We start from the raw sequence: 64,905 nt of genomic DNA on the forward strand, positions 1-64,905 counted from the left end.
CTCATTCTAGGCGGGATGGGTGTGCCTATGCAAATGAGATTGGCCCCTGAAGTTCTTTTCCACAACTTGCCACACCTCACCACCAGACGTCAGGGTGGAGCTCATCCTGACACTGCTTACATATATAAAACCAAAATCAGTATAACTTTCGGCAAACTTTCTGTTCTTCATTGTTTCTTACTACTTGACTCTGCATTGGCCATGGCTTCAACACAACTACCACACAACAGTAATGGTAAAAGGACATTTTAAAAACGTATCCATTTTCAATGTAATTTGCTCACACACCGTCAAAAGATATTCCACTTCCACCTGCCAAAGACATCTCAGTCATCAAAAAAAACTTATGTCACTTCTGATTTGCTGTAGCAAAGCTGGGAGATTTTTTACATTGATGCTTATGCAATGTGAATATTACGGTGTTGTTCATGCACCATGGAATATGTGCTGTAAACAGAAATATTGGCTTTGTTGGTTTTAATTGTTATGCAATGCTAACGTGCCGTGAAATTTTTTTAAAAATTTTCATAATATTTTGTGGCCACCCTTGTGCAGCCTCTAAGGACCCCCAAGGTCCACAGACCCCAGTTTGAGAACCGCTGCCGTAGACAAGCCCTGTCCTGCCCAGTGAGGGCTAGCTGTCCAGAGGCAACCAGGGCATCCTAATCACCAGGTTCCACAGGGAGATGGGAAGCCCCCAGAACTGCCAGGCAGTCCATATCCCAGGGGGACATTGGAGCAGCATCACGGAGATCAGCACACAGGACACGTACTCTGCCCAAGGCTTCCACCCTCGCTGGGGGCCAGGCACTCTTTCCCCCACCCTGGGGCACTCTCACCTTCCCCATTCCCTGCCTCATCTGATTCACCCCAAACTTCTTCCAGCAGGCAGCTGCTCCTGAGCAATTTCCAGCCGACAGGGTTTGTGCTGAGGAAGTTTGGGGAGGCCAGCAAAGTGCATTAGAACACTGGTTGTGGCTTTGCTACCTAGGTGCGTGTGTGATTGCTACCACAATCACACACGCAAACAAAGTTCTTCGCTGATCACTTGGGTGCAGCCACCTCTGGAATGGAACTCAGCAGCAGCTGCACCACCCACAGCAAATCTGGGCAGCAGCTTAGGGCTGGGAGTGAAGGGGAGTCCCACGACCTGTGGGAGGAAGGGGCGGCTGAAACATCAGGAGAGAGAGTTTCCCTAAGCTGGAGCCTGGCCTGAACACTCAGACTGAAAACGTCCTTGCGCTAAGGGCCCCAAAACCTGGCAACAACTCAGCTGGACAGATTCTGGTACTACCCAAGGGGACTGGCTCAGGGCAGATCACCCACCCTCCACTGAGTCACATGCTCTTTCTGGAGTTTCCGCTGAGGATTCCCATCCACTCCCGGAGCTGGCGTTGTTGTCAGTTCTGAGGCTGTTCCATGCATCAGGAGCAGTGTGCAGCAAAGAGGGTAGTGGAAGCAGCAGACCTGGTCTGGAGGCTCGGGTCACCGATGGAGGGGAGGGACAAGGCAGGGCGCGTGGGGAGGAGATGAGCTATGCTGGATCTTGATGTGCTGGAGAAAAGGGAGTCTCAGACTCAGAAGGTGCTGGGATGTGGTGGGGAGCTGAGACTGTCCAGTGACGGTGCAAATAGGAGCAGTGGGGAGACAAGGGCAGAGCCTCACACAGCGGGGGAGAGGCGAGGGCCCCATGCGAGACCTGATGAGATATCAGTCCCTAGCTCCAGGGCTGCTACCCACCGCCCCTCCCCGCCCCGCAGAGGGAGCCACGATTTATGGCCTGCTGCAGGGATTTAACACAACTTGTGAACAGCAGGAACTAGCCTGATAAAGATCACCAAGGGCTGAACGGCAGCACTCCCAACCGGCTGCCAGCACGTGGCTAGCTAGAACGCCCGGCTCAGTTCCAGCTCAAGCACATAGAGCAGCTCTACAGCAAGCACATGTTTGAGACTGAGCCGAGCAATGCAGCCAGGGAGATAGCCTGCCACGCTGGGCTGGGGGTCGGGGGAATTGGCTCCTGCCCTGGCCTCGGCCAGACTCATTATGTTGTTGGCATCCTTCCATCTGCGGGAGACGGTGGGAATTGCAGCCTATGATGTAGATGGTTTGCAATGTCTCATGTGACTGAATAATCCAATCTGAGATTTGCATGATCTTTGGCAGTTATTGCAAATGTATGTGTAAGCAGGGGGATGGTCCCGCTATTGTGGGGAACTTTCCTGGCTTATACACTACCCCGGTGAAATGGGCAAGCAAAAGGATCTGAGTCCTCGCTCCCACTTCCTTTACCCAGAGGTCTGCCTGACCTCAAGGGCTCCCCTTCCACTCTCCTGTGTGGCAGAGTCCTTGTAACCCCAACAAGGCGGGGCCCAGGATTCCTGGGGGGGCTCAACCCCCAACCTTGTTGTGGTCACTTAGGGCAGGGGCTCAGGTGTCCCCACTCCAGGGTGCTCTCTCCACACTGGGTGCTTCCCTGACCCACTGATCATTACATACAGTTAAAAGCAAATACAATTTATTAAATAGCAATCAATTTAAAAAAATAAGGAAAAAATGGGAAAGGTTAAAGGAAAACACATCACCCCGCTCTGTGGCACGGGGACGTCATAACCAGCGTCTCTGGAATGTAAGGAAGGTTCAGTCTGTTCCTCCCAAGTCCCAGGCCCCCTCTCAGGCCCTGGCTGTGCTGCAGGGATGCTGCGGGTCAGACACTTGCTCTGGTGGTGGCTACACGCCCTCAGGCTTTAGGTGGCAGGACTCTTCTTCCCAGCGTCAGTCCCCCCTCGGGGTTACAATCCCCCCCCAAGTCTGGCCTGCCAGGCATCTTGGCTGGGGGCCTCTCCCAGTGCTGGGCCCGCTGCCCAGGGTCCCCCTCACTCTCCCCAGCTGCTCACCGCACCTGGCTCCAGACTGCTCCAGCTCCACTTCCACTCTGCCTCAGCTCCAGCTCCACTCTGCCTCAGCACAGCGGCTGCTGCTCTGCCTCCAGCTCCCTGGGCTGCTTCTCTGGCCCCTCTGCTCCCAGGACAGGTCTGCTCTGCAGGCTGCTTCTGTGACTCTGCTCCGACCACTGACCTGCTTCCTGGGCTGCTTTTCTGGCCCCTCTGGATCTGGCACAGCTCTGCTCCCCAACTCAGCTTGGGCCTCCGCTTTCTCCTTAGCTCTGCCCCACTCTGTCTGACCCAGGCAATTCCAGCTCACAGGGAGAACAGGACCCTCCCTGGCCTCCTGACTCCCTGATTCGCCTGCCCGCCCTGTCATTCAGGCTGACGAGGAGCATTGGCCTCTCCCCATCGTTCCTGGGGACTGTCAGTCTCAGGGTCCTGATTTCCCATAGACCCTTCCCCTTTCTTTTGGTACTGGGAGCTAGCCAACCAAAACACCCCCACTGAGTTTTAGTAAAGGGACAACAGTCCCCTTACATATGTATATTGGTTGGGAGCTGCTTGCTTCATACGGGCTCTTTTCTCTTCAGGCAGTAGGAGCCAGCTTCTGTCATGGACTTTGATACCCTGATGAAGACGATGGTGCCACTTGTTACAATCACTTGCCAAGATTTCCCCTTGGTCAGGATCAAATCAAATCCCTTCATATCTCAGTTGCATGTGTCTTTATAGCGAAGCTTTGGAAGTCCCGTTGTTCTTGTTCCCTCTGATAGCTCCCTGTATAGCATATCCTTGGGTATGCGTCCATTTTCCAAACTACTCAGATGACCCAGCTAGCACAGTCATCTTTGCTTGAGCAGGGCTGTCACACTTAGTAAATTTGCCCTTCGAAGAACCTCTGCATTGGTGACTTTATCTTGGTGTTGAGTATGTGCCATAAACAACATAGGTGGAAACTGTTTAATCTTTTCTCCTGAGGAGCATAAGTTGTCCATGTTTCCCCACCAGACATGAGAGTGCTGAGGACACAAGCTTGGTACACTAGCATTTTGGTCTAATGGTAAGCTTCAAGTTGTTCCATGCTCTTTTAGTTAGTCTGCTAAATGTGGTGGGAGCCTTTCTAATGCGAACATTTAATTCTTCATCTGGTGTGAGGTTGGTGGTCACTGTAGAACCTAAATAGCTGAACTTTTGGACTACTTCTAGCTAGTTTGCATTTAAGGTAATTGAAGGATCTTGTGGAACCCCCGTGACCGTAAAAAAATCCCTTTCCCTCTCTGTGCCTCAGTTTCCCCATCTGTGAAATCAGAGGCCACAGAGCTTACCCAGCTCTGATATCAATGCTAGGTGCAAAATGGTCATGATGGCATCTGACGGGATGATAAATGTTCTGAGGACAGAATCATCTAGCGGCACCCCATGCTGGGGTTATTCCATGATGCTTCGGCTAGGGGATGGTATGTCTAGTGTCTCTGTCTGGACGCACTGTGTTCTGTAACTACCAGGACAGGTTAGGCTAATGCCTTATGGTTTGGGTTTGAATTGTTCTTCAGAATCTACTCAGCCAGGAAGCCCCCCACCCCACAGTGTGAATTTCACCTGGGCACCCCTTGGCCCCTCACCTGGGGGAAGGGAGCATGTCCAGAGGAAAGGCATCTGGGCAGGGGTCTGGCCTGGATGAGGTCCCAGCGCTGCTCCCTCCTGAACCCCCTCCCTGAGCAATGGTCCCTAATAATCTGCCTCCTTCTTGCTCGAAACTTCACCTGACCTTGCGCGCGCACATACACTCTCCCCCAGCACAGCCTGCCTTCTTGCTCCCTGATCCTCAGCCATACCCCCCACATGGTGATGCCTGGCCCCTGTTCCCCACTTACCCCCCAGCCCTTTGCCAGACATCCTCCTCAACCTCCGCTGTGTGCTCTTTGCACAACCCTCCCCTGCTGCCACAGCCCCACTGCATCCTCATATTCCCACACAGCCAGCGTTAGACCACACCAGGAGATGTGCGGCTTCCCTTGGTCCTTTACCGCACGCTGCCACCTGAGCGCTGCCCTGGTGCCAGTCGCCTACGGAGCCCCGTACATCTGGAGCAGTTCTAGAACTCTAAACAGGCACCCTTTCTCCCTGGGAGGAGCTGGCTTTTATGAGGCTGTGTCATGGGGTTCACTCACCTCTGGGGCACCCCCTCCTGGTTGCTCTGGGGATTAGCTCTTTGCAGGTCCTACACCCCCTTCTGCTGCTCATTCACACGCCCTGCCACTCTCTCTCCCTGCAAGTCAGTGTGCTCTCCTTCCATGGCTCAGCCCTCCGGCCAGGTCACTATAGCCATCCCCCTCCGGGGTACCAAAGTCCCACAGGACGACTGTCCCAGGCAATCTCCTGCTCCACTGCAGGTCTGTGCCACTTCCCCAGGGGCTGATAGGGAGATGCAGGCCCACCTGCTACTCCGTGTTCCAGCCCAAGGACCCTACAACCAGCAGCCAAGGCCTGCACAGACCCAACCTCGCTCCTGCTTCCCAGGTTGCACCTACTCACCTCTACCAAGCTTTTTCTCCCCCCTCCTATGGGAGCACCCTTCCCTCAGGGCCAGGGCCCCAGGACTGCTCCTCTCCCCCTAGTTTCCTCCTCTCCCTCCTTACGGGCAGAGAGTGACTGACAGCCCCAATGCTGCAGCCCACCTGTTCCTCTTCAGCTGGGCTTTGTCCCCAATCAAGGGTTGCTTAGCCAACCTCAGTCCCCTCAGCTGTGGCCTATCAAGTTAATTGGCCTCCTCAGCCTCATTAGCTCTTTCCAGGCTGGTGTGTGGTGAATACCCCATCAGAGGTGGATTCTCAATACCAGGACCCCAGTAGGGTTGCCAGTTTTTGACTGTTAAAAGTCTGGTCTGCAGTACAGTGGGAGTTTGGGGCTAAGGCAGGCTCCCTACCTACCCTGGCTCTGCGTAGCTCCCAGAAGCAGCCACTAGGTCCCTACAGCCCCTAGGCACTGGGGCAGCTAGGGACTGGGAGGCTCAGCACGCTGCCCCCACCCCAAGTACTGGCTCTGCAGCTCCCATTGGCCAGGAACCATGACCAATGGGAGTTTCAGGGGGTGGTGCCTGCAGGCATGAAGGCAATGCCCGGAGCCTCCCTGGCTGCCCATGTGCTTAGAGGCTGCAGGAACCTGGGGGATGCTTCCTTGGAGCCACGGTAAGAGCCACTGGGACCCCACACCTCAACCCTCTGCCCTAGCACCCCAAACCCCTCATCCCTGGCCCCACCCTGAACTGGAGCGCTCTCTCTCTCACACACACACACAAACCCCTGCCCCAGCCCAGAGACCCTTCCTGCACCCCAAACCCCTCATCCCTGGCCCCACCCCCAGCCGGAGCCCTCACCCCACTCATCCTAGTGCCCTGGCCCAGCCCAGACCCCCCTCCTGCACCCCAAACCCCTCATCCCTGGCCACACCCCCAGCCAGAGCTCTCACCCCCCACAGCCCAATCCCCTGCCCCAGCCTGGAATCCCCTCCCACACCCTTCACCCCCGGCTCCACCCCAGAGCCCACACCCCCAGCCGGAACCCTCACCCTCTGCACCCCACCCCTCTGCCCCAGCCCAGGACCCTCTCCTGCACTCCAAACCCCTCATCCCTGGCCCCACTCTGGAGCCTGCAGCCCCAGCCCAGAGCCTATACCCCCTCCCGCATCCCAACCCTCTGCCCAGCACAGTGTAAGTGAGTGAGGGTGGGGAAGAGTGAGGAATGGGAAACAGGACCTTGGAGAAGGGGTGGGGAATGGGTGGGGCCTTGGAGAAGGGGTGGGGTGGTGGTGTTCAGTTTTGTGTGATTAGAAAGTTGGTAACCCTAAACCCCAGGCCCTAAACCCAGACCGGCCTTGCTGGCAGGCTGAAGGTGTGCAGCAGTAGCTGCTCAGTGATGGTATGAGCCCTGCAGGAAGGGAGGATTTAACTGTCCAGTACACTCACCCCAGGTCTCCTGCTGCTCTGTTAGAGATCTGTGTGCTTTCCCACCAACAGTACGTTAGTACCAGTTCAATGCCCCATCTTTCTTCCCTCACAGGGACGGACTCTGAGCACACAAGGCCAGTGCAGGCACCTGCTTCCTTGTTTAGGAGGAAGAGCGTTTCCCATGTTGCTAGGCCCTCCCCTAAAATTCAGTGAGTAAGGGGCTTGGACTCCCACAAAGGCCATTACAGAAAACCCTTTGAACCCATCCTGACTGATCTCCCTCCAATGCCAAGTGCCTAGGGCCATCCACCCAGCTCCCCCCTGCACCCCCCAACATCCAAGTGCTTGCTGCAGACTGGTTTGGTCAGCTTAGAAGATTCTTATTTGAAGCAATCAGCACGTTCTCACTTTTTGGAAGGCCGCATTCCTTGTAGGACGCTGCGGCCCTGCTCTCAGATCTACACAGCACGTCTTGGCTCTAGCAGCCCCTGCTCCCTCTGCTCTCACAGAGCTCCTTCTGGTATAGTGGGGCATTACCACTGAGACCTGCTGTGGGCCGAGAGCTTAACCCTCAACCTCCTTCGCTCAGGACAAGGGCAACATGAGTCCTTCAAACAGCGTTTGCCAGGATGCTCCATCTCCCACCAGCACCCGATGTGCCGGCATTTCCTTTCCAATGCACTGTATTCTCACTAAGTACATGTATCAAAGAGACTGCAATAGATCAGTGCTTGCACTACACGGCTCTTAGGCCACTCCTGGAGCCTACAATGCTCTAAGCTTTCCTTTTATGACTGTATTAAAGCTGCCTCCCACCCCTTTGAAGTAGGTATTATTGTCCCATTTTGCAGATGGGGAAAACCGAGGCACAGAAAGAGGTTAACTGACTTGCCTGAGACCACACAGCAAGTCTGGGGCAGCAGCAGGGATAGAATCCAGCTCTCCTAATGCTCAAGACTGTAGTTTACCCCTCAGACCCGAGACCCCCTTTTCCACTTTAAGTGACAGCATTAGAAGAGGAAAAGACAAGTCCTACTGCTCTCAAATTCTGTTCTTTACACAGAGCATAATCCCAGAGAAGAATCAAAGAGCGAATGGAAATCTTGAACCACTGCACGTCACGTGTAATTATTGTTCCACTGGGAAATGCCATGGGGCCTGATTCTGGCCTCCTGTCAGCTTTACACTCAGATAGCAGTGGCTTGAGGGGCGCTCGCTCTGATCTGCACTGGGGTCAGCGAGAGCAGAACCAGCAGCGGGGAGATTACAAACGGTCAGCAGGTTATATGGCATAGTCAAAACACAGGCCGTGCCTTTAGCTACCCTTCCCTGCCACTGGGGAGGGGATGAGGAAGGACTTGAAAAGCCCTAACCGTAGACATTGTCTGCAGCACAACAGGATATCTCATTAAAACAATCCAGCTGAATACTTAATAGGGAGATCCTGGATTTAGGGAGGTCTCCGATCAGTGAGGTTTTCAGTTAACATACAGAAATATACATCTGTCCCAGAGGGCTGGGTTTCCTGGACTGCTAGCCCCACCACAGGGGGAAATTAGTTTTCTCCTTCATCAATGTCTGGCTCAGTCCTATCAGCTTTGGTTTTTCATCTACACAGGAGTTTTGCAGTGGGAATTGCCGCCAGGATGTTTGTATTCTCTTTTTCCCCAGCTCTCAGCCCAGCAGAGCACCAAGGGCTGCCCTCCTCATGTTCAGTGAGTCCTCTAGGTCTGATTTAGCTAATGAGGCCTAAGTCAAAGCACAGAAGAATTCTAACCTCTCCCTAGAAGAATGCTGGCTAAGAGAGCTCTATAATCTCCCGGACTGCGTGCTATGGAGGTTCCAGCTTTGGTTCCATAGTTAAAGTTGAGTTGAATATTGCACTTAAAGCAGGGATTCAACCACTGTATTACATACGAAGAACACGACATGTCCTCCCCAAACTTCCCAGTCTCACTAGTACTGCCAACCTCAAAAGAGCAATAATCATAAGTCAGACCGCCCCCCCCCATCATAAGAATGGCCCCAAAATCTCAAATGTTTTTTTAGCCAATCTTTTGACTTTTTATCTCCCCTTCGCTCCTCGGCCAAAGTGTATGTGGTCATTTCAGGTGGAAAAGACAAACTTCAACGTACACAGACGTAAGCAGTGGTCTGAATGAGATCACCTCTGCCATCTATTGATGAACTGGGAGGAAAAGCCTTTAGGAGTAGACCAAATTTGCATAGATACACTTACTTTACCTAAATGATCAGCGGACCAGCCTGCTTGGCCAAAAGGATCAATTTCAGTTGTTATTAGTTAAAATTCACTATAATCTTGGATGCAAGGGTAATGCAATGTTGCTATCCCTGTTGTATGAGCAAAGGGCAGCAGATCTGTATTCAATATGTCCTAATTGCCGGGGGGGGAGGGGTCCCCCTAATTTAACCTCACTTCCTAAGCAGGGGGTAATGATGCCAAATCCAAGCGAATGGGGGTGAGATAGGTATTCTTGCATAGTGGTGTGGACTCTGGTTAAACAGTTCCAAAAGCTGTTTGGCCCTCTCCCTCCACAGTTGCTAACTTTCACTTGGTAAATAAGCACCCGACTTTCACAGTAAACAAAAAATCAAACTAATCCCATTTCAAAACAAGGCTAAAACAAGCCAATCTCTAAGAACCCCAACACTCAATGTGACTAGATCCTCCCGGCATGTAGTCTGGAACTGTGGTGGGCCCACTGTGCACCCTGACTCTCTTTTCCCCTTTGCCCTTGCTTGCCCCCACCCTTGCCCCTGTTTGTTGGGAGCCGATCAAAAAAAAAGAAGCAACAAGCTACAAGCTCAACAAGCTACAAGCCAAAAACTAGCCAACAAGCAACTCACAAGCCAATTAAGCCAAAAACAAGCCCAATTTCTGCATTTTTTTTCGTGGATTTGGCATGTCTGTCTCTCTCCAGTGTTCAATGAGCTGAAATCACCAATTAGCTGGTTGAGGGGCTGAGCCTTAGATCAGGTGTGGGATCATGTTCTGGTGAAAGACAATACAGAGGAGGTGGCACCGGTGGGGTTCCCCACTATCCCATGAAATAACTAAGAGCTGAAGTCCTTAAACTAGATGGAGGAACCTCCAGATACGGCACTGCAGCAACACAGAGGTGACAGCAATGGCCCGGTGCTGGCAACCAGTGACAGAGGGTGTGCCATCGTTCTCCTCTGGGGTGGGGGATGTACCCACCTGAATGTATCCCTGGGCTCTGGGACTTCACTGACTTCAGACGACAAACTGTGAGTAGGGGGCAGCAGAGGGAAAAGGGGAGTGATGTGGCCCTGAGAGCACCCCAGTGCTAGCTGGCACACTGCGTTGACACAGTTGGGGGGTTCAGGACTGGGATAGCAGGAGCTAGTACAGGTGTACTGGCTGAGTAAGAATGAGGCTGGATATTTGCACTGTGACTCCCTCCGCACTAGCCCTGGCTCAGGCAGCGTCCTGTTCCTTTGTCATGGTTAATAATAATTGTGTTGTTTGCCAACGGATACTAATTAATGAGCTGGGGGTAACAGGGTTCTTGGGCCGGAATCAGGATCCACAGAATTAAAAGTGATACATTCAGTATCTTGTAGGAAACCTCCAGTGTGTAGGGCAAAGTTCCTCCCACTGAGGGCAAAGCAAAGCCTTGGTGATTTCCATTAAAACAATCAGTGAAAGCCAAAGAGCTCCCAACCGCATAAACAGCCAGCAGTACTACAGTATTATATCTTCACGCCCTTCCTTGGCCATTTTGGAAGGGGTGGGGCGAGGGGACGTGCCGGGCAGAGGCCATTTTGGGGGGGGATGTTCCAGGCAGAGACCATTGTCAAGATTGAAGCTGGCCTTGCCAGAATCCCAGTTTGGAGACTCAAACCCTCCAAGCTCAGGGGAGATCTTGGGCCCTGCCCCACTGCACGTCATTCATCTCCTCCAACCTGCTGCTGGGAAACCACGGGACAGGCTCAGGACAGTGACCCATCTCCACAGTGAGTGGTGGGTGTGGGGGGCCCCCCGGACACACCTGAAAGGGCTTGCCAGAGGGTGGATGCTCAGTGCTTCTGTACCAGCAGTCCCCTTTCAGGTGTCTCAGTTTGGGCACCCCAAATTCCTGGCCATTTGAACCATCTTGCCATTGTAATACAAGCAGGCAGATAACTCCATGTTTGCTGCTGACTCCTTACCCTCTGGGAGCAAGGGGAGCGGAGCAGGCAAAGAGGACAGGGGGGTCAGGAACTGCGCATCAGCCCTGGGAAAGCAATCCCTGGTTCTGTCCTCATCTCAGTTAGAGCGTCAGTTGTTACCACCAGAGGGCACTGAATTGATATACCTTTCTCAGGGAGGGCTTTGCTGGAGAGGGAGGCCTGGAAACACTCTGTTAATGGGTGGCCTGCAACTCCTGGGTATTTAGGCGGAGTGACCCAGCCATGACAGGTAAGGAGCCTGTACCACTCCCTGCTCCTCCGCCTCATTGTCCTTCATGGCATGCAGGAGACCGACATGATCAGTCTGGAGGTTAAACACACACATAAATCACCCAGAGCAGCCGCCAAATCTACTGAGGACACGACCTGTGTGTGTGAATTCAGTGCTGCTTCAGCAGGCAGTGCTGGAGAATGGCATTCATTCTCCGTAGGAGAGCGACACCATGGGGCAGAGCCCTGTGCTTCCTAAGCGCTGACCTGGGCATCTCTAGGGTGGAAGGGGACAGTAGTTCAATCTTTAAGCTCTTTAAATCCTTGACTTGTCTGCTGAGGCCGCTAATCAGAGGGACAAATTGCTCTGGCAGTGGAGCTAGGTGGAACAGTTTCAGTGAAGCGTGTTTCTGCTGGGGAATGCTATTTGCTGAAATTGAAATCTTTTGCGGAGACATATCGATTTTAAGGCCATTTTGGATGGAAGGCTTCCTAAGCTGTCCGCTGGACTCTCTGGTCAATTCAAATAGAAAACCAGACCATTTCGTTCCATAAATGGACATTTCAACAAAATTCCATTTTGCAAAAGCTTTGGAAAGGGGTTGTTTTCAATCCACATCGGAACAAGTACACATGTCAAAGCCTAGAAAGTCTTCGCTAAGTGGAATTGTTGGTCTCCGCCCAGCTAGAAGCAGGTCAAGGAATAGCACCACCAGCTTATAGCACATAAGCCACCTATCTGGCATCAGCTGGTAGCAACTTTCACTCATTGCCGACCTGGGCTGAGTAGAAGGACCTGATCCTGAAAGTCACCCATCCAATGGACTCCTTCACGTGGAGAGGAATGATATGATGGGGTCATCAGTGACCTGGAGGCCTGGATCCTATTACCAATGGAGATACAAAACAATTTTCAATCACACCTAAAATAAAGTTTATAATTTGAATGTAGTTTGCAGTGACAGCAATTGTGAATGATTGATTGCTGCATATGTATACTGTTAGAGTTCAAAACTCTGTAAGCGATACATCGGTCTTATTCTCTCACCAACACAGGTATAAATCAGGAGTAACTCTGCTGAAGTCAATGGGCCTGGTTCTTCTCTGCCTTGCCCCTTTTATTGTATAAGTGATACCTGCACAAAGTCAGCAGGACAGTGGGGTGGGAGGAGGTATTGTTTCATGATCTGTGTGTGTATATAATGTCTGCTGCAGTTTCCACAGTACGCATCCGATGAAGTGAGCTGTAGCTCACGAAAGCTCATGCTCAAATAAATTGGTTAGTCTCTAAGGTGCCACAAGTCCTCCTTTTCTTTTTGCACAAAGTCCGTGGCCAGCCCTACTGAACTGATCTGCTACTGTTTTGCCTGGAAGCCTTGTGCTAGTATGTGAGGAATGGAAAGTAATTCAAAGAGGTATTGAAACCTTGGTTAGCCTGCTGTGATTTACAAGGTCACGTTAATCATTATTTACTAGAGGGTTTCCTATGTCATTGTTCCTATAGCCTGAGCTCACTGCACCCACCAGGGTCTTCTGCTTGGTTGATTGGCTGGCTGGCATGCAGCCTGCCTGCTGGGTTTCCAATGACAATTTCATCCAAATCAACACATTCCCCTAACCGTATATGTCTCTTCCCCCATTGCCCCTCCTCAGCACCCAGAATCTCCCCAGCAGGATTAGAACCTTACGTAAATCCACCAGCTACCCAACGTTAGTGGAAATTAGGCTGTTCCTGCCATGGTCTTCACTCCCCTGACCAGTGCCCATTTGGCTGCAGCACCAAACGGCGCGGTTTAGAGGAACATAAACTGTTATGACTAGGCAAAGGTAAATGATGCTGCCTGAGCCAGGGCTAGTGCGGAGGGAGTCACAGTACAAATATCCAGCCTCATTCTTTCTCAGCCAGTACATCTGTACCAGCTCTGGCTATCCCAGTCCTGAACCCCCAAACTGTGTCAATGCAGCTCAGACCTGACCTGCTGTTTCATTGGCTGACTCATGTCAACCAATGGGATTGCAGTACACGAATCAACTGGAGGGAGGGCGTGGTGACTGGCTGCATTACCTTGGATGTCACAATGCTCCTTCGCTTGCAGTACCAAATGGGCAGGGTGTGGAAATCGGGCTTTTCCAGGGTGCTGGTTTTCCAATGGTTCCCAGAATCAACAAGGCTCTTCCCACCAATCCCAGCACGTTCCCTGAAATTGTGGAACTGATCGAACGGGGGTTGCGCAAGTTATTGTGTTACAGACAGACACGCAGAGAAATGCTGCTGAGGGGACTGCCAAGCCTCACTTCGCTCAGCCAGCGAGTGTTAGAACCTGGCCCCACACCCCACTGTATGGTCACCAGTCTGTTGTGAGTGGACCCAATCACTGGGTCCCACATGGTTCCAAGCCAGCTGCATCTGGACTGAGGTTAGTGTAGCTCTGGACACACCCTGGCTCAGACTTCTTGTCTGAGAGCCTTCCCTGGACTGTGGGGCACTGCCTCTCAGCCATCTTAGATCCCGACTTCAGTGTCTGAGACCTCCAAACCCTCTAGTTGCCTGCACACACTTCCCCAGAGCTCCACCTAAGCTGTGGTCTCTCTGGGCTTCTAGTTTAACCCCTTCAGGGACAAGGTGGCAAGAACACAGGGTTAGCAAAGGAATTTCTTAACCACAGTAACTTTACTCTTAATGTCACTCGAGTTACAGATCTTTGAAAACAACCAATAATCCGGAGACACCATCTCCCAAGTCTGAGCTCACCCCTTCTGAGAGTCTGAGGGTTGTCAGCTTTTCAGGCTGGGCAGCGTCCCTCCTGCCCTCTCTCTCTCCTGCATGTTCTGCTTCCATATGGTGATGGTCAGTCCCCTGCAGCCCTCTCTTAAGTAGACACTCCGTCTCTTTGTCAGGTGCTCCACCGAGACGCGCCAGCCAACCCTCTGCCCCAGCCATGTCTGACCCGCCTGTGGGCTATTGCATTAATTTAGATGGAATATATGGGACCAAATAATCAAAGGTGTTAACATAACACTATCACAGTCCTACACTAACACTACTAAACAAGGTATGGGGTTCGGTATACAGAGACCTCAGCCTGCTTAGTACCATGGCAAAAACACCATGAAACATCCATTTAACTTTTTGCTAAAGATACATAAAAGAAGGGAAAATTGTTAAAACATTAAAGAATTAAATCAAGCTTTCGTTTTACCAGCATCCCTTGTTTCCTTTCCCCTTACCTGGAGGGAGTTTTTAGAAGGAATCCCCTCCCCTTGTTTGACAGTCTTGGACAGTTATTACCATCTTTGATACCATCTTTTTGGAGGAAATGAGATGAAATTAGCAGAGAAGGGCTAGAGCTGCTGTTGCTGTTCTTGCTAAAGTTCAATTCCATTTCCTAAGAAGACAAAACAAGATGAACACACACAAAAGGGGAGAGAAAAGACCAACAAAGATAGAAAATGTGGCTTCTGTCTCTGGTGTTGACTTTCACATGTAACCTCACTGCTGGAAAAACAAATGGTCTTACAAGCCATGCTCAGACCTGGAAACTTGTCCCAGCATCAGGCTGCTTATGGCAATGCTGTTAGTTGCCTTTCTGCTCACAGGCTCCCAGCATTGTTTCAAAATATACAGTCCTGCCCGTCTCAGCCGGCTCTCATTAGACAGAAGGAAAGAGGTGAGCGATAGGAAAGAGAAGATATGGTGGGGAAGGAATGTGGAGGGGCAGACAACGTCTCACAACCCAAGTGATGGTTATGGTTCAGCCAGAGCTAGGGGAGGTGGTGATGGCATCTGGGTCCGTCACTCTGGCCCGGTCTGGTCAGGATCTCTCAGGATCAGGATGATGAAGGCCCAGGAGATGGAGTGGTGCAGCCATATGGTGATGCTTGTATAACAGATCTATACGTCCCAGAGCTACCAGCTGCAACGCTGCCACTAAACATCTGACACCAGCCTGCAACAGGAATGGAAGAAGGACCAGCCATATGGGGCCAGCGGAGTTCTTGGCCCTAGTGCTGAGCTACGGCTTTGTCTAGCATTGCACTTTGCATAACTATTTACAGCAATTGCAAGGCAGACTGCGGGTAGCCACAGTGCACTTTGAATGAACAAACGAAGACAAATCTCTAACAGATGCAACATGGGAGGTGACATAGGGGGTCACGTAATAAACTCCCAGGTATCTCCTGCTCATGTGTTGAACACCTGTGACATGCTGGCAGGGCTCAGGTGGGACTTGTACAGTTAGAAGCCTGCGTTCAAGCATTGCATTGAGAAACAATGGGCTTGATTCTTACCTCCCTCATACCCATTTTACACCAGTCAAGCTCCATTGGTGTGAATGGGGCTGCTCCTGATTTACACCGGTAGAAGGGAGAGCAAAACCAAGCCTGATGTAATTAAAACGTTGTCAGTACTTTCATTTAAAAATAGAAACTGACTTTTTCTGGAAAACCAGTTCCTTTGCCCTAGGCTAGGGGTACTAGAAGGGGGCTCAGCCCACCAATAGTTTTAAAGCAGTTTTTTTCAAATCACTGTAGTGGCTTCCGAGTTTTGAGAGGCCCGGATTGTTGTGTCAATCCCACACACCTCCTCCTGCTCCGGACTGGTGTACCAGTATGTCAGCTCTTCCCAAGGGCTGGTCTTTAATTGACAGAACATTTGTCATTGCTACTGCTGCCTCCAGCTTGACTCTCAGATCCCAGGCTGAGCTTGTAGGTGTGGCAGTTAGGAAAATACATCTGTTCGCCTGTAACCTGAGCGGACACAGGGCCCAATTCTCCACTGGCCCGCACAGTATTTAATCACTAGTTGGTGTAAATCGCTACCAGAGCAGCACAGCAGCTTCTTGCGTGCGTGCTGCACTGCTGTATATAACTACACGAGGTGCAGGGCAGTGGGAAATCAGGCCTGAGGTTGGGAAGTCAGAGAGGGACAGTCACCCTGAATCCCACACAGTTTTCACCCAGTCCCTTTTCAGAGCAGAGCTGCATTTGAAGGAGGTTTCAGTTGGGTGAATATTAGAGATGAGCCTGAACCAAAGTCCCACATCTAAATACCTCCCACTTATGTGAGGGTTCACATCTGGATCTGGACTTCATCTCGAGCCCATCTCTGTAATGGGCCACGCCATCATTCAGACCCCAGCAGCCAGCAAAGATTAGATCTGGACACAAACTTCGCAGCCCAGCTCTAGCACTTCTCACTTCTCCCATCTCTTGGGTGATTTTTTCCCCCTCCAATCTTTGAACAGCTTCTGAATATTCTCAAGGCTGCTTCTTCAGATTATTAAACCTATAGTGACCTCTTACACAGAGGTGAAAGTAAGCCATTACGATCCGGTACGGCGTACCAGCAAGAGCCAGTGCGCCATACCGGACCAGCTTCCCCAGATGGTGATTTAAATCACCCAGGCCTTTAAACCACCACCAGAGCCCTTGGCCGCCGCTGCTATGCCGGTGCTCTGGCAGCGGTGCTCGGGCAGCAATTTAAGGGCCCAAGGCTCCGCTGCGGTAGCTACACCTGGAGCCCCAGGCCCTTTAAATGACCCCCAAGCCCAGGGCTCCCAGCCACCTCTGCAGCTGGTAGCTCCCACAGTGATTTAAAGGGCCCGGGGCTCCCAGCCACCACTACCACAACCGGAGCCCCGGGCCCTTTAAATCACTGCGGCGGAGGGCGGGGTCCTTTAAATCTTGATTTAAAAGGCCCGGGGCTCTAAAGACCCCACCTTGTCCGGTTGAGGCCCCGCCCCTTCTAGTCAGGCTCCACCCCCTGATCAGGACTCTGGCGCACCGGTAAGTCCTTTAAGTTACTTTCACCCCTGCTCTTACATGTACTAAATATCAATTTTGTCAGTGTAACCCATGTGCCTAATAGGGAGATATCTCTTTAGGAGACCCGTTTGGGCGGGGTAGGAGTGAGTTGTGTCTGGGTCATTGTTGATAGGCAGATTTAGCCCTCCATATCCATAAATTTCTGGAATTGGGTGTGGTAGTTTGGGGTCAGCTCCAATAGGTTCCCTGTTGTGGGGTCAGACTCCAGGAGGACAACTAGTCAGGGCAGCTGCTTTGCACAAGGCCACGTGCCCTGTGTGGACTGAGGGAAGCTGAGCCCAGGGGGAGCAGAAAGCAGGCTGGTTTCCCTAATGCTGAAGCATCTTGCAGCAGGTTTTTTTTTAACTCTAACCAACCACTCTGTTAAGTGTATAATCAGTTAGCTGACTGGCTAGCAGTGATTTCAGCAGAGGAAGAGTCTGCCTGGATGCCAGCTGAAGATTCCTACAAGCAAGTGGAGGAAAGATGTTGTTTTAGACTCAGCAGACTGTATAGATTTGGTGATCAAAGACTCTAACTGAGACATACAAGCTCCCTAAGCTTTTGGGAACTCTGTTTCTTCTCACTGTGTTTCTGTGGTGACTGACCTGTTCAGATTTTAATTTGTTTTCTTTATGTATGTTTATGTATAACTGTGAAGATAATGTCTGTGGACTATACAATAGCCATGTTATATTGTAAAAATTACATTACTGTTGTTTGTTTATCATAAGATTTTATCATAAGATTAATCTTATGATTTCTTTATCATAAGATTAAATTCATTTCTTTTGTTCCTTTTGGGATTTGGACATGGGGAGGTTGACCCTGACCAATCCTTGCTGAAAATCCATAGAGACTAAATTCTGGGTCTCCGGCTGCTTTTCTAGGGGAGGCGTTAGGTTTTTTTAGGCTCTGGAGAAGGGCAATGCAGTGAACTCTAACTCCGTGGTTTTCAAACTTCCTTTCTGGCGACCCAGTTGAAGAAAATTGTTGATGCGCACAACCTAACGGAGCTGGGGATGAGGGGTTTTGGGTCGGGGGGCTCAGGGCTGGGGCAGAGGGGTGGATTGTGGGGGTGAGGGCTGCAGGGTAGGGCTGGGACTTAGGGGTTCAGGGTGTGGGAGGGGGCTCTGGGCTGGGCAGGGGGTTGCGGTGCGGGAGGGGATCAGGATTCTGGGCTGGGGATGCAGGCTCTGGTGTGGGGCCAGAGATGAGGGGTTTGGGGTGTAGGAAGGGGCTTTGGGTTTGGGGGGCACTCAGGGCTAGGGCAAGGGATTGGGGCGCAGGGTTGGGGCACAGGCTTACCTCGGGCAGCTCCCAGTCAGCGACGTAGTGGGGGTGCTAAGGCAAGCATCCTGCCTGCCCTGGCACTGCGGACCACGATGCGACCCGGAAGCGGCCAGCAGCAGGTCCGGCTCCTAGGCGGAAGCGCACAAGCATCTCCACGTGGCTCTTGCCCCAGGTACTGCCCCCCCAGCTCAGCCAATGGGAGTGTGGAGCCAATGCTCAGGGCGAGGGCAGCACATGGAGCCCCGTGGACCCCCCCGCCTAGGAGCCAGACCTGCTGCTGGCCGCTTCCAGGGTGCAGCGTGGTGTCAAAACAGGTAGGGACTAGCCTGCCTTAGCTGGGCAGCACTGCTGATGGGACTTTTAACGGCCCAGTGAGCAGTGCTGACCAGAGCCGCCGCAACCCAGTGCCTTACATTCCACACCCCGTACTGGCTCACGACCCGCAGTTTGAAAACCACTGCTCTAGCCCATCCAAAAGTTACACCAGCACAGCTAGATAAATAAAGCAGGCCCATGCAGTGAGACTCTAGAAAATCCTAAGGTCAGGATGTACTTCCCATGGAGAGGGCGGCTGTTTGGCAAAGACCCAACACCACTGGTGCACTCCTGTGCTTAGAAGGCATGACTAAGATTTCAGGCTAATTGAGCCTTCCTCGATCCCAAGCAGTTCATCTGTAGCTTGCTTAGAACTGCAGTGGATCTGAGAAGTGTTGATTACGTGCAGGAGGAGGAACATCCTCCAGCACCAAAACAGCACAGGCTGGGAAGGAGGAGGAGCAGCAGCTAGGAGGACACTTGGTGAGCCGTTATTGTGATCTGGTGAAATTCAACCGGAAGGGCAAGCGCTGTGGCTAGTGAGTCTGTCAATGCTGCATGGGGCCAGAGCCAGGTGCTGGCAGCTCTATGAATGCTGCTGCCAATCGTTTGTGTCTCCAAGTCCCTCCTGACAGTGCCACGAAAGAAAAGGAATTCAGAGAAGAAAAACTGGTCGGGGGGGGGCAACTTAGTCAGGAAGATCAGGCCTTACCGTCTCCTGCACTGCATCCGACTGTGCTGGGAGGAGCCATTGCTTCACCAAGGGAACGGATCAGTGAGGAACAGGCATGTGAATTGAGAGCCTTTCCCAGAGCAGGAGCACCTTCTGCTGCGAGGAGATGCCAAAGTGCCCCTCTCCTCTTGCCTTCTCAGAGTCAGCCCACGCAAGGCAGTGCTGGACGCCTGGCAGGGAAACCCTCTGGATCTCCAGAGCCCAGGTTCCCAGCCAGAGAGGTTGCAGGGAGCACACAGAAGCACCAGAGATTCTTCTGAATTGAGCCTGAAGATCAAATGAATCTGCGTCCGGGACCCCTTGCTGCTTCCTCTCCTGCAGACTTCCAACCTCTGCCCCTTGCAATGCTTCCTAGTTCCAGTCACCCAGGGATGGGGCGGGAAGTGCCTGTTGCACACACCCTCACCTGTGACCCAAGCTCCTGCGTCACCATGAAAGGCACAGTGCGGACAGTCTGTGGAGTGAAATGCCCCCCAAGGTACTGCATGCATCAGGGACCACTGGAGGGACTAGGGCCTGACTGTGCTTTCATGACCCTGCCGCTGTCAGGAGTAACATCACTGGCCTCAAGGAATGACACTGCTCTAACACCAGGAGGAGATCAGAGACCTTCACTGTCCATGGGCTCCTTCCCCATGGCCAGCCTCTCCTCCTACACTTTTACATGCTCAACCCCCCCCACCCTCGTAAGCCATGTGTTGACTTGAGTGATGGTTCTTGCTTTGCTGGTTTGCATCATGGCCTTTTGAAGCCAATGCCACGTGTAATAGAGCTGCAAGATGATCCCTGCCAAGCGGGAACATCTCCATAAATAACCCCAGCTCCATCCCTCAGAAGATCTCAAGCTTTCCCATGCATTTCTGAGGCCAAAAGCAGGTCTTTTCTGTCACTCCCTGAAAGCTTCCAGGCTATTTATCTACTAAAACCATTCTACAGCCTGCCCATTGGGCTTCAGAAAGCAGCTTGGAAGCTCTTGGTTGTACACCTCCTTCGCTGGATGAATCGATCACCATCTTCCTTGTGCCTCGGACACCTTTGGGGGCCCCTTTGTTTGTTCCCGCACAGGCTGGGATTTACCAGCAGCAGCTTAGTTGCTCCTGCCAAAGAAAGGGCAAAGACTCCAATGCTCTGGATGGATGGATGGGTGGATGTGGGCTTGGCCTTTTGTACGCTACACACCCGCCCACCCATTTCCAGCCGAAGAGGTACTTCTTTGGCCATCATTATCAAATATGCAGACAAAGGAACTGCACGTGGCGCCTGCTCCGTGTGGAAGCTCCCCTTATTCACTTTCACCAAGGGGGCAAGTCCCCCCTGTACAGGATAAAGACCCATTGGAGCCCTACTGTGAGGGTTTTGATGGGATTGAAGCGGTGCCTGAGCCTAGTGCTGGCCCTCTCTGCCTGGGGAGAATTTTCCACCAAACTACCAGTCCTTAAACACGAATGTAACTGAAATTCTTCCTGGTACAGGGATGTAGCCGCACTGGGCAGTACATTCATGCTGGCTAAAAGCTGAGTCAGTAACTTTCCAGATCAAGAGCAACCCACTGATCTCAGCAAGGGATTCGTAGCATCATCCCGCCAAGCACATACATACAATGGGATGGATCCGCCCATGGGGATCAATATAGACTTGCTGAGAGGCAGCATGGTCTAGTGGTCTAAACGCAGGGGCAGAAGTCATAGTTCTGTGCCCTATTTTGCCGCTGGCTTGGTGTGTTATGTTGGGCAGGTCATGTCACTGCTCCGTGCCTCAGTTTCCCCATCTAAAATGGGGATCAAGATATTAACGTGATTGGGTTGTTGAGAGGATGTACTTAATGTTGGTGCAATGCTTTGAATGGGAAACGTGTCTATGATTAGGGAGTTAAATAGTCCCTATTCATTTCACCCATAAGGCAAATTTCTCCACCAAGTGAGATGTGTTCTGATTGTTCCCTTCACACCCGCGTTTGGCTCCTGCAATGTGTCTCACGAGCTCTGCCCCCCCAGCAGGAATGTTCCTATCGGGGGCACTCAGAGGCTCACAGGATTTGGTAAAGGGGAGCTGGAGCTGATAATTGCTGGGCCAGCAATTCAGACGCAGCCCAGAGTGGCAGTGGCCCTCAGTTCATGCCAGTGGATGCTGCAGGGAGATTGGTGGTCCTGGAATCCAAATTCAGGTCTGACTGGAGCTGGGCTGACGGTCCTGAGAACGGATGGACGTGGCTGATTTACCTTGTTCTGTAGCTCTTTGTAACCAGCCTGTGACTGCTCTGAACACGCTGAGTATGGAGCACGCTGCGGGATGATATTGCCACCACTCTCCCTGTCTTCGGAGGGGGCACGATATTGCCTTCTTCTGCCAGCACGGACGGCCCAGGCTCCAATGGGACAAGCACTCCTAGTGAGAAGGGCAGATGCCCCCAGCCACACACAGACAGATCCCCTTGTTCACGTGTGGATACACTATGTACACGGAGAGCAGCCTCTCCCCAACCAGCTGTGCAATCACAAGCCCATTCCCACAGCCATGCACGGGAAAGAGAACAAGGAAGGACCAGAGCACAGCCAGCATGAAGGGACACCCCCAGCTCTTGCTCTGACACGCAGACACGTGGCCAGCCCCAGACGTTCCGAAATCAGGAGTCAGGCTCCAAAAAGTCACAGGATTGGCCAAGGAGCGGGGTTTCTGTTTGATCTGGTTTCTGAGCCATTGGAACCCTGGCTTCCAGGTTTTCTCTGCAACCACGAGGGCTAGAAACTTCCTTTCTTTCAAACAAAAGTTGAGTTTCTTCTGCTGCAGGCTGTCAAGGTTCCTTCCCCACTCTGAACTCTAGGATAAAGATGTGGGGACCTGCATGAAAGACCCCCTAAGCTTATTCTTACCAGCTTAGGTTAAAAACTTCCCCAAGGTACAAACTTTGCCTTGGCCTTGAACAGTATGCTGCCACCACCAAGCGTTTTAAACAAAGAACAGGGAAAGAGACCACTTGGAGACGTCTTTGCCCCCAAAAATATCCCCCCAAGCCCTACACCCCCTTTCCTGGGGAAGGTTTGATAAGAATCCTCACCAATTTGTACAGGTGAACGCAGACGCAGACCCAAACCCTTGGATCTTAAGAACAATGAAAAATCAATCAGGTTCTTAAATGAAGAATTTTAATTAAAGAAAAGGTAAGAGAATCACTTTCGTAAAATCAGGATGGTAAATACCTTACAGGGTAATCAGATTCAAAACATAAAGAATCCCTCTAGGCAAAACCTTAAGTTACAAAAAGACACAAATAGGAATACACATTCCATCCAACACAGCTATTTTACCAGCCATTAAACAAAAGAAAATCTAACGCATTTCTAGCTAGATTACTTACTAATTTAACAGGAGTTGTAAGGCTGCATTCCTGATCTGTTCCGGGCAAAAGCATCACGCACATAGACAAACCCTTTGTTTCTCCCCTCCAGATTTGAAAGTATCTTGTCCCCTCATTGGTCATTTTGGGTCAGGTGCCAGTGAGGTTATCTTAACTTCTTAACGCTTTACAGGTGAAAGGGTTTTGTCTCTGGCCAAGAGGGATTTTATAGCACTGTATACAGAAAGGTGGTTACCCTTCCCTTTATATTTATGACACAGGCATAGGACTTCAGGAGCTGGGGCAACGAGAAACCTGTGGTGTGTGGATGGTGCTGATTTTGGGTGCCAGCCCGGCCAGTAGGATAGTGTCATAACCAGACAGCTAAGGGTAGCCTAGAATTCCTCCTTACCTGTAAGGAGTTAAGAAGCTCAAATAACCTGGTTGGCACCTGACCAAAAGGACCAATGGGGAAAGAAGATACTTTCAAATCTTGTAGTGGGGAAGGCTTTGTTGTGTGTTCTCTTGGGAAGCAGAGAAGCATCAGGTCAGAAAACTCCTTCTCCTATAAACCATCCTAAAAGTCTCTCATATTACAAAAATTGTAAGTAAAAGCCAGGCAAGGCGTGTTAGATTATCTTTTGTTTTGCTTGTGAATTTTTCCTTTGCTGGAGGGAGGTTTATTCCTGTATCTTGTAACTTTGAAAATAAGCCAAGAGGGAGTTCTGCTGTGGTTTTGAATCTTTTGTTACCCTGTAAAATTATTTTCCATCCTGATTTTACAGAGGTGATTTTTACCTTTTTTAAAATAAAATCCTTCTTTTAAGAACCTGACTGATTTCTCTATTTTCTAAGACCCAGGGGTTTGGGTCTGTGATCACTTTGTAACCAAATGGTTTCGATATTATTCTCAAGCCTCCCCAGGAAAGGGGATGTAAGGGCTTGGGGGGAATAGGAACTCCAAGTGGTCCTTTCCCTGATTCTTTGTTAAATCACTTGGTGGTGGCAGCATACCATCAAAGGGCAAAGAATTTGTGGCTTGGGGAAGTTTTAACCTAAGATGGTAGAAATAAGCTTAGGGGGTCTTTCATGTGGGTCCCCACATCTGTACCCTAGAGTTCAGAGTGGGGAGGGAACCCTGACAGGCAGTGACCTCTCAAGGGTTTGTGGCAGCCTGCACTGAAGTGCTTGAGGCCAGTGTCCTAAGGCAGAAGGGAGTGTCCTAAGGCAGAATTAGTAGGAAGGAGTCCAGGGAAGGAGCAACAACGGCTGAGGGAAGCAGAGTGGACTCACCGCTGGTGGCGCCTCCTCCTTGCCATCCTGGGGATTAGCTCTGCCAAACATTGCACCCTTCTCTGGCAGAGTCTCACCCATCCTGTCTCACTGTGTGGCCCCTCTCGCTTCAGGAACTGCAGCCGCCTCCTCCCTCCAGGTCACTACATGGTGTCCCTTTCAGGGAGTTACCCAAAGTCCTTCCGCATAAACAGTCTCAGGCAGTCTTCTCCGGCACTGTTCTGATGGTACCACTTCCCCTGCAGCCAGTAGGGGAACCTGGGCCCTGAGACCCACCCACTACTTCAGGGACCCTGTATCTGGCAACTGTGGTCACAGATGCTAACTCTGGATATCCTTCTTGTCCATGTAAATATCCCATCCCTCTTTGAATCTTGCTAAGTTCTTGGCTGCAATGACTTCCTGTGGCAGTGAGTTCCACAAGCTAATGAGGCATTGTGTAAAAGTTTTTTCCTTATAGGAGGAAGGCTCCTGGCTTAGCTACTTCCCCTTCCCCAGGCTTCCCATCTAAGCACCTTTTTGTCTTCCAGGGCTCCCCTGAGGCTTTTGGAGAGCCCTGTGGGTGGCAGCATGCTGGGCCTTGAAGTTGTACCTGCCTAAGCCCTGCCAGGCTGCTGCTTGGTCAGGGATTCGGAACACCCACCAAATCCACACATTTTGGAGAAGAATAAATAACTAGGGACAGACTGACAGAAAGACAGACAGACAGCAGGTCAAGGCCTGCATACACGGAAAGGAAGGTGCCCCTTTAACTTGGACTGGTACACACAGGCTGATGGACCTTCAGCTGGGATCATTCGGCCTCGCTCAGTCCAAGCCCACAGAGCTGTGCCCACTGACCCCACTGGCAACTGGGCCCTGCTGTTCATGGAGGCTGTTCATGACACTAGCTCCCAGCAGCCCTTCCCAGCATGGTTTGGTGGCTGTTGAATGTTTGCGGAAGAGGCTGGGCATGCAGGGGTTCTGATGGGCTCTCGTCCTGGGCATGGCCGGCTCTCCGCTGAGGCACCCACCCCGCTCTGGGACTGTGCCAGTGAGAAGTTGCACAGTCTGTTCTGCCAGCAGGGGACTGTGGGGGAGGCTTTTCTTCCTTTGGGTTCAGCTGTCTCACCCTACATGAGTTTGCTGGGGGTAGAGCAGCCAGGGATCCCTCCTACCCCCCGTGCGAAGGGAGGGAGCTGTGATGAGCTGTGGGGCAGAGCTTCAAAAATGTTTAGGGGGATTAGGAGCCTGTGCACCATTGCGTTTTGGTAGGCTTTGCTCCTAAATCCTTTGGGTGCTTTGGAAAATCTCTGCCGTCGAGCCTCCGTTCAGAATACCTCCTACCACCCGACTTCCCCACTGTGATGCCGTGAACCGTCCTGGTGCTGAGCACCGTGCCACTTGCATCGCGGCAGATTGGTAGCCCCACGGGCAGGCGGGTGGTTGACAGTCAAGGTCCTGTGTGAGCAGTGCCTTGATCCCCTCCGTGACAGAGGCGGCAGGCCCGGTGGAATGTCCCCCCGGAGCAGGGAGTGTGTGGAGGGGCAGCCGCAGGGGCTGGGCCTCACAAGCACTGAATTGCACGCCTTTCTGTTAGAAACCCGATTGATTCATCTTCCTCTCCGAGCTGGAATTCTGCCCACCCCGCCGGGGTCATTGCTCTGCAGCGGCTCCTTCTCTTCAGCCAGGAAAGCTTTCTCCTGCCTTGATCCTCTCCCCGCTGAGGGCAGCCCGCACCGGGGACCAGCCATGGCTGCACAGCAATGATGGGAGCCTGCTGCCACCTTCTGGACACTGAGCAGCCTTGCAATCATGCCCTCCCAGCATGGCAGCATTGGTCTCGCTGGGTCAGATCTAGGTGACTGGAAAGCAACCTCTCGCGGGGTGGAAACCCCACGCCCCGAGAGACACAGGTCAGCTGACAGAGCCCCGGAGACGCTCTGGATCAGGGTGGTGGGTCACTTACTGTAACCCCTCCCATCGGGTCTACACTGACGTGCTGCAGCAGCACTGGGCCGCCACGTAGCAGAGCCCTGGTGCGCCCCCACTGATGCCCTGGTCTGTGCCCTGGAGCAGGGGCTCACGCGCCCAGCCCCAGCTCCATCATGCGCTACTCTCCTTTGTACTCCCCTCAGCTCCGGACTGTGCAGGGCGGCCCCCAGAGGCTGGCGCCCCACAGGGGCTGATCTTGCTGTGGGCTGGGCATGCAGGAGGGGAGCAGTGAGTGTCCAGCTCTGGGCCCCATGCTGTGGTGGCAGCATCGTGGGGGGCAGCTACGCTAGATTGTCATCTCACCCAAGACAGGGGCTCAGAGCGCCCCCACCCCACGCTGCCATTCGTCACTGTCGCTGCGGGAGGGGCTGGGCCAATAGGTAGCTTCAGGCCAGGTTGGATGGAATAGTCCAGTCTCTTGCTGGCTGGGCGGGTGTGAAAGGTCCCCCTGTGCCCAATCCACAGAGGATGCGAGTCTGTGACAGCCCCTGCCTGCTTTTAGCTCGGCGGTCCTGCTCATTCCCTCAGGTGTCAGCTGAAAGGGTGGCCTTCGCCCCTCCCCATGCCCCTGCCCAGCACAGCGGCACAAGGCGTTCGTCTGAGAACAGGCCAGGCACCGCAGGTTTCCCACAGGCTGGTTTGAGGAGTTGTGAATGTGCCAGTTCTGATCTAGGAGACGTCTGCAGGGCTGGCCGTGCTGCACTGTGTCCTGGGCAGAGTTGGGTCCCAGGACGTGGGAGCCTAAGAAATTCAGGCCTGGACAGGGATGCAGTGTTGCCAGCTTGTGGAATTGTACCGGGGCAGTTGCTGGTTTTCATCATGTCCCTTGGAAGCATGTGAATGGGAGAGACTCGGCTGCCATTTTTTAAAAGGGGTGTTTCTGGCCATTGGGGGTCACCAAGGAAAGCTTGGAAAGGGACCCCAAAATCAGACAGCAAATAAAAAGACCTCAACCTTATTATTTTTTAAATCTCATGGTTTTCGGAAGCCTGATGTCGATTTTTGAAGCTCCGGGATTGGCAATGCTGGGTCAAGGGCACAAGAGGTCAGGTGGGCATTTCCTGGCTCCAGCTGGGAAGGGAATACTGAAATACTGGTCAGATCTACAGATCCAGCTTCAGACAAGTGGGGATGCAGCCAGACATCTGGCTCCTTAGCATAAACCCCCCAGGAGAGCTGGTCAGAAAATGGAACTGCTGCCTGGCAGTAAATTCCGACATTTCCACATTTGATTTTGACCCACAAAGTCGAAATTTTTGTTTTGTTTTTGTGGAATGGAAATTCCAACATATTTTGTTTCAGAAACATTTAAACGACCAACTCAGGGTGCTTTGAAACTCTTCTAGTGTTTTGATGGTCTCAAAATGCTTTGCTTAGGGAGCGCTGAAACAGAATACATTCATATAAAATATGAACTGTGAGAAAGCAGAAGATATTCATTGAAATACAATAATGAAATACTGTCATAGAAAAGATTCAACCAACTGAAAAAGTTGAAATGAAACGAAACAAAACTCTCGACGAAATACTCCATTTCTCTTTCAAATCGGTTCAGAATTTGCCGTTGCAAAACTTTTCAGAATTGACACGTTCCTGAAAACTTTTGATTTCCACTTACAAGTGTTTTTTTCCGATAGAAAACTGTTCAGGGGAGAATTTTCCTCCCAGCTTCCCAGGAGCCCTGTGGTGCTGCCGCTCTCTGGTCCTGTAACTGCTTGGCTAAGATTATCTAATGGCATGTAGGGGAGTCAGGAGCACATCGCCTTCCAGTGGGATTTGGGCATCCAACTGCCTCAGGCTTCTGGGGAAATGACAGCCTGCAAAATACGTGCTCCTGTGCAAAGGCAACCAGTCCTGGTCCCCGGGATGGAGCGTTACTGTCCGCACCCCAGCCCTGCCCTTTGGCGACAGGACACGTGACAGTGGGGTGCACTGATGGACAGTGAGGTGAGGTGACTCCCCTGACATGACTCAGGGGGTCGGTGGCAGAGCCACGATGGAACCCAGGCATCCTGACAACCTGCCTTAGCTGTAAGCCCACAGTCCCTGCACCACAATTAGCACGAGCGATTGACCTTGGCGATGGAAGCCACCTTTCCAGAGTCACCCTGCAGCTGCTGCAATGATTAACCCAGGCCTCCGAAATCACCACTTCCCCAGCCAGCAAGGGGTGAGACACAGAGACTGCCCTCCTCCCCCACAGCCCCCTGTGCTCCCAGGAATGCACAGTGCCCCCTGGGCAAGGAGCCTTGTGCTTCCTCTGCCACCTCAGTGGTCCCTGTTGCCCTGTCGGTCCTGGGACAGTGGAAGGAGCCAGCTGAAGGGGAGGGTCAGTCAGGGGTCTCACACATATGCCCCCCTTGGGGATCCGCATGCCCAGCTCTGGGGTGCATGACTAAGAGGACGGCTCTTGATCGCCATCTGTGCCAGTCCTCGCTGGCAGTATGCAGTATGTGCTGGCTGGGGCTCCCCTCTGATGTTGGGCTCACAGGCCCATGGTGTCCTGCATCCAACAGCAGCAGCTGGTCTGCACCATCTATGTGTGCTGAGTGCATCCGCAGTGCCCGGCACTCCCCTGCACCCAGGGCCCACGGAGCCTGGTTCCCCCACTCGCACCCATGATTCGGCCCTTCCTAAAGCCTCTCCCTCTGCTTGCATTAGGGTAGGGCCATCAGCAGCAGGGCCAATCACCAGGTAGCCCCACCCCAGGAGAGTTAGCCAGCTCAGCACTCACAGAGCCAGCAGCCACCAGCAGGGAGCTGGGCTCCGGCGCCGGGGTCAGTGGAGTGTTTGAGCAACTGCCCTTTGAAACACCGGCCGTTCCTGAGGCTGTGTGGGCTAGTGGGCAGGAGACGAGCCTGGCAGCGCTTGTTCTGTTTCTGCCTCTGCTGGGCAATCTCTGCGCTGTTCTGTGCCCCTTCAGACAGGCCTGTCTCTCCTGGAGTGTGTGCAGCGCCGGGTGCAGCAGGGCCCTGAGCTCAGCAGAAGCCTCTAGGTGCTGCGGCAATGCATGACCCTAGCTCATACAGTCTGTGCCCAATGAGCCCCGTGCTTTCCTCCCACACAGCACTTGGTGGGGAACCAACGGGCTGGCTGACAGGAGCGGGAACATGCCCAGCATGCTGCTTCTGCGGTGGCCTTTGCGCTTGGCCTGTTGGCAGCAGAGACGTGAAATGCCCCTGGAATAGACGCGTTGCTCCAGACATCAAACCACAGAGCCGCCTCTTGGGTGACATCCAGCCTCCCTGTGCAGATGCCAGAGGTGACAAGGTGGCCCCCAGGGCATGGTGTAAATGCTGGCGGGGGACTCTGCTCCCAAGAAAGGAACTGGGAGCTCCATGTTTGTTTCTTGGTGAAACCAGAGCCATAGGGCTGTCCTCAGTGCCAGCCTGGCACATGTGCCCTGTACGCTCCATTTCCCTGCCCCGTGGCCAGGCTGGCTCTGCAGGGCCAACACAATCCAAATAAATTTGAGTACCCGCCCTGACCCTGTGTGTGCTTCTCCACCCTGAGTGGTGCTGGGTGCTCCCCCGGGTGTTCCAAGCTGGGTGCTTGGTGCCCAGAGAAATCCTCAGCCAGCAGCCTGACAGCACGGATCAGGTGGGGTTTGGGTCTGCGGGATGCCCTCAATCCTTGAGGAACTGCCAGCAACAGGCTGCTGTCAAGCGGAGACCAAATCCCCACATTCCCCCTCCTCCCAAGTGGTTAATCTGAGCTGCCAGAGCTGTGGTGCAGTAAGGCCTTTCTGTGACATTTAATCAGATTGCTCTGCCCCAGCCGGGAGCAGGAGGAAAGGCCCCGTGCCCCCTGCTGCCTGTCCCACCGGCTCCAGGGCCGCTCCTCTGGGCAATCATTAATCGCAGCCCTCCAAACAATGCAGGAAACAAACAAACAGCCAGGAGAAGGCCAGCACTTCCCAGCCCCTCGGGGAGCTGGAGCAGGCAGTGCCGACCGGTTCCCTGTGGTGGCAGCTTGTTCCACTGCCAGCACCTGACCCAGGCGGGGCCTTTGCCTTGGGAAGGTTGGGTGGGGCGGCAGAAGGAGCTGGCCAGGGAGGCATGTAGGCTGGGGAAGGAATTCCAGCCGGTGGCTCAAAGGCTTTCATCTCCTGGAGCCATGAAGCACCGGGCCTTTTGGACTGCACTGGAATACACCTGCCGACTGCTGGGCATCTCCACGGCAGCAGGTAAGAGGCAGCGTCGCCCTTTGTGCTCGAGGGAGTCGACAGCTGGTGCAAAGTAATAGGTGGTGCATGGGCATCCGGACACCTGGGTTCTATTCCTGGCTGTGACTGTGCCACCCTCCCTTCCTCCATCTGCCCATTGGGGATGATGAGCCTTGGGGCCTAGAAAGCGAAACGTGAGATGTTGTTACTCCCCATTGCTAAGTGTCAATGGGTGCGTCCTCTGGCAGGTGGGGCTGTTGGATGGGGCTCAGCAATGCCTGGAAGCTGGAGGCCACAGGGACTGCTGCTGGGAAGGAAGGTTAGTTTCCCATGGTATGGGCTGGGGCAGCAGAGTAACCTGGATCCATGGAGGGAAGGTCCTCATGCTCAGTGGAAGGGGCTGCTCCAAACTCTGAGCAAAGCCAGGGGAAAAGCTTGGGAAAAGCTGTCTTGTCCCAAGCGGGATGAAGAGAAGAGCCCCAGCGCTGGTGAACATGCTGCTGCAGCATTGCTCCTCTGCCTTCCTACTAAGCTGTCAGAGAGCAGATTCAGGGAGCTGTTTGCTCTTTCCTTGCAATGCAAACATCATAGACTCCCCCACCTGTTTACATGGCTCCCTCTGCCAAATGACCAAGGCTGAAGGACCAAATTTTGGTTGGAGGAGGTTGCCTTTGGCTGTGGGTGACATACCAGGTGAGAGCTGAAAAGGGAATATTTGAGCTGGCATCTCCATGGCTGAATGTGCAGAAGATCTCCCCCTGCAAACCACAATGGTGTAGAATAGCCATCGGAGGTAAAAATTGCTGCATTGAAGGGGAGAGTCAAGTGCAGAGGGCGGGGACGGGAGCAACAAATTCTATTCATGGCACTGGCACCAATTTGCTGGGGCCTTGGGCAAGCCACTTAATCACTTTGTGCCTCAGTGTCCCCATCTATAAAGCAGGGACAATGACACCTACCCCTGGGAGCTGAAGGTGATTGCTTCTGTAATTCTTGGCTGGGTGATGTAGCTGTGCAGAATCTCATTCGAGCCGGCAAGTGGGTCCTGTTGGCAGATCCTGCTTCATTCCAGATGCTAGTTTGCCGGAGTAGGGCATTGCAAACCCGCGTCTCTCAGCATTTCCCAGGTGAGCAGCAGCAGGCTCTGGGAGACACCTCACACTGCCATGGGGCAACAGGGGGCAAGAGACAAAGAGGTCAGCTCAACTAAGCTGACCCCGAGCACAATCCTGGGGCTGAACACATGGACAGACGGCACACAGCTAGAGCGCTGGCTGCTGGCTCTGGAATGTACTCCCTGCAGCTAACTGCACTGGCCAGGCACCGATAGAAAGGGCAATGCTGCAGGGCAAACAGACTGGAGAGATTCTCCCCTCTGGGGCTCTTACAGACTGGCACATAGGAGCACAGCGGGGTGAGCCTGTGCATGAGACAAGCTGGATCACAGCTATGCAGACCTCGATCACACACACATACAGAGTAAGGCTCACACTCTCCCCTAAGGCTCCAGTGATAATAGTGGATGCTTGCCCAGGAGACAGCCCGACCCCAGTGCCATGTGCCAACAGAGGATAAAGAGCTGAAATCATAAGTAGGTTACAATGTTGAGACGTCTTCCTGGAGTGTAATCTCTCTCTCTCTCTCTCTCTCTCTCATGGCGATGGTGTTTACATTGCAGTATCTTGTGCTGTCTTCCCTAGCTCCTCTGGAAATTAGCAAAAGTCAGCACCCCTGCAATGTGGACACTGCCTTGGACGGCGCTACAGAGCCCTGTACTTTTCCATCTCTCCACTCTGGGCTCTGCACAGTGTCACCTGCCTTCCCCAAAAGACCCCAGCGAGGGGTCTCCATGTTTCATATCTCCCTATGTTGTCTGAGGCTGTCGCTGGAGGGAGGGAGCAGCCAGCTCAGTATGGTGTTCGCTGCCCAATGAGGTACAGGTGGTTTTGCATCCATTATTTTAATGCTAAAAGGGTTAGGAAATGGAGACCACAGGGAAAAGAGTCCCCAGAGCTCAGAGCCATCCGAACAGACTTGCCAAAGGAAGAGGCTAATGGATCAGCCTCGCTCATAGATTCTGGATGGTGTTGGGGGATTCCATAGATTGGCCCTCCATAGAGTCAGTTGGAGAGGCAAAAAATATCCCCCTCCCCACCACCCCAAGCTCTGAGCGTGCTGACTCCCCATGATTGGTGGAGCCATATTAGTCACTGATCAGGCAGCCCCGTGACTGGTGAAACCATGTTGTTAGTTGATCGTCAGTGATCAGGCAGCCCCGAGATTGGTGCATCCATGTTGTTCGTTGCTGGTTAGTGATCAGGCAGCCCCGTCATTGGTGGAGCCATGTGGTTTGTTGATGGTCAGTGATCAGGCAGCCCCGTGATTGGTGAAGTTGTGTTGTTTGTTGATGGTCAGTGATCAGGCAGCCCCATGGTTGGTGGAGCCATGTGGTTTGTTGATGGTCAGTAATTGTGATTGGTGGGAATGGTTGGGAAACCCGAAAGTTTCACAGAGTTTAGCACAGATGACTCTTCTGCTGAAAATCCGTACTGGGAGGAGGATTGTTAGTTGTTCCAAATTCTCCTGTTTAAACTGTTTAATTCATAATTTTGTGCCTGTGCCTTAGGCATGGCTCAGACCACAGACAGCAAATAGCCCAAGCAAACAGGCCACCAGGCTGATGATCCTTGGTCCAAACTGTTCAGGCCACACTTCTGAATCATCAGGAGAGGAGCAGAAATCAGGAGGCAATCCTGCACCATTCACTTGCTGGAAGAAAGATTGAATAAAGAAGAAGATGACCAGTCCTGCTCCCAAGCATGGCCTGCTGGCTGGCTTTGAATTCCCCCACACTCAATTCTGTCTGCGTTTGTAGTGATGATCATCCAGGGGCCTGCACAGCCCCAGGGCAGCAAACCCCTGCGCTTTGTGCTCAGATTCCCAGAGCATGTCAGCATTGGTGCAAGGGGCCGGAGAACAGCACAGAGACAGAAGTCTTGTACGCATTCACAGAGCCAGCAGGGCAGCCCCCCAGCTCCGAGCTGGAGAGACCAACTCTAAGGAGCACGACAGGAGTTCACTCCTTGACAGTTCAGCTGGGGCAGCTGATCAGCAGGCCAGCTCATGCCAGTTATGATACAGTGTCCCCAGGAACTGGCCTAGGACCCGACACATTGTACAAAGGCATCAGAATAGCCAATGGCGCTCCTGACCTGCTCTGGAGTCAAGCCAGTGTCTTCAGTTCCCATGGTGATGGTCTATGGTGGGCACATTAGCCGTCGGGAGGCAGTTCTCCTGTACCCAGAGCTAATGACTCGGAGCTGAGATGAAATGGGTGCAACAGATGTGCCTGAGTCCATAGGGACGGAAACCACAGATGATACCAGGCATTGCCAAAGATCCCCAAGCAAAGAGCCCATTTGCATTGCATGCCCTTCTGTGCTCCCACCAGCAGGGGTCACTGTAAACCCACGCCTGTGAACCAGCACTTGGTGGGAGGGACACACACCCAGCTGTGTCTTGGTGGCTGTGACCATAGGGATAGCTGTGCTTACTCATGCCAGATTTTGTGAATGTTGCCACGTCAGCCATCTTGATTACTCCCTTTCCCACTGAGTCAGTCCCTGGGAGTTTTGCCGTGGGGTCAGGAGTTCACCCTGTGCCTCCATGAATCCCCCCACAGGCAAGTCCCAGAGGGTGAGTTACTGACCAGTGACACCCCGGGACAGTCAGCCCAAAGAGGCGCAGGATGCTACTGGAAGCAGCTCTTCCAGGCTCAAAGCCTCCCGCTCAAGCCACCGAGCATCCTGCCCCATGCAGTCACCAGACAGATCCTCTGCATTGGTTTCTCGGGCATGGTCATCCTCCATCTTGGCGCCATGTAGACCCACACAGGTGCACTCACAAAGTAAGCTCTGGCTCCACTAGTATGTGGGCCGATCAGGGCCTGGGGGGCACCAGGAAACCCTCCCGAACACCCTGCTGTGCCAGGATCCACCTGTCGATTTATACAGTGAAAGGGCTTCGCTGTGAAACTCCAGCCTCATCCCCTGTCCACCCTTGTGGTGTGAGTGTGGCACCCCTGAGATCCCAAGTAAAGCCCCGGTCTGGCAGAGCAGATGTGAACCCACAGGACCTTGTAGGTACTTACAGACTGCAATTAACTCACCCCTTAGCCTTCTCTTTGTTAAGCTAAATAGACTCAGATCGCTCAGTCTATCACTATAAAGCAGGTTTTCTAAGCCTTTAATCATTCTCGTGGTTCGTCTCTAAACCCTCTCCAATTTATCAACATCCTTTTTGAACCATGGGCATCAGAACTGGACACAGTATTCCAGCAGTGGTGACACCAGTGCCAAATACTTGAGAATCCCCTATTTATGGAGCTGAGGATCATATTAGCCCTTTTGGCCACAGCATCACACTGGGAGCTCATGTTCAGCTGATTATCTACCATGGCTCCCAGATCTTTTTCAGAGTCACTGCTTCCCAGGATAGAGCCCCCCAGCCTGTAAGTAAGGCCTACGTTCTTTGTTCCCATGTGGTCATGTTTACATTCAGCTGTATTAAAACAAATATTGTTGCTTCCACCCAATTTACCAAGCTACCCAGATTGCTAGGTGATGTGTCCTCTTGATTATTTGCCACGCCCCCAATTTTGAGATATCTGCAAACTTTGTCAGTGATGATTTTGTTTTCTTCCAAGTCACTGATAAAAATTTTAAATAACAAAGGGCCAAGAACTGATCTCTGTGGGATCCCAATGGAAACACACCCACTCCATGATTCCCTGTTTATGATCACATTTTGAGACCTATCAGTTAGCCAGTTTTTAATCCATGTAATGTGTTCCCTGTTAATTTTATATTGTTCTAGTTTTTTAATCAAAATGTCATGTGGTACCAAGTCAAATGCCTTTCTGAAGTCTATGTATATTATGTCAACACTATTACCTTTATTACCCAAACTTGTAATTTCTCCAAAAAAAGATATCCAGTTAGTTTGACAGGATCTATTTTTCATAAACCTGTGTTGATTGGCATTAATTACATTACCCTCCTTTAATTCTTTATTGAGTGCCATATCAGCCACTCCATTATCTTGCCTGGGATCGATGTCTCCTGGAACTTCCCCAGGATATGTCTACACTACGAAATTAGGTCGAATTTATAGAAGTCGGTTTTTTAGAAATCATTTTTAAATAGTCGATTGTGTGTGTCCCCACACAAAATGCCCTAAGGGCATTAAGTGCATTAACTCGGCGGAGTGCTTCCACAGTACTGAGGCTAGTGTCGACTTCCGGAGTGCTGCACTGTGGGTAGCTATCCCACAGTTCCCGCAGTCTCCACTGCCCATTGGAATTCTGTGTTGAGATCCCAATGCCTGATGGGGCTAAAAACATTGTTGCGGGTGGTTCTGGGTACATGTCATCAGGCCCTCCTTCCCTCCCTCCCTCCCTCTGTGAAAGCAATGTCAGACAATCTTTTCGCGCCTTTTTTCCTCAGTTACCTGTACAGACGCCATACCACGGCAAGCATGGAGCCCGCTCAGATCACTTTGGCAATTAGGAGCACATTAAACACCACACGCATTATCCAGCAGTATATGCAGCACCAGAACCTGGCAAAGTGAAATCGGGCGAGTAGGCGACGTCAGCACGGTGACAAGAATGATGAGGACAGGGACACAAATTTCTCTCAAAGCACGGGCCCTGGCAATGTGGGCATCATGGTGCTAATGGGGCAGGTTCATGCCATGGAACGCCAATTCTGAGCTCGGGAAACAAGCACAGACTAGTGGGACCACACAGTGTTGCAGGTCTGAGACAATTCCCAGTGGCTGTGAAACTTTCGCATGCGTAAGGGCACTTTCATGGAACTTTGTGACTTGCTGTCCCCTGCCCTGAAGCACATGAATACCAAGATGAGAGCAGCCCTCACAGTTGAGAAGCGAGTGGCAATAGCCCTGTGGAAGCTTGCAACGCCAGATAGCTACCAGTCAGTCGGGAATCAATTTGGAGTGGGCAAATCTACTGTGGGGGCTGCTGTGATGCAAGTAGCCAACGCAATCAAAGATCTGCTGATATCAAGGGTAGTGACCCTGGGAAATGTGCAGGTCATAGTGGATGGCTTTGCTGCAATGGGATTCCCTAACTGTGGTGGGGCCATAGACAGAACCCATATCCCTATCTTGGCACCGGAGCAGCAAGCCAGCGAGTACATAAACCGCAAGGGGTACTTTTCAATAGTGCTGCAAGCACTGGTGGATCACAAGGGACATTTCACCAATATCAACGTGGGATGGCCGGGAAAGGTACATGACGCTCACATCTTCAGGAACTCTGGTCTGTTTCAAAAGCTGCAAGAAGGGACTTTATTCCCAGACCAGAAAATAACCATTGGGGATGATGAAATGCCTATAGTTATCCTTGGGGACCCAGCCTACCCCTTAATGCCATGGCTCATGAAGCCGTACACAGGCAGCCTGGACAATAGTCAGGAGCTGTTCAACTACAGGCTGAGCAAGTGCAGAATGGTGGTAGAATGTGCATTTGGATGTTTAAAAGAGCGCTGGCGCAGTTTACTGACTTGGTTAGAGCTCAGCGAAACCAATATTCCCAGTGTTATTACTGCTTGCTGTGAGCTCCATAATATCTGTGAGAGTAAGGGGGAGACGTTTATGGCGGGGTGGAAGGTTGAGGCAAATCGCCTGGCCGCTGGTTACGCACAGCCTGACACCAGGGCGGTTAGAAGAGCACAGGAGGGCATGCTGCGCATCAGAGAAGCTTTTAAGACAAGTTTCATGACTGGACAGGCTACGGTGTGAAAGGTCTGTTTGTTTTTCCATGATGAACCCCCCCCCCGCCCCTTGGTTCACTCTGTTTCACTGTAAGCTAAGCACCCTCCCCTCCTCCCTTCGATCACCACTTGCAGAGGCAATAAAGTCATTGTTGCTTCACATTCATGCATTCTTTATTCATTCATCACACAAATAGGGGGATAACTGCCAACGTAGCCTGGGAGGGGTGGTGGAGTAGAGAAGCACTGGGAGGGGTGGTGGAGGAGGGAAGGACAAGGACACACAGTACTTTAAAAGTTTAAAACTTATTGAATGCCAGCCTTTTGTTGCTTGGGCAATCCTCTGCGGTGGAGTTGCTGGGTGGCTGGAGGCCCCCCCACCACGTTCTTGGGCATCTGGGTGTGGAGGCTATGGAACTTGGGGAGGAGGGTGGTTGGTTACACAGGGGCTGTAGCGGCGGTCTGTGCTCCTGCTGCCTTTCCTGCAGCTCAACCATACGCTGGAGCGCATTAGTTTGATCCTCCAGCAGCCTCAGCATTGAATCCTGCCTCCTCTCATCATGCTGCCACCACCTTTCAGCTTCAGCCCTCTCTTCAGCCCACCACCTCTCCTCCCGGTCATTTTGTGCTTTCCTGCACTCTGACATTGTCTGTCTCCATGCAGTCATCTGTGCTCTGTCAGTGTGGGAGGACAGCATGAGCTCAGAGAACATTTTATCACGAATGCGTTTTTTTCGCCTTCTAATCTTCACTAGCCTCTGGGAAGGAGAAGATCCTGTGATCCTTGAAACACATGCAGCTGGTGAAGAAAAAAAAAGGGACAGCGGTATTTAAAAAGACACATTTTATAGAACAATGGGTACACTCTTTCATGATAAACCTTGCTGTTAACATTACATACACAGCACATGTGCTTTCATTCCAAGGTCGCATTTTGCCTCCCCCCACCACGTGGCTAGCCCCTCACCCCTCCCCGTCGCTAACAGCGGGGAACATTTCTGTTCAGCCACAGGCAAATAGCCCAGCAGGAACGGGCACCTCTGCATGTCCCCTTAAGAAAAGCACCCTATTTCAACCAGGTGACCATGAATGATATCACTCTCCTGAGGATAACACAGAGAGATAAAGAACGGATGTTGTTTGAATGCCAGCAAACATACACTGCAATGCTTTGTTCTACAATGATTCCCGAGTATGTGCTACTGGCCTGGTGTGGTAAAGTGTCCTACCATGGTGGACGGAATAAGGCTGCCCTCCCCAGAAACCTTTTGCAAAGGCTTTGGGAGTACATCCAGGAGAGCCGCAAATGCCAGGGCAAATTAATCATTAAACATGCTTGCTTTTAAACCATGTATAGTATTTTAAAAGGTACACTCACCAGAGGTCCCTTATCCACCTGGCGGGTCTGGAAGGCAGCCTTGGGTGGGTTCGGGGGGTACTGGCTCCAGGTCCAGGGTGAGAAACAGTTCCTGGCTGTCGGGAAAACTGGTTTCTCCACTTGCTTGCTGTGACCTATCTACAACTTCATCATCATCATCTTCCTCGTCCCCAAAACCTGCCTCTGTGTTGCCTCCATCTCCATTGAAGGAGTCAAAAAACACAGCTGGGGCACTGGTGGCTGAACCCCCTAAAATGGCATGCAGCTCATCATAGAAGCGGCATGTTTGGGGCTCTGACCCGGAGTGGCCGTTTGCCTCTCTGGTTTTCTGGTAGGCTTGCCTCAGCTCCTTAAGTTTCATGCGGCACTGCTTCTGGTCCCTGTTATGGCCTCTGTCCTTCATTCCCTGGGAGATTTTGACAAAAATTTTGGCATTTCGAAAACTGGAAGGAGTTCTGATAGCACATATTCCTCTCCCCATACAGCGATCAGATCCTGTACCTCCTGTTCAGTCCATGCTGGAGCTCTTTTGCGATTCTGGGACTCCATCATGGTCACCTCTGCTGATGAGCTCTGGCCAGCGTGGCAAGCTGCAGGTGACCATGCAAACAGGAAATTGAAATTCAAAAGTTTGCAGGCCTTTTCCTGTCTACCTGGCCAGTGTATCTGAGTTGAGAGTGCTGTCCAGAGCGGTCACAATAGAGCACTCTGGGATAGCTCCCAGAGGCCAATACCGTCTAATTACGTCCCCAGTCAAGGCCGATTTAAGCGCTAATCCCCTTGTCGGGGTAGGAGTAAGGAAATCGATTTTAAGAACCCTTTAAGTTAAAAAAAAGGGCTTCATCGTGTGGACGGGTGCAGGGTTAAATCAATTTAACGCCACTAAATTTGACCTCAACTCCTAGTGTAGACCAGGGCCCAGTGCTCCAAGACTTATTGAAAATCAACATTAACAGTCCAGCAATCTCCTCAGCCCGCTCTTTTAAAACTCTTGGATGCAAGTTATCTGGACTTGCTGATTTAAAATATCTAACTTCAGTAGTTTCTGTTTAACATCCTCCAGAAATACTAGTGAAATGGAAAGATGGTTATCCTCACCATATGATAAGACAGTTTCAACTGTTTTTTCTCCAAATACAGAAGAGAAATATTTATTGAATACTTCTGCTTTTTCTGAATTATTATTGAAAATTCTAGGATTTCCATCTAGCAGTGGATCGACACCATTGTCAATATTATTTTTGTTCCTAATATATATTTAAAACTTCTTATTGTCCTTAACTGTGCTGGCCATTTATGTCTTCTTGTGTCCCTTTGCTGCCCATATCAGTTTTCTACAATTCCTAACTTCTGATTTATATTCATTATTAACGATTTCCCCTTTCTTCCATTTAGAAGTATAACAGGCTTGTGTGCACTGCTCCCCACTGCAGGAAGGAACCCAGAACTGAACACCTGTGTGTCTTACTCACTGTTGACAGTGATTCTCCTTTAGCCGGAGTGGAAGGGATGTCTGATTTTGGAGCAGGAGGATTTAGGTTCTAGCCACGTTTGTATCTGGAACCTAGCTGTGCTCTCAGCACAAAGCTCATTGACTTAGCTGGGACCCACACAGTGTGCGGTTGTGTTGTGCGTTACACACCTAGGGAGTTATGCCACAGGCTTGGGAGACACTTCTGTTTTCACATCACACATCAGCCTTTGTGAGGATCAGAGCCCCCTGCAGCCCCTTCCCCCCATTCGCCATCCCAGGAGCACACTCATCCTGCCCTTCCCTTCAGGGGTTAACGAGGCAGGCTGGAGCTTTCCTGGGAGTTCAGCTCCCGGGCCCCAGTTGCAAGCCAAGGAAGGGTCTCAATGCGCTCAGGCCCTTAATCCACCTTAGTGCATAATCCCCTGCCTGGCTGTGTGGGCCGAGAGGCCGCACCGTGTAGCACGGAGCGACAGCTCATTCCAGGCTGCTAAGCCGCCTGCCCATCTTTGTGCTTTCTGTTGTTTAGTAAGTGGCATTATCGCCATGGCTACAGCCACTATTAACATAGCTGGCATGGTTGGCATGCTTTCTCCTGCCGCTACTGATCCTCCGCCCCAAGGTAGCCAGGGCTGGGCTTGTTAGGGACAGGAGGCCGAGGCCAGTGAGATAGGCCCTTCCAGTAAGGACAAGCACTGAACAGCAGGGGAGGAGGCCAAGAAGGCTGGCTAGGTGGTTAGGACCAGGAAGGCGAGGAGGCTAAAAGGAGCTGGATAGACTGAGGTGGGATCTTCTGAGGCTGTCAGTGTTGACCTGGTGGGAACAAAGTCAATGGGTCTTGGCTTGACCCCCTGCCCCCACGAATGGAAAATGTTTATCCCTTTCTATCCTTGTGTGCAGAGGGAGGGAGAGACCTCCTGGCACAGCTCTGTGACAATGTCTTGGCAGGCACAATGGGAAGGCAAACAAACCGCTCTGCCTCCCGTGCAGCCACAGCACAGGCCACTGACAAGCCAGCATCCGGGGACCTGCGAGCCAGCCCCTCCCCTGGCCTGAAGCACCGCAGTGCCCGGCTTCGCCCTCCACTCCTGGGCAGCAGAGCAGCCTCAGGGAAGGGCTTGTCCCTGGGGAGCCTGCTCCCTCTGTGAGTCCCCCAAAGGCCAGGGCTGGCCAGGATCAGAGCCAGACACCGATATTTAATGCCTCTTTGGTTGAGCTGTGAAGGAGGCTGCTAACCTAGCTGTGTGGACAGGGGCCAAGCACTGTCACACCCAGGACAGGTCATTTCAAATGGCTAGTGTGCACTATAGCAATGTCTGGAGATACCAGCCAGGGATCGGCTGCCCACCATGCCCGGCACTGCACACACACCACCAAGGAAAGCACTGGTCCTGCCTCACACAGCCAGTGCCCTCGGCACTGCCTCCTGCAATGATTTGCAAACGTGTGTTAGGTGGTTATGTCTGGCTGCTCCCGCTTTAAACACAGTCAGACAGAGAGATCTCACTAATGTAGTACCCCAAGGCCAAGGTGGCTACTTAGGCCTGCTCCCTGCTCTGGCCAGGTGTTGTAGGCTGAGCGGTGCGTGGGACTGGGCTGCTGGCTAGGCCGGGCAGCTTGTCCCCAGGCTGCCCAGCAGAGACAGGCCCAGCTGCAAACTCCAGCTCTTGCTCCAGAGCCACACTTCAGGCCTGGCCCTGCTGGTGCCTGGGACTCAAGGCACATGAAGGGCCCGAGGAGGGTCAACTCACTCACAAGCCTCATGGCCAACCCACAGCAGCCAAAACCTCCCTTGGCCCTGCCCCGCCCCCAAGGCGCACCCTCAGGATAGGGTTGCCATGTGTCCGGTTTTCAACTGGGACACCCTGTCAAACAGGGACTCTGGCGGCTCTGGTCAGCACCGCTGACTGGGCCATTAAAAGTCCAGTCAGCAGCACAGCAGGGCTAAGGAAGGCTCCCTGTGGCTCCCAGAAGCAGCAGCATGTTCCCACTCCGGCTTCTATGTGTAGGGGCAGCTGGGGGCTCCGCACGCTGCCCCCGCACCAAGCATCGGCTCTGCAGCTCCCCTGACCCCCTACTGCACCCCAACCTCCTGCCCCAGCCTTGATCCCCCTCCCATCCTCCAAACCCCTTGATCCCAGCCCAGAGCACCCTCCTCCACCCCAAACCCCTCATCCCGAGCCCCACCCCAGAGCCCGCACCCTCTGCTGGAGCCCTCACACACACCCCTGTGCCCCAACCTCCTGCCTCAGCCAAGAGCCCCCTCCTGCCCCCCAAATCCCTCATCCCTGTTCCACACCAAAGCCCACACCCCCAGCCGGAGCCCTCACCCACCCTCAGCCCAACCCCCTGCCCCAGCCCGGAGGCCCCTTCTGCACCCTGAACCTTTCACTTCTGGCCCCACATCAGAGCCCTCACCCCCTCACTCCCTCCCACACCCCCAACCTCCTGCCTCAGCCTGGAGCCCCCTCCCATACTCTGAACCTCTCGGCTCCATCCCCCAGCCTGGAGCCCCCTCCTGCACCCCAAACCCCTATCCCTGGCCCCACCCCAGAGCCCATACCCTCAGCCGGAACCCTCAACCCCTCCCGCAACCGCCTGGACCACTTGGAGCAGGGGATAGTAGCCCCAGCCAGGGTGACAATCCCCCCCCCATGCAGGTACCCACTATGCCGTGGGGTGCATGCACACAGCTGGGAAAGGGCCAACAGTGAGACCGCGTTTCTGGGGCTGGTGATCCTTTGCCATGATGCACGTGAGGCCGTTCCCAGTGAACGGTGCCACAGAGACTCCAATGCTCATTGAGCACCAGGGAGTCCCAATGCCCTATGCAAAGTGGGGGGAGCAGCAGCACTACCCCATTAGGGAAACTGAGGCATAGAGTGGTTCAGTGATTAGCCTAAGGTCTGCGGCAGAGCCAAGGACAGACCCCAGCCCTCTTGTCTCCAACCCTCTGCTCCAACCACTGGACACTCTGCTTTCGCTCCCCACTCCCACCCACCCAAGGGCCATGTGAAGAGCAGGCAGGACGGTGCTGGGGTGGGCATTGCCATGACTCCAGTGCTGCCTTCTCTCTGCAGTGCTGGTTGGAGTGGGAGCGGAGACCCTGCAGCGCGGGCAGTTCCAGAGCCTGGCTGTCTACCTGCTGTGAGTATCGCTGCGGTTACCATGGGGAGTGGCCCTCTCCTGGCTTCACCATGTAGGAGTCTGGGACCCTGTGAGACATGGGGCAGCTCAGCCCTGCAAGCTCAACGCAGCGCTGCCTGCCCCCGTGGAGCTGGCCAGGGGCCGCAACACGCCGTGACCTCCCCTGTGCAACGGCTGAGCAAGGGGAGCTGAGGCTCTGGAGCCCAGCTGGCCAGCACTAGGTAGAGCCCCCGAGCCCCACGCTGGCCCCACCACCCCCATGGCTGTGGCCAGGCCCGGTCCTCATGGTCCCCCACTTCAGTTTCTCAGGGGCAGCGGTTTCCATCTGCGAAGTCTCCTTCTTCGTCAGCCTGCTCCTGGGCATGTGTATCAGGTGAGTACTCCCTGCCCATGCCCCGTGTGTCCTGCCCATGCCCACACCCTGTGTGCCTGCCCACACCCCTATACACTCCGCCCATCCCACACCCCTTGCACCCTGTCCGTGCCCTCTGCTCACCCTATACCCAATCCCCATGTGCCTTGCCCATGCCCCCTGTGCACCCTGCCCACCCCACACCTACACCCTCGTGTGCCCCGCCCATGCCCCCCAACCATATCCCCTGTGGACTCCACCCACCTCACATCCCCACCTCCGGGTGTCCTGCCCATGCCCTCTGGGTACCCCACACCCATACACCCCTTATGAGCTGTGCCCACACAGCCCTCATGCACCCTCCCATATATCCCACCCACACTTCCATGCATCCTGCCCACACCCCTCCCCCTCCTTGCCCTTGTCCCTCACCCACACTCAGCTGAGGGCACAGGGCTGACCAGGTGGGGCTGCAGACCCACCTCCAAGGGAGCCTGCCCCCTGCTGCCCCCTGCTGGCAGCACCAAACCCTGCTTGCTAGCTATGCTGCTGCCCCCAGGGCCTGCATGTGTCACTCACACTTCCTGGCCTCTGCCTCAGGGACTGGGCACCCATGGTTGTGTCCCCGGGCTTGGGGAAGGGGTGAGAATGCTCGGAGCTCAGGCCTGTGCCCCCTGCACTCCATGGACTCTATGGACCACTCAAGCCTTAGCCAGCCCCATGTCCAGGCCTGGCCTGGTGCTCTGAGTTCTGGGGCCGGTGGGCACCAGAGGGGCATTCAGACCCAACCCTGGCAGCCATGTGGCTCTGGTGCTGGTGACCAGCTCTCCCTGCCCAAGCCCACGCCTGCCCCTCTCTCCCCAGCTACCAGCCGGGCTCCCTGGCACACACCTTCTGGAAGCGAACCACACAGCCAGCAAGCTTCCAGAAATTCCTGGGCTATGTGCTGCTCTCAGTAGCCTGCTTCCTGCATCCCGTCCTGGTCTGGCACGTCACCATCCCTGGTGAGGAGCGCGCTGGGGCCATGTACAGCATGGGGGGCAGGGGAATGGGGTAAGCAGGTGGTTGCCAGGCTGGGGTGGAATGGCCCAGCTCTCATGGGACAGGATGCCAGGCTGGAAGCCATGGCCCGGCTGTGATGGGACCGGGGTGCCAGGCAGGGGGGGCCATGGCCTGGCTGTGATGCGACTGGGATGCCAGAGAGGGGACCATGGCCCAGCTGTGATGTAAGGGAGGGGCCATGGCCCAGTTTTCCTGGTGAACCCTCCCCCGCTCTTTGCCATGTCTCGTCTCCGGTGCCTTTTCCCAGGCTCCATGCTGGTGCTGACTGGCTTGGCCTACTTCCTGCTGAGCAAGCGGAAGAAGAGCCCGGTGCTCCGGGAGGCGCGGGGGCCACTGGAGCAGTATGTGGACCCCTGTGCCACGGCTGCAACCTCCACAGGCTGTGGTGACACTGAGCAGACCTTCACCTTTCCCGGGGGGCGCCGAGAGCAGCGTGCCTCCCTGCTCGGCCAAATGAAGAGCATCCTGAAGGGCAGTGAGGACAAGAGTGCGGGCTGGCTGGCTGAGCCTGCCCCGACCCCGCCCACCCCTGCTCCGCCCACCCCGGCCCCGGGCAAGCAGGTGCACTTCCAGGAGAAGCTGGTGAGGATCATCCCCTCTGTCAGCGAGAGCCCAGATGAAGCGGAGAGTGAGGCTGAGGAGACCACGTCCGACACAGCCCCAATCCTCGGGCCCATAGAGACCCCGCTCCTTGTCACGCCCCTCAGTGCCACAGGTCTGTTCTGAGCGCTCACCCACCTTGTCCGCAGCCTGGGGCGAGTGGCAGCAGCCTGGAGCTCCCCACCTGCTGGCCCAGGGCCTGGCCTTAGGGCTCAGACATGATCCCCCTGCAGCCTAGGTGCCACGGGCAGAGCTGACCCATCTGGAGCAGGGCAGCCCCCGCCAGGTGGGGTCCTGGTGCCCGAGAGCCCAGCCAACCCCCCACAACCAACACTTGCTGCTGCTGACTGGAAGGCGGGGCTGGCGGGTGCTGTGCCAGCTCCTGGGGCTGGCTGCAGCACTGGCATTCAGGGAGCTGTCCTGGCTACTCACCTGCTGGGGCTGGACCAACCTCTGGGCAAAGCCCTTCGGTTCCCATCTTTATCTGGTAGAACGGTTCCTGGGACTTTATCAATGTGTGTTCCAAACCCTGCAAACAGGGCAAACAAATCCACTTCCTAGTTTTCTGGGTAAATATCAGGGTTAATTCTGCGGTGGGAGCGGGGGATGGAGAAAGAGCACAAAATCAAGCCCAGTTAGAGTGGTGAAGTGACAGCCCTTCCATGCTGTGGTTTAGGTCGTGAGCTGTACATCAGCTGTGTCTGTCTGTCTGTCTTTCACTCCATTGCCTTCCTTTAACAGACAGCCTCACATTCACACTGCTCTTAACTTACTATCAACAGAGAGGCGTCTGCTAGTGGGATGGGTTGGATTTTCTTAACCTAATCACTATTTTCATGTACTTGAGCGGTCCAAAATTCAGATGAAAATCAGTTAAAACCAAATAATAGCTTTGGTGAAACCCTGGGCACCCCCCCACCCCCCGCCACACACACACACGCATACTCGCCATGGGATCCTGGCAGGCTCTGGCCATGTGTCAGTACCCCCTGGGCACCTGCCAGCCCCGCTCCGGCCCCACCCCCGTGGGATCCATGCAGGCTCTGCCCCCATAGACTGAACCAGGCTCTGCTCAGCGTATTTCCAGGACAGCGAAGCCTTCGCTCTCAGACATTTTCCAGCCGCTACATGGACATCTGCTCAGTGCTAGGCAGTCGGTACCAGCAGAGTGTCAGCATCCGCCCTGGCCCCCCACCCTGCTGCTGTGTGACTAGCCCTGGGCCATGCTCCCCAGCCAGCTGGATCTAACCCCCAGCCCCATGGGCCTTTGGCTTTCTCACAGCAGCATCGCTGGTAAGCCACAGGGAATGGAGCCAACCTAGGGCCATCAGATGCCATCTCCCACTGCTCCCCCCAGGGGCAGCTGTGGGGTCATGCGGGAACAAGGGACACAGCACTCCCACCAGCCTGCTGTTTGTAGGAGAGAGCTGGTTGCCTTAGTCCCTGCAGCCATCCCCCCTCCTCCTGTGTCCTAGAGCATGGCCCTGGGACAGAGTGGGGTGGGTCCATCTTCCAGCGCCAAGGTCTGCCCTGCCCTGCACAGCCCAGGGGAGCAGCACCTCCAGGGATAGGAACTGGGGACTGACGACCAGGGTCCAGCCTGGGTTTGGTCACAGAGATCCCCTTGGGACTGTCACCTGATGTGCTGAAATTACCTCTGAGCCCATTTTCCCTGCCAGCTTGGGACTCCAGAACCCTGCCTTGTTGAGCCAAACATGCAAGCCTGCTGCAACATGGACCCAGGATCTGGGCCATGCCCCCAAAGCTGAAAACTTTAACTAAAAACAGTTCAGCAGGTTATTTGTTTCCAGCACCCAGACACCCAGCTCCCAATGGGATCCAAACCCCAAATAGATCCATTTTACTCTGTATAAAGTTTATACAGAGTAAATTCGTAAATTGTCTGCCCTCTATAGCACTGATAGAGAGAGGTGCACAGCTATTTGCTCCCCCAGATATTAATCACTTACTCTGGGTTTATTAATAAACAAAAGTGATTTTACTAAGTATAAAAAGTAGGATTTAAGTGGTTTCAAGTAATAACAGCCAAAACAAAGTAAGTCACAAAGCAAAATAAAACAAAACATGCAAGTCTAAGCCTAATACATTAAGAAACTGAATACAGGTAAACCTCACCCTCTGAGTTGTTCCAATAAGCTTCTTTCACAGACTAGACTGATTCCTAGTCTGGGCCCAAGCCTTTCCCCTGGTACAGTCTTTGTTAGATCCAGCAGACATCTCAGGTGGTAAGCAGGGGTTTTCTCATGACTGACAGTCGCTTACTGGTGGGCTGCTTTAAAGTCGATGCCCAAATGCGGGGAAGTGCAGGCGGCTGTCGACCTCTCTCCAGTGAACTGGAGCAGTGCAGAGTCAAAGCAATGAAAGCCCGTATCCATATGAATGTGCAGAGGATGGAAGAGCCATGGGTCGGCTTGCCTCTGGGATGGAACAGCGAAGTTTGGGAAATACAAGAAGAAGCAAAAAGCATCCAGCGCCAAGGGATCACAGGGTGCACCACCCTGCGAGCCTGTGAAGGTCAGGTCCCCTTGTCCCCAGGGCTGGAGATGCCAGTACCTTGATGTGAGTAAGAAAACAGCTTCATCAAAGAGTGTAACTGGCTCCAATGATGTTTTTGTCACCAGAAAGTGGGTGGAGTTTGGTTTGGTGGTGACCAGCCCTGGCGCGTCTCCCAGCTTGGTATCACTCACATCTCTGCTCTTTGTGAATAAACTTTGCCTTGGTTTCCCTCCCACCAGCCCAGTGCAGTTACATTGGAGTACTTGGGAGTCCTTCAGCTAACCCGCTAGGCTGGGGTATTCATGCACCATCTATCCCAGCGTGTCAGCTATGTTCCCTGAGGGAAAGCTCCTCGCTGCCCCGCCCCTCAGGCGGTCGCTGACACCAGATGGTGGGTGTGGGAGGCTGCCTTGGGACTGGCACGAAGGGGCTGGAGAGCAGAGGGGCCTGGCCCCCCAGACTGGGGGTCCTGGATCTGAGCCCCTCCCGACCAGGGCATGGCTGTGCCAGGCTGACCCCTTCGCTGGCTCCTGCAGGGATGCTGTGGGGGGCTGGAACAGTGGATCACAGACCAGCTTGGGGGATGGGCTCCATGGGCTCCACCTTCTCTGCAGAACTGGTCCATTTGAGAGGGATGTATGGCCCTCAGCTATTGTTTTATCCTTCCTGCCTGGTTCTGCCACAGCCCTCTTGTGGTGGGGCTGGAGCCATTTGGGCAGGCGAGGAGACAGCTGGTACACAGAAGAAATACTGACGGAGAGAGAAGGTTTAATGGACCTTTATTATCTGGTGGGGGGGGAGGAGGAACAAGCTGTCACCCGTGGCTGGCCAGGGTGGCAGTCACTTGCTCACCTCGCACTGCCAGCAGCTGGTTTCTCTTCCCTGGCAGCCGGGTGATTTGGGGCCAGGGTAAGTGAGTGACACAGGGAGCTCCTTATTCTGCCAAGAGAGCCCTCTTACATGCCTCCAGCCTCATGCTGAGCGAGCCCAGACCAGGGCTTCCCTCCGACCCCCAACCCGACGCCAGCCCAGAGCACAGGAAGGACACCCAAGGGAAAGGCTAGCTGGGCCAGATAAAGGGAACCAGCCATGTGGAGAGACAGCTTCCCACCCGCAGCCCTTAGGAGAAGGGGTAGTTACACCTAATGGCTCCAGAAACGGCCTGGCTACAGGAATACAGAAAGGTGGGGATGCAAAGCACTGGAAACAAGCCAGATGCTGGGAGCTACAGAAGGAAGGTCCCTGAGCAGCCTGTGTGCAAAGCCATGAAAATGCGAGCAGAGGGTGCCCCATCACACTCATTCTGGCTGGGCTTGGTCTCCATATAAATGCCCAATCTGGCTTTGACTCATGCTATGTTTTTGGCCACAACAAAATCCTGTGGCAGTGAGTCCCACAGGCTAACTACCCACTGTGTGAAGAACCGTTAGTTCAGAATTTCCCACCTTTCAGAGCCTTTAAGTATCCCCTTGTTCTGGTGTGAAGAGATAGTGAGAACAGACACCCTGATCTCCCTTCTGGGTCCCACCGATTATTTGATACGCTTTTATCACATCCTTCTCCTTGGACTCCTTTCTTGGGTAACAATCCCAGTCTTTCAATCTGGCTCCACAGGGGGGTTTTCCAGGCCCTGATCATCCTCGCTGCCCTTCCCTGGTCCCTCCCAGCCCCGTCCACCAAGTTCCAGAGGAGGTTGAACCACTGCATTAATCAGGAGTTTCCCAAGCAAGGGGGCTTGGATCCTGTGTGCTGTGCAGTGGCATGGCAAGGCCACAAGGTGGCACAGTGTCTCTTGCATTGTGGGTTTGCAGGGTAGTTGCTGCAAACGGGAAATTTCAGTCCAATTCATCCCCCTCCCTGGCTGTGGCCAGCAATGGAACCGGTGTCTGCTAAGTTCTCCACTGTGTATCTCGGGGGTGTGGTCCAAGCCAGGAGACTGCAATCCCCGAACGCTCTCACCCAGCCATGGCTCCACTTCTCTGTAAGGTGGATTCCTGCCACCCAGCTGCTCGCCCACTGGCTCTCCAGGTGCCAACTCCTGGGGCACCACCCATAACCCCGAGCAGCTCCAGGTAGGCATGGACCCTACCTGCCTGCTCCCCCAGGGGCCTGCACTCAGGAAGTTTGCAGTGATGACAGACTCCAAAACCCAGTGTGATTTATTTGCCCAAATGGTGAACAGAGCTTAGAGAGGTAGGTTTAAAAACAACAGAGACCCATTCGTCTAGTGTCTTCCCTGTGCTGGGCACTCCCCTCCAGCCCTGTTCTCTCTGGGCACCAAGTTACCCCTGCAGTGCCTGGCTCTCCATCCATCAGTCTCTGGGTCAGTCTCGCTGCCCCCGGACTCTGTGTCTGTCAGCTCCCAGCTGAGCCAACCAGTGCCCCCTCCGTCTGCCATTAACAGCTCTCTCTCCTCAGCGCTGGCCGCACAGCCCTGGCGCCGGCTCAAGGCAGCAGGACCCCTGTGGGCAGGGATGTTTCCCACTGAGAATCAAGCAGCTTCATCAATGTTGTCCTTGGCAGAGGTTTCAAACCACCCAGCCAAACCACCTTCTCTGCAGAACTGGTCCATTTGAGAGGGATGTATGGCCCTCAGCTATTGTTTTATCCTTCCTGCCTGGTTCTGCCGCAGCCCTCTTGTGGTGGGGCTGGAGCCATTTGGGCAGGCGCGGAGACAGCTGGTACACAGAAGAAATACTGACGGAGAGAGAAGGTTTAATGGACCTTTATTATCTGGTGGGGGGGGAGGAGGAACAAGCTGTCAAGCTTCACAGAGCTCTCTCCTCACGTCTGGGGAAGGAAACCAAGGTGGGACAGACTGTGCCTCATAAGGGCTTTACATTGTAAGACACCACTCTCCACACCTGGAGAAGAGCTGAGTGTAGCTAAAAAGCTTGTCTCTCTCATGCTTCATCTTGTGTGGCCACAGCTAGTCCCCGTGCAGGGGGAGCCGTGGGAGGCCTGCCCCTGGAGCCCAGAGCCTGGCCTTGCCTGTGCATCGTGCTCACTGCTTTGGCCTGGTCCTGCGTCGCTGCCCTCTTGTCATGCAGTGGTGCTGCTTCCTGTGGTCCTTCAAGTTTCTGTAAGAGAAGGAGGCTCCTTCAGAGCAGGACCGAGGGCCTCTCAGCCACTGGGACCCAGAGGGACAAGCCAAAAGAGCCAGGCTCTGCTCTCTGTACACTGGCGGCAGCTTGCAGTGACCCCCCCGGGGCGGCTGTGAAGCCAGCATCGCAATATGGCCCAGTGCTGCCGCTGCACACAGCAAAGGGCCAGTCTGAGGAGCAGGTGCTGGCAGTTGCCAGCTGGGGTCAGGGCCCACTGCTCCGAGCACTGACCTCTTCCAGCAGTGCAGCAGATTCTTCCCTTGCCTCTTGGATGAGTCGAGGCACGTTTCTCTCTGGGCTCCCCAGAGCCTCACAGTTAATCTGGAAGACAAGCAGATACGTTTGGTCCCCTGCGGTGCCCGGTACCCTGGCGGTGCCCCCGGGGCCTGTGCTGGAGCTGGGGTCTTGCTGTCAGGCAGACGAGTATCATGGGCCTGATTCTGATCTGGAGAGTCACTCCAGATTTACACTGGGTAAACAAGAACACGTTTTAAGACAAAGTTCAGTGCCTGTCCCTGCAACAGCCAAGGCGTGAATGAAACAAGCCAAGAGAGTGGCAATGTAAATAGCTTGGCTAGTGGAGAGAAGGAGGGGTTTTCCCCTGGGCCTGTAGTACAAAGGAAAAGCTGTTTACCTTCCTGTCTACAGTGTTGGCCTTTTCTAAAGAAGTGCTTGGAGTGGCTTTTGCCCTATGAATGACAGAGTAGGGAGTATTAACCTGGTAATGTTGCATGGGAGTTTTACTAGTTTACTGTCTTTGGCTAACACGGGTCATGCCTTAGTTTCCCTTGGGTACTACACCAGTACAATCAGATACGTGACTGGGAGTGGGGCAGAGGAAGCCCCACTCCCGCCCCCCCCCCCCCAGCCTCCACATGGATATGTTAGTCACACCCGTCCAGGTGAAACTTCCCTGAAGCCTGGTGCTGAGACCCAGGGAGCCTACTCACAGTCTCCCCTCCCTGGGAAAGCAGAGGGGCTGGGCCCTGTGATAGCTGGGTGTGGGGCGACATAGGCAGGGAAGGAGGACGGCCAGATGCTTTTGCCCTGGGCGGGGGGTGTAGAGGCCCCAGAGAAGGGTAAAGCAGCTGGAAGGCTGCTGCTGGTAACAGAGGGTGGCCATGGCTATGGCGGGTTCTCTCAACCAAGGGAGCCTGAATCACAGCCCACCAGGGGCAGGGAGGGGGTAAGTGAGGACTCTGGCTGGCATAGCAGCCAGACGCTACTCACATGATCTCATGGCGGTGGCAGTGGGCTCCCTTCTCAATGATCTGGAAATCCCTTATGATTCTGGTCAACCTTCTCTTGGAACTTCAAGCACGTGCACCTCGTAGGCACATGGACTGCCTGGGCCTGCCGGGCTGCATGGGAAAAGATACAGCTAAGAGTCCACGGGTGAACGCCCGCTGCAGTCCCGCACACAGGGAGCCGGCATGGCTTCTGCTGCTTACCTGTTCGGTGCCCAGGGCACAGGCAGAAGAGGAGCATGCCTACGAAGGCGGCCTGGGGGATGGAGGACATGCTAGCTCTGGGGAGTGCCACAAGCAGTAGCACGCCAGGAGCCAGGCTCTATAAAGGCAGCGGCAGTTAGGGGGCGTTCCCGTGCCCAACCCAGCAGCAGCGGGTTAGTATCAGCTGCTTCCCTGCAGGGTTCTGCTTTCCAGGGAAATGAGGGCGAGGTGCTGCAAAGCCAGAATGACTGGGCAGCTCCCCCTTGTCCTCTGACTTGCAGTTTGAACGGAGCCCTAACCAAGCAGTTTAGTGCCCAGGGAGAGCAAGAATATTTGCGCCCCCCTGGAGGTGGAATGTGGAGGGGCACATGGAGTCATGTCCACACCCCCCGCACACCCCTGATTTCTGTGGCACACACTTCCCTAGGGGACACGCCCCACAGTTTAAAAATCATCACCCTCTACCAGGAGCCGGCGGACCGGAAGCTGCGGGGAGCCACCAGGCCCACTCCTGGCTCTTCACGCTGTGGAAACTGGGGCGCTGGCTGGCTGGCTGCCTGGCAGCCCTCCCTGTCCTGCTCCCAGAGCCAGGCTGACTCTGCAGTGCCAGGCACACCCCAGGCAGGGTGGGCAGCACAACTCCAAGCTATGCCCCTGACACACTCTTACCTCTGCCTCGAAGGAGCCCAGCGCCGGCTGCCACTGCCCCCTGGAGCTGGCCCCTGCTGCGGAGCTCGGCTGCCCTGACATGCGCCCCGAGGTGTTCCCAGCAATACTCAACCCCTTAGGCATGTGCCTCTCAGCAGCCTCGTCACACCTCTCACACTGCCCAGGAACCTCCCAACACTCCCTGTATACAGCGGAACGACCCCTTGCACCCGTTGACTGCCCTGCCCCAGGCTGCCGTGAGTACAGTGCCCAGCCCAGATGCTGGGAGCAGGCGGCTGCTGCTGGCAGGGCACTCTGAGTGACCCCTAGGGTTACCATATGTCAAGTTCCCACATAGAGGACACTGCCCGGGGAGGGGGTGCTGGGGGGGTACAGTTGGAGGGTGCTGACGGGGCTATTTGGGGAGCGCTGGATGGGGTATTGGGGGGTGCTGGATGGAGTGTGTGTGTGTTCTGGGAGGGGTATCTGGGGGTGCTGGCAGAGGTATTTGGGGGATGCTGGTGGGAGTATTTGGGTGGTGTTGGAGAGAGTATTGGGGTGCTGGAGGGGGTATTTGGGGGCACTATAGGGGGGTGTGTGTACTGGGAGGGGGCATTTGGGGGTGCTAGAGGGGTGTGTGTGTACTGAGGGGATATTTGGGGGGCACTGGAGGGGGGTGTACTGGGAGGGGCTACCTGGGGGAGTTGGTGGAGGTATTTGGGGGGTGCTGGCAGGATTATTTCGGTGGCACTGGAGGAGGTATTGCGGGGTTCTGGAGCGGGTACCTGCAGCCTCACACTGGAGAGGGGGCAGTGTCACTCCCTGTCAGGGGTGAGCGTGATGCTGGGTGGGATGGGATGCCTAGCCTGTCGGCGTGGCTGGCAGTGTGAGGCAGGGTTGCTGACAGGCTGGGGTGAGGGGTGTCTCTGGGGATGTCTCCCAGTGGCTTTGCTCCACCAAGGCTCTCCAGCAGAGCAGGGGCCCCTCCACCAAAGAGTCCGACTCCTGATTCACTGCCTGGCTGATGCCAGCTCCACTCTCCCTATGATGCTTTCCTGGGGGAAAGGATCCACTGCTGTGCCTCAGATCTTTCTGTACGATATGGCATGAATGCCACTGGCCTAGCTCCCTTCTCCTCCATGGCATGAGGCCCAATCTGTTCAGTAAACAATGCCAGCGCCCCTTCAGTCTACCAAAAGCACATTCTGTACCTGTTGAGCCAGTAGTTGAATTGTTCCTTGGTGCTGTCAGGCTGGCCGGTGTACAGCTTCATGGGCCTGGGGAGCAGGGAGCAGGCTGGGTCCCCCAGGATCACTACTTACATTTCAGTATCACCAGGGGTAATGTGCTGGTCAGGAAAGTACATCCCTGCTTGCAGCTTTCTGAACAGGCCTGTGTTCTTAAAGATGTGAGCGGCATGCACCTTCCCTGACCAGCCCACATTGATGGCAGTGAAGCATCCCTAGTGATCCACCAATGCTTGTATAAGCACAGAAAAGTAGTCCTTTCTGCTGAGGTACTCTGTGGCAGGGTGGGCTAGTGCCAAAATGCATGCCAGCTATCACCCCGTTGCAGTAATGGGGTCTACAAACCTCATACTGAGTAGATGCAGAAGTGGGAGGGGAGGCTGATCACACCCCTGTGCAGCTGCCACAACTGCCAGTCATGGAGGCAGGCACCCACAGCTCCAGCCAATAAGGGAAACAAGGCCTGCTATAAAAGGAGAGGGCTCAGAGGAGGAAAGGGGGCAGAAAGGCCTGGGACAGTGAAAGGGCAACCTCTCTGCACCAGGCTGCCTCCAGAAACAAGGCCCAAAGGGACCAAAGCAGACTCCAGGGCCTAATTAGAGGCCAGGGGGCTAAGAACTGTCCTGATCGGGGGCTAAGCAAAGAAAGCCAGATAGGGAACAGTAGAGACCCCATGTGAGACTACATCAGAGACTGCTGACAGAAGCCCATTGCTGCAAATCCATCCACTATGTCCTGCACGTTGCTGAGAGACACAGTCCTGCATAGCTGGAGATGATTAATCGCCCCACCCACTTCTATCACAATGGCCCCTGCAGTGGATTTCCCGACTCCAAATGGATTCCCGCTCACTGTTTCCACAGCGCAAGTTTCCACAGTGCGATTGCCGCTCGCTTCTCCACTGTCAGCGCAGCTCTAATTCTGGGAGATACCTGGAGGAGCAGCCAGGGCAACACACAGACCCCTGTACCTCCCCCTCCTGCAGGTCCCGGCCACTTTCCGGAGCGGTGGCAGGGCAGGCAGGCAGGGAGCCTGCCCTGCTCCCGGTGCGTGCCGGTCCGGACCTGCCCTCCAAACCCCTCCTGCAGCCCAACCTCCTGCCCTGAGCCCCCTGACACACCTCACACCCCTTCTGCACCCTGACCCCCTGCCCTGAGCCCCCTGATGCACCCTGCACCCCTCCTGCACACCAACCCCATGCCCTGAGTCCACTGATGCACCCTGCACCACTCCTGCACCCCCTGGGGGCAGGGAGGGGGCGGAGTTGGGGTGGGGATTTCAGGGAAGGGGTTGGAATGGGGGCAGGGAAGGGGTGGGAAGAGGCAGGGCAGGGACAGGGCCTCACGGAAGGGGTGGAGTGGAGGTGGGGACGGGGCAGCGGTGAGGGAGGTCAGTGGTGCGGCCCTCAGTACTAGCCCTCATGTAGTTAAGGTAGTTAAGGACATTGAAGTCAATGGTAAATGGGACAAAATACAACATGGTTTTACAAAAGGTAGATCGTGCCAAACCAACCTGATTTCCTTCTTTGAGAGAGTAACAGATTTTTTAGATAAAGGAAACGCAGTGGATCTAATTTATTTAGATTTTAGTAAGGCGTTTGATACTGTGCCACATGGGGAATTATTAGTTAAATTGGATAAGATGGGCATCAATAGGAAAATTGAAAGGTGGATAGGGAATTGGTTAAAGGGGAGACTACAACGGGTCCTACTGAAAGGTGAACTGTCAAGTTGGAGGGAGGTTACCAGTGGAGTTCCTCAAGGATCAGTTTTGGGACCAATCTTATTTAATCTTTTTATTACTGACCTGGGCACAAAAAGTGGGAGTGTGCTAATAAAGTTTGCAGATGATACAAAGCTGGGAGGTATTGCTAATTTAGAGAAGGACAGGGATACCCTACAGGAGGATCTGGATGACCTTGTAAACTGGAGTAATAGGAATAGGATGAAATTTAATAGTGAGAAGTGTAAGGTCATGCATTTAGGGATTAATAACAAGAATTTTAGTTATAAGCTAGGGACGCATCAACTAGAAGTAACGGAGGAGGAAAAGGACCTTGGAGTATTGGTTGATCATAGGTTGACTATGAGCTGCCAATGTGATATGGCTGTGAAAAAAGCTAATGTCGTCTTGGGATGCATCAGGAGAGGTATTTCCAGTAGGGATAAGGAGGTTTTAGTACCGTTATATAAGGCACTGGTGAGACCTCACCTGGAATACTGTGTGCAGTTCTGGTCTCCCATGTTTAAGAAAGATGAATTCAAACTGGAACAGGTACAGAGAAGGGCTACGAGGATGATCCGAGGAATGGAAAACTTGTCTTATGAAAGGAGACTCAGGGAGCTTGGCTTGTTTAGCCTAACTAAAAGAAGGTTGAGGGGAGATATGATTGCTCTCTATAAATATATCAGAGGGATAAATACCAGAGAGGGAGAGGAATTATTTAAACTCAATACCAATGTGGACACAAGAACAAATGGATATAAACTGGCCACTAGGAAATTTAGATTAGAAATTAGACGAAGGTTTCTAACCATCAGAGGAGTGAAGTTTTGGAATAGCCTTCCGAGGGAAGTAGTGGGGGCAAAAGATCTATCTTGCTTTAAGATTAAACTCGATAAGTTTATGGAGGAGATGGTATGATGGGATAACATGGTTTTGGTAATTAAATATTCATGGTAAATAGGCCCAATGGCCTGTGATGGGTTTTTAGATGGGGTAAGATCCAAGTTACCCGGGAAAGAATTTTCTGTAGTATCTGGCTGATGAATCTTGCCCATATGCTCAGGGTTTAGCTGATCGCCATATTTGGGGTCGGGAAGGAATTTTCCTCCAGGGCAGATTGGAAGGCCCTGGAGGTTTTTCGCCTTCCTCTGTAGCATGGGGCACGGGTCACTTGCTGGAGGATTCTCTGCTCCTTGAGGTCTTCAAACTACAATTTGAGGACTTCAATAGCACAGATATAGGTGTGAGGTCTTTTTTAGGAGTGGTGGGTGAAATTCTGTGGCCTGCATTGTGCAGGAGGTCAGACTAGATGATCATAATGGTCCCTTCTGACCTAAATATCTATGAATCTATGAATCTATGTGGCCCTTGTGGCCAATGGCCGATGCATCTATACACAATTCAAACAGTTTGTCAAAATCAGGTCTAGGTAGAACAGGCTTTTTTGACAAGATTTTCTTTACCTTATCAAATCCTTCCTGGCATGCTTTCATCCAAATGACTTTCTTTGGCTGGGTCTTTTTACATAAATCTGTGATTGCAGATACAGTGTCACTGAACCCACACACACAAACCTTCTATAATAGATTTCCAGACCTAGGAATGATTGGCCCTGTTTTTTGGTTTGGGATACAGGCCAATTTACAGTGTCTTCAACTTCCAAAGGATCCGGGGTTATTTGATCTCCCCCTACACAGTATCCCAAATAAGGAACTCTGGTTGCTCCATTATTACACTAAGGGTATGTGTACATTACAAAATTAGGTCGATTTTATAGAAGTTGATCTTTAGAAATTGATTTTTTACAGTCCATTGTGCATGTCCGCATTAAGCACATTAAGTTGACGGAGTGCATCCTCAATACTGTGCCTAGCATCAACTCACAGAGCAGTGCAATGTGGGTAGCACTCCCACAGTCTCCGCTGCCCATTGGAATTCTGGGTTAAGCTCCCAACGCCTGATGGGGCAAAAACATTGTTGCGAGTGGTTTTGGGTACATGTCGTCAGTCGCCCCTCCCTCCATGAAAGCAACAGCAGAAAATTGTTTCGCACCTTTTTTCCTGGGTTACCCATGCAGACGCCATACCATGGCAAGCATGGAGCCCGCTCAGCTCACCGCTGCTGTTGTGACCATTGTAAACACCTCGCGCATTATCCTGGTGTATGTGCAGAACTGGGGTAAGAGACGCCAGCAGAAGGACGATTGTGAGGAGGACGTGGACACAGATGTTCCTGAAAGCATGGGATGTGGCAATTGGTACATCACGGTGGCAGTGGGACTGGTTGATACAGTGGAATGCCGATTCTGGGCCAGGCAAACAAGCACAGACTGGTGGGACTGCATAGTGTTGCAGGTATGGGATGATTGACAGTGGCTGCGAAACTTTCGCATGCGTAAGGCCACTTTCCTGGAACTCTGTGAGCTGCTTCCCCCCGCCCTGAAGCGCAGGAATACCAAGATGAGAGTTTTCCTGACAGTTGAGAAGCAAGTGGCAATAGCCCTACGGAAGCTTGCAATGCCTGACTGCTACCGGTCAGTCGGGAATCAATTTGGAGTGGGCAAATCTACTGTGGGGACTGCTGTGATACAAGAAGCCAATGCAATCAGTGACGTTCTGTTTTCAAGGGTAGTGACTCTGGGAAATGTGCAGGTCATACTGGATGGCTTTGCTGCAATGGGGTTCCCTAACAGTGGTTGAGCAATAGACAGAACACATATCCCTATCTTGGCACCAGACCTCCTTGCCAGCCAGTACGTAAACTGCAAGAGGTACTTCTCAATGGTGCTGCAAGTACTGGTGGATCACAAGGGACGTTTCACCAACATTAACGTGTGATGGCCAGGAAAGGTGCATGGCGCTCGCATCTTTAGGAACTCTGGGCTGTTCAAGCAGCTGCAAGAAGGGACTTACTTCCCAGAACAGAAAATTACCATTGAGGAAGTTGAAATGCCAATAGTTATTCTTGGGGACCCCTTGCTACCATGGCTCATGAAGCCGCACACAGGCAGCCTGGACAGTAGTAAGGAGCAGTTCAACTATAGGCTGAGCAAGTGCAGAATGGTGGTAGAATGTGCCTTTGGATGTTTAAAAGCTCGCTGGTGGTGTTTGCTGACTAGGTTAGACCTCAGTGCAACCAACATTCCTATTCTTATTGCTGCTTGCTGTGTGCTCCATAATATCTGTGAGAGTAAGCAGGAGACATTTATGGTGTGGTGGGAGGTTGAGGCAAATCGCCTGGTGGCTGATTTTGAGCAGCCAGACACCAGGGTGATTAGAAGAGCACAGCTAGGCACGCTGCACATCAGAGAGGCTTTGAAAACCAGTTTCATGACTGGCCAGGCTACGGTGTGACAGTTCTGTGTGGGGTGTGGTGGGGTGTGGAAGGAGGGAAGGACAGCCAAACTACAAATCAAAACTGTTTGAATGCCAGCCTTCTGTTGCTTGGGCCATCCTCTGGAGTGGTGTGGCTGGGTGCCCGGAGCCTCCTCCTCCCCCCCCCCCGCCCAGCGTTCTTGGGCATCTGGGTGAGGAGGATATGGAACTTGGGGAGGAGGGCAGGCGGTTATACAGTGGATGCAGCGAGGGGCTGTGCTCTTGTTGGCCTTTAAATCCGCTCTGCTACCCTAGGGCTTTAGCACCAGGGCTCCGGCGGGGATTTATAGGGCTGGGGCAGTAGTGGTGGCTGGAGCTCTGGGGCCCTTTAAATCCCCACCGGAGCCCCACCACAGCTACCCCAGGGCTTTAAATTGCAGTCTGGGAAAGCCGGTCCTGGTACGGCGCACCGGCTCTTGCCGGTACGCCGTACTGAGGCATACTGGCTTACTTTCACCTCTTGGCAGGGGATACACACCTGGTACCATGACAGCACTGAGTTTTCTATAATCAACACAAAACCTTGCAGTGTTGTCTTTCTTAGAGATCAAGCCCACAGGTGATGCCCAAGAGCTGTCCGACTCATTCATCGCTCCGAGGTCTAATATGTTTTGTGTTTCTGTATGAATGTGTTTCTGCCTCTTGCCAATGGCCCTGTAGGGTCTACTTGGAGGTGGCTGTGGTTCTCCTGTGATGATCTTATGAGTTAGCAAGTATGTCTTCCCTGGCTTCTTAGAAAACACTTCTTTATATTTCTGCAACACTGACAACACCTCCGCCCTTTCAGCAGATGTTAACTCACTGCAGATATTGATGCTTTCCAGAGATGAGTCATTTTGGCATTCAGCCATTAATAATGAGGTGGCATGCCTCAGTTTCCATTGCTACACAGCAGGTCACGTTTACCATGGCTTCCCTGCTAAGATAGATTTTAAGTCTGTTCACATGTACTAGCTGTGGAACAGCAACACCATGAACTTTTTTTAACATGATCTGTATCTTCATTCACCACTTCAGTTACCTCATGGGGCCCTTCCCAAGAACTTTGCATTTTGTACTTTTTCACGGGGCTTAATAGCAACACCAAATCACCTATTAAGAAACAGAGTTTACAAGTATTCTTGTCATAACATGCCTTTTGTTTGAATTGACTGTCTTTGAGGTTACTCATGTCTTTTAACTCCTTTCTGAAACTTTAAACATATTCAGTTACTGGCTCTTCCTTTACCTCTGTGTCCCCTTCCAAGGAGTCTCTGATGAGACCTAGGGGTCCCCTCACTTTCCTTCCATACAGGGGACCAAATGGAGAAAACCTAGTTGATTCTTGGGGTACTTCCCTATAAGCAAACAGCAAAAACAGTAATAATTTGTCCCAATTTTGAACCGCCTTTATTTGCATACATCCCCAGCATGGATTTTAGGATCCCATTGAATCTTTCCACCAAACCATTGGTTTCTGGGTGATATGAGGCAGTTTTTAGCTGCTTCACCCCCACATAACTTCCATAGCTCACTGAATAGCTGAGACATGAAATTTGACCCACGGTCAGATAAAATCTCTTTAGTGAAACCCACTCTGCTAAAGACAGTGAGAAGGGCTCTTGACACAGATTCAGGCTGTATGCCCTGGTCTACACTAGGAGTTTAGGTCGAATTTAGCAGCGTTAAACCTGCACCCATCCACATGATGAAGCCTGCACCCATCCACATGATGAAGCCCTTTTTTTCGACTTAAAGGGCTCTTAAAATTGATTTCCTTAATCCACCTCTGACAAGTGGACTAGCACTTAAATCAGCCTTGCCGGGTCAAATTTGGGGTACTGTGGACGCAATTAGATGGCATTGGCCTCCGGGAGCTATCCCAGACTGCTCTATTGTGACCACTCTGGACAGCACTCTCAACTCAGATGCACTGGCCAGGTAGACAGGAAAAGGCCCGCGAACTTTTGAATTTCAATTTCCTGTTTGCATGGTCACCTGCAGCTTACCACGCTGGCCAGAGCTCATCAGCAGAGGTGACCATGATGGAGTCCCAGAATCGCAAAAGAGCTCCAGCATGGACCGAACAGGAGGTACAGGATCTGATCGCTGCTTGGGGAGAGGAATCCGTGCTATCAGAACTCTGTTTCAGTTTTCAAAATGCCAAAACCTTTGTCAAAATCTCCCAGGGCATGAAGGACAGAGGCCATAAAAGGGACCCGAAGCAGTGCCGCGTGAAACTTAAGAAGCTAAGGCAAGCCTACCAGAAAACCAGCGAGGCAAATGGCCGCTCCAGGTCAGAGCCCCAAACATGCCGCTTCTATGATGAGCTGCATGCCATTTTAGGGGGTTCAGCCACCACTACCCCAGCCGTGTTGTTTGACTCCTTCAATGGAGATGGAGGCAACACAGAGGCAGGTTTTGGGGATGAGGAAGATGAGGATGATGAAGTTGTAGATAGCTCACAGCAAGCAAGCGGAGAAACCGGTTTTCCTGACAGCCAGGAACTGTTTCTCACCCTGGACCTGGAGGCAGTCCCCTCCGGACCCACCCAAGGCTGCCTCCCGTACCAACCAGGCGGAGAAGGGACCTCTGGTGAGTGTACCTTTTAAAATACTATACGTGGTTTAAAAGCAAGCACGTGGTGGGGGGAGGCAAAATGCGACCTTGGAAGAAAGCACATGTGCTGTGTATATAATCTTAACAGCAAGGTTTATCATGAAAGAGTGTACCCATTGTTCTAGAAAATGTGTCTTCTTAAATACCACTTCCTCTTTTTTTTTTCTCCACCAGCTGCATGTGTTTCAAGGATCACAGGATCTTCTCCTTCCCAGAGGCTAGTGAAGATTAGAAGGTGAAAAAAATGCACTCGTGATGGAATGTTCTCTGAGCTCATGGTGTCCTCCCACACTGACATAGCACAGACAACTGCGTGGAGGCAGACAATGTCAGAGTGCAGGAAAGCACAATATGACCGGGAGAAGAGGTGGCGGGCTGAAGAGAGTAAGTGGCGGGCTGAAGACAGGGCTGAAGCTCAAATGTGGCGGCAGCGTAATGAGAGGAGGCAGGATTCAATGCTGAGGCTGCTGGAGGATCAAACCAATATGCTCCAGCATATGGTTGAGCTGCAGGAAAGGCAGCAGGAGCACAGACTGCCACTACAGCCCCTGTGTAACCAACCGCCCTCCTCCCCAAGTTCCATAGCCTCCACACCCAGACGCCCAAGAACGTGGTGCGGGGGCCTCCGGCCACTCCACCCCCGAGGATTGCCCAAGCAAGAAAAGGCTGGCATTCAATAAGTTTTAAAGTTTTAAACTTTTAAAGTGCTGTGTGGCCTTGTCCTTCCCTCCTCCACCACCCATTCTGGGCTACCTTGGTAGTTATCCCCCTATTTGTGTGATGAATGAATAAAGAATGCATGAATGTGAAGCAACAATGACTTTATTGCCTCTGACAGCAGTGATCGAAGGGAGGTGGGGAGGGTGCTTAGCTTACAGGGAAATAGAGTGAACCAAGGGGCGGGGGGGTTTCATCATTGAAAAACAAACAGAACTTTCACACCGTAGCCTGTCCAGTCATGCAACTGGTTTTCAAAGCTTCTCTGATGCGTACTGTGCCCTCCTGTGCTCTTCTAACCGCCCTGGTGTCTGGCTGTGCGAAACCAGCAGCCAGGCGATTTGCCTCAACCTTCCACCCCACCATAAACGTCTCCCCCTTACTCTCACAGATATTGTGGAGCGCACAGCAAGCAGTAATAACAGTGGGGACATTGGTTTCGCTGAGGTCTAACCGAGTCAGTAAACTGCACCAGTGGGCTTTTAAATGTCCAAATGCACATTCGACCACCATTCTGCACTTGCTCAGCCTGTAGTTGAACAGCTCCTGACTACTGTCCAGGCTGCCTGTGTACGGCTTCATGAGCCATGGCATTAAGGGGTAGGCTGGGTCCCCAAGGATAACTATAGGCATTTCAACGTCCCCAACGGTTATTTTCTGGTCTTGGAATAAAGTCCCTTCATGCAGCTTTTGAAACAGACCAGAGTTCCTGAAGATGCGAACGTCATGTACCTTTCCCGGCCATCCCACGTTGATGTTGGTGAAACGTCCCTTGTAATCTACCAGAGCTTGCAGCACTATTGAAAAGTACCCCTTGCGGTTTATGTACTCGCTGGCTTGGTGCTCTGGTGCCAAGATAGGGATATGGGTTCTGTCTATGGCCCCCACCACAGTTAGGGAATCCCATTGCAGCAAAGCCATCCACTATGACCTGCACATTTCCCAGGGTCACTACCCTTGATATCAGCAGATCTTTGATTGCGTTGGCTACTTGCATCACAGCAGCCCCCACAGTAGATTTGCCCACTCCAAATTGATTCCCGACTGACTGGTAGCTGTCTGGCGTTGCAAGCTTCCACAGGGCTATTGCCACTTGCTTCTCAACTATGAAGGCTGCTCTCATCTTGGTATTCTTGCACCTCAGGGCAGGGGACAGCAAGTCAAAAAGTTCCATGAAAGTGCCCTTACGCATGCAAAAGCTTCGCAACCACTGGGAATCATCCCAGACCTGCAACACTATGCAGTCCCACCAGTCTGTGCTTGTTTCCCAAGCCCAGAATCGGCATTCCACTGCATGAACCTGGCCCATTAGCACCATGATGCCCACAGTGCCAGGGCCCCTGCTTTGAGAGAAGTTTGTGTCCATGTCCTCATCACTCACGTTACTGCCCTGACGTTGCCTACTTGCCCAGTATTGCTTTGCCAGGTTCCAGTGCTGCATATACAGCTGGATAATGCGCGTGGTGTTTAATGTGCTCCTAATTGCCAAAGTGATCTGAGCGGGCTCCATGCTTGCCGTGGTATGGCATCTGCACAGATAAAAGGCGCGGAATGATTGTCTGCCGTTGCCCTGACGGAGGGAGGGGCGACTGAGGACATGGCTTACAGGGTTGGCTTACAGGGAATTAAAATCAACAAAGGGGGTGACTTTGCGAAAAACTGAATGGCCCCCTGTAGGATAGAACTCAAAACCGCAAGGATAGAACTCAAAACTGGGTTTGGCAGGCCGTTGATTTCACAGAGGGAAGGAGGAGAAAATGAATACAAAACAAATCTGGTCTATTTCTTGTTTTGAGCCACTTCATCTATCTTTATACATCTTGCTGGCAGCAGACTGTGCAGTACGACCGCTAGCCATCATCATCTCCTGGGTGCTCGGCAGAAGACAGTGCAGTATGACTGCTGGCCATCGTCTTCTGCTGACTGCAGATTAAAAGACAGTGCACTGCCAGTAGGACTGAATCACCATGAGACGAAACTTAAAAGGGAAATGACCTGGCTGAGTCACTCCTATGTTTGCCCAGGCGCCCCTGACCTCATCAAGGTCGGTTAAAAGAGCACCCTGGATGACGTTGACGACGGCTACCATACTGCACTGTCTGCTGCCAAAAGGCGATAAACTGCGGCTGTGTAGCAATGCATTACCATGTCTGCCAGCACCCAGGAGACATACGGTGACGGTTAGCTAAGCTGGCTCCTTGCTTGCCGTGGTATGGCGTCTGCACAGGTAACTCAAGAAAAAAGGCGCGAAACGATTGTCTGCCCTTGCTTTCATGGAGGGAGGGAGGGAACGGGGGCCTGACGATATGTACCCAGAACCACCCGCGACAATGTTTTAGCCCCATCAGGCACTGGGATTTCTACCCAGAATTCAGATGGGTGGCGGAGACTGCGGGAACTGTGGGATAGCCACCCACAGTGCAATGCTCCGGAAGTCAACGGTTGCCTCAGTACTGTGGACACACTCCGCTGACTACATGCACTTAGAGCACTTGTGTGGGGACACACACAATCGACTGTATAAAAATGCTTTCTACAAAACCGAC

The 64,905-nt window shown here is 53.0% G+C and overlaps 1 protein-coding gene across 3 annotated transcripts; it reads left to right on the plus strand.

Moving 5' to 3' along the window:
* Positions 1-29,917: 29,917 nt before the first annotated feature.
* TMEM72 (transmembrane protein 72) lies at positions 29,918-47,733 on the plus strand. Of its 3 annotated transcripts, XM_073353088.1 has the most exons (5): positions 29,918-30,192; positions 42,898-42,964; positions 43,266-43,337; positions 44,181-44,320; positions 44,626-47,733. In XM_073353088.1, the coding sequence occupies exons 1-5, from the start codon at positions 30,123-30,125 to the stop codon at positions 45,102-45,104; spliced, it is 828 nt and encodes a 275-aa protein (XP_073209189.1). In that variant the 5' UTR covers positions 29,918-30,122; the 3' UTR covers positions 45,105-47,733. The 3 variants fall into 3 exon arrangements, with proteins under 3 accessions (XP_073209189.1, XP_073209188.1, XP_073209190.1); XM_073353087.1 differs by lacking the exons at positions 42,898-42,964; positions 43,266-43,337; positions 44,181-44,320; positions 44,626-47,733 and adding an exon at positions 31,095-39,438 and having other exon boundaries at positions 30,114-30,192; XM_073353089.1 differs by lacking the exons at positions 29,918-30,192; positions 42,898-42,964; positions 44,181-44,320.
* Positions 47,734-64,905: the final 17,172 nt, after the last annotated feature.

Source organism: Lepidochelys kempii, chromosome 7 (assembly GCF_965140265.1).
Source record: "Lepidochelys kempii isolate rLepKem1 chromosome 7, rLepKem1.hap2, whole genome shotgun sequence".
Lineage (NCBI taxonomy): Eukaryota > Metazoa > Chordata > Testudines > Cheloniidae > Lepidochelys > Lepidochelys kempii.

Excerpts from the sequence above, each read along its gene's own strand:
- TMEM72 (XM_073353087.1), top strand. The coding sequence starts at position 36,025 with ATGCGTAAGGGCACTTTCATGGAACTTTGTGACTTGCTGTCCCCTGCC.